Source organism: Alligator mississippiensis, chromosome 2 (assembly GCF_030867095.1).
Source record: "Alligator mississippiensis isolate rAllMis1 chromosome 2, rAllMis1, whole genome shotgun sequence".
Lineage (NCBI taxonomy): Eukaryota > Metazoa > Chordata > Crocodylia > Alligatoridae > Alligator > Alligator mississippiensis.
In genome coordinates, this window is record NC_081825.1 from 262,717,848 (window position 1) to 262,789,936 (window position 72,089).

General features: G+C 44.2%; 2 protein-coding genes across 7 annotated transcripts in view; one reads left to right on the forward strand and one right to left on the reverse strand.

The window, feature by feature from the left end:
* Window positions 1-14,288: 14,288 nt before the first annotated feature.
* On the forward strand, window positions 14,289-37,150 carry CIPC (CLOCK interacting pacemaker). 6 transcript variants are annotated; one of them, XM_014611339.3, is made up of 5 exons: window positions 14,797-14,901; window positions 16,072-16,106; window positions 22,719-22,896; window positions 23,766-23,935; window positions 32,598-37,150. In XM_014611339.3, the coding sequence occupies exons 3-5, from the start codon at window positions 22,770-22,772 to the stop codon at window positions 33,450-33,452; spliced, it is 1,152 nt and encodes a 383-aa protein (XP_014466825.1). In that variant the 5' UTR covers window positions 14,797-14,901; window positions 16,072-16,106; window positions 22,719-22,769; the 3' UTR covers window positions 33,453-37,150. The 6 variants fall into 6 exon arrangements, with proteins under 6 accessions (XP_019354781.1, XP_059579096.1, XP_014466826.1 ...); XM_019499236.2 differs by lacking the exons at window positions 14,797-14,901; window positions 16,072-16,106 and adding an exon at window positions 14,289-14,670; XM_059723113.1 differs by lacking the exons at window positions 14,797-14,901; window positions 16,072-16,106 and adding an exon at window positions 14,700-14,722.
* A 30,482-nt stretch (window positions 37,151-67,632) lies between these two features.
* The window catches only part of ZDHHC22 (zinc finger DHHC-type palmitoyltransferase 22), an 8,393-nt gene continuing 3,936 nt past the window's right edge, over window positions 67,633-72,089 (reverse strand). Inside the window, exon 2 of the mRNA XM_006274756.3 lies at window positions 67,633-69,737. Within this exon, the coding sequence (XP_006274818.1) occupies window positions 69,472-69,737 (266 nt within the window). The 3' untranslated portion in view covers window positions 67,633-69,471. The remainder of the gene's footprint in view (window positions 69,738-72,089) is intronic.

The window sequence follows — 72,089 nt, forward strand, 5'->3', positions numbered from 1 at the left end:
ATAACAGTTTTAGATTTGCTCTTTTCAGACTCTACTGACTCCAAGAAGCAGGAACGGAGCTCCTTCCTCACCACTCTCTGCTTTTTAGTTTCACTGTTTTTAAAGTATCCTTGACAGGTCAGAGTTCAAACTGCTGGTATGCTGCTCACTTGTGCAAGACATAGTGTATAAATTCTCATTGTCAACAACAGGTATTCCACATGTACAAAGAATCTAATTTCTTATGAATGTAAAATATTCTTGTACCAAGGGAGGATGACTTACTTATAATTCCCTTTGTTACTTCTGATCAGCTTGTGATGGTGAAGTGATGAGCACTAGTGGTGAGAGCAAAATCCTCAGGACTGTACACTGTTCCCATTTCTGGCAAAGACTTGCTAGCAAGGCACTTCCATCTTACCTAATTGTAAGACGATATATCCACCCCTTATGAAATTCGAGAGCTTTAAGTAATATTTATAAAAGGATTTTAAGAAGATAGAATTTTGTTGTGTTGGTCAACTTTCTTATTATTTATTTAGAACAGAGCCTTATTTTTACCACAAAAGAAAAACAGTCTTATTTTTCTGGTAATAGTTCCTATAGAAAAAGGCAGGTTCCTCAAAATTGCCCATAATACGAGGTTTTATATCTTCTTGGTTTCTCAATTCCCAATTTGTTATGCTAGAGTAATACTTCCTGATTTTGCAGGGGTGTTATGAGGATAAACTCATGATTATGCATCTCCAATATCATGATAATAACCACCACAGGAAAGCTAAGTAATAAACTCTTACAAAGAAAGTAATTCTTTCTGCTTGACTTCCCAGCAGCAATCAATCACTCCTCTGCCCACTGTTTGTAACCTATGTTTATATTTTTGTTTATTTTTTTGCTGATTTAGCAGATGATCTGCAGATTCCCCACTACCTCATATCTTATGTAGTCATTTACTTGCATGGAAAGTCCTATGGTTTAGTTTTGATGTTACACCCATTCTTAACAGGTGTGAATAACTATATAATAAATTTAGCCCACTTAAGCTCTAATGAGGGAAGTTGATGAGGAAGGTATACACTGGTATCCCCCTCCACACATACACAGAAAGAAAATCCCCATGCTGAATGCAGAATGGAATGAAAAGAATATGAGCGCAAAGGGGAGAGATTCACAGACTGCTTAGCCACATCCCCTTTCATGTCAAGTGTCTGGTGCATCCAATCTGTAAAAAGCAAAGCAGGAATTTCTAAGATCAGTTTCACCCTTCTGATCCATCCCTTCCTCCACCCATTTGCTCTCAGAAGAGAAGTCTTGAGTCTGAAACAGGAAACCAAGCAAAAACAATACAAAAAAACCCCCACTTTTATTTTAGCCACACAGCTGCTTCTGGGTTCTTTAAATACACTCCCCTCTAACTGCTTCCATGCATAAGACTACCTAAGTGCTCTGTACTGGCTGAATCTCTGCCGGAAACTCCTTCCAAAACCATCTGGTATTGTTGTAGAACTCAAACCAAGTTGGTCAGATGCCCAGTTGGGTTGAATTGTGTCCTTTTCCAAATGCTCTTTGGCAGGCTATGTCATGCAGTTTTCAGCGATGGGCCACTGTGTCTAAGTTTCTTGGACAGAAAGGAGTTTTCAGATGGAGATAAAAACAAGTTAATTTATCTTTATCCTCTCCCTCCCCATGGTCACAAACAGCAGAGGAAACAAAAAAAAATCCTTTGAAGCAGTGCCTACAAATGATACTCTGCTCTGTTATGATGCAACTGGTGACCTATTCTCTCTGTACTACCCTGGATGTTGCTTTGTTCTTTGGCAAGTGAACTGGGAATTTTTAACAGTTACCAACAGAAAAATGGGAAACCTTAGTCATCTACACTTCAGTACCTCATCAGTTAGGGTTGTTTCCCAATCCCTTTGTTTTTTAAAAGGTGAGACATAAACCCATCTCAGTTTCCAAGGATTTTTACTGCCATCATGTGGAGAATGTCCTAAAATATGCAACATTTTCTTCTTTGCCTTTTGCTCATAAATTTCATTTTTGCTGCCTTTGGCAAACTAAACATTCACCTCAGTACAACCAATATCCAGGCACAGCCCTGAAGCAACTCCTGCCATAAAAAACTGCTAAATATTCCACCATTCTCAATTGCCTGAGAATGTGGTTTCTCCCCACAGCAGTACTATAAAGGAAAATGATATCATGCTAAGCATCCTGAGGACAACTATACAAATTATCCTTGAATCAGAAACTTACAGCCTCCAGACACTACAGATAGCTCCAGAACATTCTAGGCCATGCTGCCATCTGAAAAGCTTGCTAAATTTTTCAAAAGCGGGTTCCAAAAATACAAAAATTAAAAAAAAAAAAGACCATTTTACAGGAAACACCAACATTTCATTTAATCAAGTTCAGGGACAAGAGGAAAAATCTCAGAACTTTTCACCAAACAAAATATTCCAAATTATTCTGTCTTAACCCTAATGACACATCTTGTTTCCTGCTATTGGTTTTGACAGTTATAGTGTATTGTATTTATTTTCATAAAATCTGAAAATGTCAAAGTTGAAATGAAACATTTTACATTATGAAAATGAAACATTTATATAATTTCCCACTAAAAATTTCAATGGCATCATTCCTGTCCTGTGAAACATTTCAATTGTGCTGAAAGCCAGTATGGCAAAGTGGGGGTCCCCAACTAGCCACAGTGGTAGTTTCCCCACCTGCTTTTGGGCACACCACCAACCTGTCTCATCTGCTATGCCTTGTTGTTAGTTAATTAGGATATTAATTACGGTGGGAGCCTGCCCATTCCTGCCCCAATGCCAGGGGGCGCTATCTGCAACTCCGTTCCTCCCCTACACTGCAGCCCAAGCTTCACAGATGGTATCCAGATGACACAGTGCTCTCAGCCTACAGCCGGACCAAGCTTAGGCCTCATTGTCAGGCCTCAGTCACACACACATTCATACCGCCCTCCTCTCACTAGGGCCTCACACATTCCACCCCCTCTCACAGGGTCTCTTTCACACATCAACAACTCATACTGCCTTGCTTCCTCTTGGAGCGGGCCCCTTAGGCCATAGGCTTTAGCTAGCTCGTACCTTGGGTGGCAGACGTACTGTCTTTTGGGTCTCTCCTGCAACCCTCACCAGGGTAGTGGCCAGCCAATTACCTGACCAGACCTAAGCTTGCCCTGGCCCCTTCTGGAGCAACTCTACACACTCTTACATACTGGGCTCCCAGCCCTCTGTCCCCCCCGCTGGGGCTCCTCATCTCCGCCCCCTTTCTAGGGCTACCCCTCACCAGGGCGTTCTTAACCCACACCACGACTGGTGCTCCAGGGTCTCACAGGAGCTCTCACTCCCCCCCTGGAGCAGCAGGTCATTGTGTTCTACTCTAGCTCTTACTTTTGACCCACACTTGGCCTTTCAGCAGTGGAGGACTTACCGGGGTCAGGAGTCGCCCCTTTCTGACTGAGTCCCCTTTACTCAGCATCTGGCTGAAACTACAGCCTCAGGCATCCGGAGACATACCTTGGCCTACTCCCCTCACTAGGGCTCCTCATCTCTGCCGCCTCCACACTGGGGCCCCGCACCACCCCCTTCACTGGGGGCCATCGGGCTTCCCTCCCCAGTGGGATCGGGTGCCCTTAGCCATGCCTGGCCCCATCTACCTTTCCTCGGAGTTCTACACCCCACAGGGCTCAGGTGGCCGCAGCCGTGCCTGGCCCCCACTCTTGCTCCTCGGGGCCTTGCACCCCACACAGGGCTTGGGGGGCCGCAGCCATGCCTGGCCCCACTACCTCTTATGTTACATAACCCCCTGAAGGTGAAGGCTGGGGTTAAGGCGCCCCTACCCGCCTTTCACCAGGGTGATAACTGGCCTGGCATTTCCTGGGGGCTCCTGCACCACTGAGAGCCCCACCAGGCCACCCACTCCTGGCAGGGTGCATTTTTAGGTCATGCCCAGGACCAGGAGCCTCCAAACCATCCTCTACAGCTTCTGCCCTTACCTCCAGGATGTTGCATGTAGCCTTGCAGTCAGGCAATGTTACTCCCTGGCCCACCAGCAGTGAACTGCTCTTTATGTAGGTGGCCCAAGATCTAAAATGGCCACCACAATCAAGCACCTGCTGGCTGCTTGGCTCCACTCTTAAAGTGGCAGGCACCAGCAGTGCCCTGCCACACATCTTCCCCCTTAAAATAGTTCCTGAGGGAGGTTTCCCCTGCTGCTCCTCCAAAGCAGGCTCCCATTAGAGCCTGTGAAAGTCCTTAAGTGGTGAGCACCCCAAAGGTGCTTCGTCACCCACCTCCTGCCTTAGAATGATGTTCGGGGGCTTCACTTGGTTTCCTTCTCTGCTGGCTTTGTCCCAGACTACTGCAGCCCATGCCACATGGCGAGCATCCCAACTGTGCTCCGCCACAGCCTGATTTCCAAATCCATACTTAGGCTCTTAAATAAATGGCATTTTTTAAAAAAATGTGGAGTTCCCAGCAGCTCAGGAGGTCAGGAGGAAGTCAACATTGTATTTAACCCTAGGCAGTGTTTTCTATTCTTTCAGCTATCTCAGCACAAAAAGGAGATGTCCCTGATATGTACCAAGCAGGAAGGGTGGTTAGACCATATCTCAGCCTCAGCAAAGTTTGTGATTGACTACAGATCACAGACAGACCTCCTAGAAGCCACCAATACCCTCCACTTTAGCACTACCTTTTTGCAACTCTCTTACTTCCACAGTTTGAAACAGGGCTGTAAAATCTGGCTGAGAGATAGTGCCAGGAATAAAAAAGTGTTTTCTACTTTCCTCATAAAAATGTTTTCAGATTTGGCCAGGTTGTAAATTATTGAAAATCACCATTGTAGAACTTGCTTTTGACTTGTATCATAACACACTCAAGATTACATAAGCACTGTGTATGCACTTTATCATGCCTCTCTGCAGAAGTCCATACAAAGTGCAACTCTTGGATACAGATAAAATATGGATCCTCTCCTACTGTCTCTGAAAATATCCTTTGGCGTAGGGGAAGAGGGCACATATTAAGTCCCAGCAGACTACATACATTATCCTTGCAACTTCTTCTAAATGATTTTCCTTTATTATTAAGCAGGGCCACAAAAACTGCTAAAGGTTGCATAAGCTAAGAACAGACCACAGCTCTCTAACAGTGGTTCCCAACGTTTTATACTCAAGGCACCCCTCATTAGATTCAAGGTGCCCTCAGAAAATGCCAGCTCTTAGCTTTCGCTCATTTTTTGAATGTGGAAAAATAATAGACCAATTCTTCTGTTACAAAGATCGCAACAAGTTAGAATGTTTTTGACATTATGGATGCCTATTTGAAATCTCTGGGTTTACCTTGTGAATCATGTAGGTGTTTGCACACCTAACAGTGATATTATTAAGCATCATCCTTAAAATGATCTTGCAGCACCCCACCATGCCACAGCACCCTGGTTGAGAATCATTGCCCTAATATAGCAAAACCCAGAGATAGCCTCTGAGCCTCTAAGGAAGTCCATGTTGAATTTATGTCCTTGACCAGCCAATCTATACCAGGCTACTATAGCATTGTTAATTCAATGTCAGTGTAATAAGTCCTTTCTAGGGATTGGTGTATAGAAGATAAGAGCCTTTTCCTATTCCAGTTTACTGAGTATGGCTAGGGACAGAATTTACACATACACCAGTATAAGTGATCAGAAACCAGTGCAAATGTGTAACACAACAGAAGTTCAGTGCACATAAACTGCTTTCAATATTGCTGAAACCAGTTTAAGGTAACTCTGGATAGATGTAGTATCAGACTTAACTGATTTAGGTTAAATCAGTTTATTGATCTTCTGCCCCAGATCCCCTCTAGGTTCAAGTTAAGTCACAGTCCCCCAGCATTCCAGGATGCTTTGCACCTCCCCTGTAATACCCCCTCACAGAGTGGGTGGGCTAGCCTGGGCCCAAGGTGTCTGGTCCAGCTGAACGGTCCAGCATGCTCTTGCGCCCCTCACCTCCTCCCCCAGCTTCAGCCTGGGTCTCTGCAGGCATGTGGAAGCATTTCCGGAATCAAATGTTAATGCCTGCTCACTTGCTTGTTGGTTCAATCTACATAACTTAGACAAACTTGCAAGATTAAATCAATTCAGGTTTTTTGACTGTCTGTTCTTAGCCTATAGATCTATGTTGAAGAACTGATGTCCAAATATAGCTGCAGTTTCATAAAGTTGACTTGCTGTGGTTACACGTATTAGAATTAACATTTTGTCTTTACCAAAACAGTATGTTTTAGGTTCCATACTCAAACTGATTTATGGCTGTCTCTGCTACTTATTCACTGCTTGATATATACATATTGTAACACAGTCTTTAATTACATAATCACATCCCATTTTTCCCCTCTAGAAACCTGTATTATTCAATGAATGTGATAAAGGGTTCTCAAGAAATCAATCAAGGTTGTGTAGAGAATGAGACAGTTGTCTGTAGGATCCCGCCTCATTTGTTTAGCTTGCACCATAAATTACATTATTTCAACATGGCAGGGGTGGGACAGGTTGTAAATTGTATGTAAATGAGATGCAGCTCTTTTTATCCTGAAAAAATGAGCCTATAAGGCCCTGGATTGAACAGTTTGACCTCCCCTTTGATACTATAATACAAAAAGACAGATGACACCTAGTGGTCATTAGAAATAAGAGTACATGGCTGCACAAGGCCACTGGTAATGCTAGTAAATCTTTCCCTGACCTTTCTGAAAATAAAACAAAACTGTAAAGCAGTGGTCTCCAACCTTTTTAAGGTGGAGATCACATTTTGAAGTAAAGGGCAATCCACGATCTACTGTGCCTGCCCCTGCCCACCAGGTCAGTCTGGTGGGGGGGGAGTGCAGATTGAGGCCCCCACTGTGAGGGAGGGAGTGGGGCGAGTGGGGCCCTGGCCGAGCCAGGCTGGGGGAGGGTCAGAGCCAGGGCAGCTTGCCCAGGTGTGTGTGGGGGGGGTGGGGGTCTCCTGCCACTGCATCCACCCCAGCAGAGGCCCAAGAGGCATGTGCCCCGCCAATCTGTGTGGGGGGCAAGGCGGCTGCTGCTGTGCACTGGGCTTTGAGCCCCAAGCCCCACTGCAGCTCAGGGTGCAAAGCCCAGGGTGCAGAGCCTAGTATGCAATGGCAGCTGTCTCACCCCATGCACAGATAAGGGGGGCATATGCACACCCCCCCCCACCCCGCCAGCCCTCTGCCAAGGTGCATGCAGTGGCGGGAGCCCCGCCCCCCACGCACCTGGACTAGCTTACCAGACTCTGACCCTCTCCGAGCCTGGCCCGGCCGGGGCCCCACTCACCCAGTGGCAGGGCGCGCCAAAGGGGGATTGTCCCAGTCACTCACCCCAGCCCCAGCGGGTGTGGCTCAGGCCAGCTACGTGCGTCTGGCCACTCCTACGTCCCACTGCTTCTGGACTGCATCCTGCTATTCCCAATTGCGGAGCCTCTGACCGTTGATCTCAGTCTGGGGGGACTATATATGAAAAGGTCATGAATAAACTTTAAAAATGGATCAACAAACTTTAAAAATGAATTCTCCTTTAACGGAGAAAAACATGGGAAACCATGGCTGTTCCCTTGCAGGCTGGCATAGTTCCAGCCTGTGAGGAGCTGCTTGGGCCCCTAGGCTAGCCCCCATACTGGGGTGCTGGGGGTGGGCGGCAGTGGGTTAAAGGACACTGGGTCGGGACTGGCCATTGATGTTTACAAATGGGTCCTGATACAAAAAAGGTTGAAAACCACTGGTCTAGAGCAGCGGTTCCCAATCTGTGGTACCACTAGTGGTACACAGACAACCTGTCAGAGGTATGTGTTAACAGATTTATTATAATTACTTTATATGGCAAAAATTTGCTGGTGGTACCTAAGGTTGTATCATTTTAAATTAGTGGTGCGTGATCTGTCAGAGTTTGGGAATCATTGGTCTAGGGGCCTATGTTCTTGTCTCTAATGCTTTAATAGCAAATGATTAGGAAAGCAAAATGCCTCAGAGATAGATTATACAGACCTTACACCAGCCAAGAAAAAGTTAAAGAGTTATTATGATCCTGAGTATGTTTTCCCCATCATACTGGTAAATCATTTTAGGGTTGATTCAGATTTTAAAAGGGAGCAGCTCTGGGACATCAACAGACCTCTGTTATTGATTTTCTGATAGGGGCCTCTGGAAAAACAGGGCCTCTTCTCATGCTCAGGCTGAGCTTCCTGAGAAGATCCTTCCTCAGCACCATAGCCTCCATTCCTGTACTGAGCACAGGAACTGAGGAACTTCAATTTCATTCCTGACACAGGTTTAGCTGGTATTAGAAGTTGCACTGGCATAACTATTGTAGCTAGGAAAATGGAAATATCACACCCACTAAGGCAGGGACGGGCAATTATTTAGGGCAGAGGGCTGCTTACTGAGTTTTGGCAAGTCGTCGAGGACTGCATGACAAGCAGCCAGGGGCAGATAAATATTAATTTTTTTCTAAACTGTTTAGGGGACCCATGGGCCAGATAGAATGGCCTGGTGGACTGCATCTGGCCCACAGGCCACATTTTGCCCACCCCTGCACTAAGGCCAGGTACAGGCATTGTACTTTTACCAGTATAAGTGATTGGAAACTGATCTATACCCATAACAGAACAGAAGTTCAACACACACAGACTGGTTTAAAAATGGTAGGACCTGGTCTAAGTTTCTTCCTCCTCCACTAAAGGGCAAACGTGTGTTCCAGTCACTACCAATCTAAACTACGTTGCTTACAGAAAACACGTAACTTGGATCAATTGTGCCTCGGGCTTTTTGAATATCTGTACATAGCCTAAGTGACATAGCTATGCTGGCAAAACCCTTGTGTAGGTGCACCCATGACAACAGAAAAATCGTTTGTCAACTTAGCTTGTCACTCAGGGAGGTTGTTCGGCTATGATGGGAGAACCCCATTTTGTTGACATATGCTGTGCCTATACAATGTGACACTACTGACACAACTATGCTGGCACAGCTATAGTGACAGTCTCCAGTATAAACAAGTCCATATCTTCTCTACTTGTCCTTTCCCATTCAGTGTGTGTTCTCCCTGCCTTAGCTAGGGCAAAAGCATGGGCACATTCCCTAGGAAAATAGGGCTGAAGACACAGAAGCTTGAAAGTTCAACAGTGAGGAAAGAAAGCCAGGAGAAAAACAGACTAAAAGTGAAAAAGGAAGACTTCTGTGAAAAAGGAAACCTCCTACCAAAGATTTGAGTGAAACTTTATTAGCTCTCCTATGCAGAAGGTAAGACTAAACAATCATAAGACCTTCTTCTCTAAATCTATGAAGGGCTTAATTCATAGCAAAGCCAAGCAGTGAAATGTCTTAAATAAGGTTTAAATTTTAGTATTTCTTTTAACTCTACAATCATGTAAAATACTGGTAATATAAATTTTGAAATAAAAATGCAAATCAATCAGATTTAACTCAAGAATCAAACATAAAGCATGCTGTCTACTAGGCTATATGATCTTTGGTTAATGCCATGGAAACTTAGAGGCATTACTGTAATCATATTGTTCAATTATTACACTTGCTAAAATTGCTTGGACATAATATTCAACATTTCAATGAGAAAACTAAACAGCATTATGAAGTTTTGAACATATCTTAAGAAAAAGTTGGAATTTAATACTTTGCTTCAGCAAATTGAGAAGATTTGAGCAGAATTATCTCCTCCCCATGCAGGAGAATTATCAGATGGGGAACCTAATTGGTTCATAAATGCAGTGATCAAAATAGGTCAATAGTTTCAGTACTTTGTACTTTTAAGAAAGCAACTAGATTCAAAGTTTGGTTCAGAATAAGTTTTATCAGTCACGCGCTCAATTTAATTTGTTTTTCAAGTCAAGAATCCACAGCTACTTTATTACTACTTGCACGGGGGCAAAAGCCCTTTTATCCTTTTAAACCTACATACCATAACATACATAACCATCTTTCAAAAACCTAGTTAGTAACTTCCACCATAAACTTTCATTTGTGTCTCTAAAATAACTTCTAAATACATCTGCAGCAATTCTGTTGAAATAAGTATCTACAATTACATTTAAAAATTAGAAATCTTAAAAATTAGAAACAATAAAAACTGAGTGCAACCATGTTTAACCCATGCTTCTTCATCTTTCCTTTTTTTTTCAGGAGTATGTTATTCTTTCCTGTCTGTCAAATTCATCGTTCTAAACTATTCTGTTGAGGGCCTTGTTTGCTGTAAAGCAGCCAGCTTTCTTGCAGGGCATTTCCTTCTGTCCTCTCACCATGTACAAGCACACTACTACCCTCTGCTGTTCAAGAGTGTTAGACTATCATTTTGGGACCATGCCATCCTCCTCTTCTATAAACATTTAGCTGTTTCATTTAGTCAGGGGGCACATGAAATGTTTTGTTTTGCCTGTAATAAAATTTTTCAACTCTAACATTCATAGAGATGGACAAAAGGAAAGTCAACACATTCTTTGGCTTTAGTAGCTGATAGGGATGTGGCGTTTTTAGAACGAAACACATAATACCCTTTACAAGTTCTGTAGATTATTTATGATATAGTCACTAATAAGTTTTCTCCTTTAATTCTTCTTCCACTCCTAGAACAACTAAAATATGCCAATTATAAGCTTAATATGCTTGGAAGAGCAGGTAGTAAATGATGTCCCCTCCTTTTCTCCATAAGCAATAAAATGCACAAAAGCAGCATGCTATAAGGCGGTACCGGGAGTTTCCGAAAGTTATCCTTTGTATAGACAAAGTACACACAGGTCCTGGGAAACCAGCATAAGTAATATATGACGATAAATAGGAAAAGGCCAAAAAAACAGGCTTCCATCATTAATAACATCCATATTAAAGCATAGAGTAAAGCAGATACTCACATTAGCAAAAATACATACAAAGGACACTGGTTGCAATATATATATTTTCAAATAAAAAAGCTTAAACACTTTGCTTGGGGGCAGTCATCAGATGACTTTGTGCCTGTGGATAAGTATTCAAAAGCTCAGCTTTTTTACCAATCTTGCCCAACAGTACCTCAGTCCTCCTACCTGTTGCTACCTCAAAGGAAGCTGTGTGTCAAAGTATCTTGACTTCAGCAAAACCTGTTTGCTCTTTCTAAAATGGCTCTGTCTTGACACACAAAGACTGTTTCCTCACTAGTAGTCTCCTTTCTATCACACCCTACAGAGAAGAATCAGGATGCCTTTGAGGGGAGTCAGGCTTAGTCTGTGGATAAAATCATGAGCTGGGCCTGAAAGTAGACAACAGGACATAAGAATAATATTGTTATTTTCTGTCCTCCCCCAGATCTGGAAATAGGGATTCAAAACCTCAGCCTGGATCTGATATAGTGAGTCTCAAACATATCTTGCCTGAGTCTGATATTCTAATTCAGGACAATGTCTACTATTTAAAGACTCCAAATGGTACTGCAGGAACAGCCTACCTGTCTGCCTGGTGTCTTGTCACAACACTTAAGTCTAGTGAGTTAGAGGTGCTGGCCCTCTTGTAGTTCAGTGTTAAGCATCTGAAGGCAGGACCTTCTTCATTTTGTCATTTCAAACAAAGTTCATAGTTCATAGTTGGTAGGGTCGGAAAGGACCCGAGCAGATCATCAAGTCCGACCCCCTGACATGGCAGGAAAAAGTACTGGAGTCAAACGACCCCAGCAAGGTGTTTATCTAACCTCCTCTTAAAGACCCCCAGGGTAGGAGCCAGCACCACTTCGCTTGGAAGTTGGTTCCAGATCCTAGCCACCCTGACTGTGAAGTAGCGCCTCCTGATGTCTAGTCTGAATCTACCCTCTGCCAGCTTGTGACTGTTATTTCTAGTCACTCCTCGTAGTGCTCAGGGGAACAGGGACTCCCCCAATGCCTGCTGGTCTCCTCTGACTAGTTTGTAACAGGCCACTAGATCCCCCCTCGGCCTTCTCTTGTGGAGGCTGAACAGGTTCAGGTCCCTTAGCCTCTCCTCATAGGGCCTGCCCTGCTGCCCCCTGATCATGTGGGTGGCCTTCCTCTGAACCCTCTCAATGCTGTCCACATCCCTCCTGGAGTGCAGCGCCCAGAACTGGACGCAGTACTCCAACTGTGGCCTGACCAGTGCCGCATAGAGGGGAAGGATCACCTCCTTGGACCTGTTTGAGATGCATCTGTGGATGCATGACAAGATGTGGTTGGCCTTCCTAACCACGTCCCCACACTGTTGGCCCATGTTCATTTTGGCATCAATAATGACTCCAAGATCCTTTTCTGCCTCTGCACTGACAAGAAGGGAGTTCCCCAGCCTGTAGGTATGCTGCTGGTTCTTCCCCCCAGGTGCAGCACCTTGCACTTGTCAGTGTTGAAACCCATCCTGTTCTCATCTGCCCACCCCTGTAACCTGTCTAGGTCCAATTGCAGCCTATTCCTCCCTTCTAGCATGCCCACATCCCCCCACATCTTAGTGTCACCAGCAAATTTGAACAGGGTGCTTTTTACCCCCTTGTCCAAGTCACTGTTGAAGATGTTGAACAGCGCAGGTCCAAGGACTGAGCCCTGGGGGACCCCACTGCCCACATCCCTCCAGGTCAAAAATGACCCATCCATCACCACTCTCTGGGTGCGGCCCTCCAGCCAATTAGCAACCCATTTGACTGTGTAGGTGTTGACGCCACAGTCCCCTAGGTTTTTAATGAGAATGGGGTGAGACAGTGTCAAATGCCTTCCTGAAGTCCAGAAAGACTACGTCCACTGCTACCCCTGTGTCTAAGGATTTTGTGACCTGGTCATAGAAGGCCACCAGGTTGGTCTGACAGGACCTGCCTCTAATGAACCCATGTTGGTTGCCCCTAAGCATAATCTCCCCTGCTGGCCCTTCGCGGACATGTGCCATGATAATTCTCTCAAAAAGCTTACCCAGAATCGAGGTAAGATTAACTGGCCTATAGTTTCCTGGGCCCTCCTTCCTCCCTTTTTTGAAAATGGGAACCACACAGTCCTCTGACACCACACCAGAGCACCACGAGTGCTCATAAAGCCGTGCCAGGGGTCCCACAATGACCTCTGCTAATTCCCTCAGCACTCTGGGGTGGAGGTCATTAGGACCAGCTGATTTAAATACGTCCAGTCCCTCCAGAAGTTCCCTGACTAGATCGTCACTGACCCTAGGCCTGGGTGTGCCTCCCCCGGGGCCTGAGGGGGTCCCGGCGGACGGACTGATCTGGTCCCTGCTCAGGAAAATGGAGGCAAAGAAATCGTTAAATAAGTTATAGCCTTGTCGTCTGGTGCAACAACCAGATCTCCTAGCGTGTCCTGCAGAGGCCCCACGTTACCGGGTACCTTCTTTTTGCCCCCTATTTAAAAAAGGACTTCTTGTTGTCCTTGATCCAGGCAGCTAGTCCCAGTTCCATCTCCGCCTTGACCTACCTGACCGCCCCCCTGCAGTCCCGAGTAACCAAGGTATAGTCCTCCCTGGTGATGGTTCAAAGCATTAGTTTCTTTCTCTGCTTGTGACTGGTGGTTTTACCCACAGTACTGTGAGACAATTACCTCTTCTCACCCATGCAGGAATGTAAAGACCATGCCACTTCATTTAACAGGCAAGTTTCAGAATCCCAGTCAAGGATACCATATACATGAAAACATACTTATTTCCCTCCATTTCTGCTCAGGGAGTTCACTATGATGTTACTTTGCTTTTCCACCTCTTTTTTCTAGCCTTCCTGTGAAATTGCACTTCATGTCCAAAGGAAAGTCATTCTGCCCCCAGCAGAGAGGTGGTGCTAGAGGTCAGCGTCCACGTCTGGTGGAATTCGTGCAGCTACTTTGCCTAAAGGTCCCAACTTGATTCACTTGGAGCGCAGGTGCCCTCCTGCTTGTCTGGCCTGGCCCCTCCACACTTCACAGGGTCCAAACCCTCTTGTTCATTTTCGACTTGACTAGTGCATTTTCCCCTCACCCACAGGGCTGCTTTCTATCTTCAGGCACTTTCTAGGGCCTCCAATTAGCTCATTTTTGCTGCCTCCATCTGTACAACTGGCCCCAAACCTGGTAAGCACTAGGCTAGGACTGCTCATTCACTAAGGGGCTGCAACTCTTCTGCTTAGCCAGAAACGCTGTAGACTTGTCAGTGGCAGCTGAAGGGCAGGGGTGGCTGCACTGGTGTCCCCAGCAGCAGGTCAGACAGGCTCCAGCCCAGAGAAGGGAAGGCATCAAGCCGGTAGCAGGAGCACCACTCGCCCTGCTCCTCCACAGCTGCCCACACGGAGCAGGGCAGGGGCGACCAGCACCACTGCTTCAGCGGAAGCTCCTTCTGCCAGCTGGGGGCAGGACATGATGGGGAACTCTTCCCCGGATAGTGCCTACCCCGCCCCTTGCAGGTCCGCCCGGGCTGCCTGCTCTCGTGTGGCTACCACCGCCTTGACCCCACGCACTGCTGCTGTGTGCCTGGCCAAGGGCGCTGTGCCATGCTGTTGCACCTCCTCTTCCGCACGCCCCAGTCCGGGGGGGCGAGCGACGCGGAGACTCGTGGGCTGCAAAAGAGCTGGAAACACCAGGGCCCTTCGCGCCTCAGTCCGAGAAGAGGCTACACGGCGACCGAGCGCGCCTGCGCAATGCAACAAAAGCCCAGGAAGGAATGTCGCCCTTCCCCGTTGCCATCTTAAGTGAGGGCAAAGCGGCACAGCGGGGAGGGGTCCCTGCCAGGCTTGGGAAAGAGTAAGGCGGCGTGTTTCCTTCCGCCGGAAGCACTTCTCTAGGCGCTCGGGAGGGCTGTACTCTATGATGCTAGTAGAGCGCATGCGCTGGGGGTGAGGCCCGGGGCGGAGGGGGCCCGTTAGCGGCTGTATCTCGCCTGGCGGCGCGTGGCCTCGGCCGGGGACGGGGCAGGGCCTCAGGTAGGCGGCGGGGGGTGCAGGGGCCAGGGGTCCAGGCCCGCCCGTGTATGCGCTCCGCTGTCCCAGGGCGGCGCGGGAGCGCAGTCTTGTGCCGCGGTCTCTCTGGGCCGGGGGTGTCCCGCGGATCCGTCCCGCGCCTGCGGCCGGCCCCTCGCCCTTGTCCCGTGCGGGCTGTGCCCGGCCCGGACTGCTGCGTGGCCCCGCGGCGGCCCCGGGGCTTCCCTGTGCTGGCGTCCTGCGGCCCCCGCGCTCGGGTCCGCGGCCCGGCCCGGCCCCGCTCGGGGCTGCCGGTGCCCGTCCTCCAGGAAGGGTGCCGTGTTCATGGCCTGCGGGGGGCCCTGGACCGCGCCCGGAGCCGGATGAAGCCGCTTCTGCAGGACTGAGACCGCTGCCATTTAAGGCTGGTGCAGAAGCGGCTGCCCTGCCTTGCCCCCTTCTTGTATTGGTCCAATTTCGGACTAATCCAGCGTCTGCTTTTAGCCGGGTCCCAGTGTGCGGGGTCACTCTGGGTAAAAGCAGGCCTGGGACTTCCCTCAGGACAAGGTCTCTTTCCTGGGACTCTACAGACAGAGGAGCCCGTTGCCCCATTCAAGTACATTTGAAGTATCCAAGATAATGCTTTGTCTGGGAGAGCCACAGTGAATTTGAGTTACTTCCAGGGACCAGGTGCATGTCTGTGGTTGCCAGGCTTTACCTCAGCCAGAACCAGTTCAGATCCAACATCTGTTTCTAGCTTTTGAGCAACAGGTGACTCCAATCCTGGGCTCATGTTAAGAGCTCCAGGTAAACCATGCAGGGATGATATTTCCAAACTTGATCTCTGGGTATTTCAGGTGTCACTGACTTCTCCTGTGTTGTAAGAACCCAGCCGAGTGCATAGTTTCATCATCAGAAATCAGGATCCCCGAGTAAGAATTTTAGTGGGTGACTGCTCATAATGCACAGGCTCATGGCGTGGGTCTGGCTTGCTCTTCTGTAGTTATGGTAGCTCTATCAATGCCAACAGGTCAGCAGACCTGGCTTTAGTACAAGGAGCTGAAAGGATGTGAAAGATCATTTAAGAGACACTTTTGTATATCAAGAATTTCCATTCCAGTGTTGTATGCTGTTAGTCATTGTACCATCTAAGTACTAACATTTATTTAACCTCTGGATTTTATCATGGACAAGATGTGAAGGACAAGAGTGCGGGAGAATGCTAAAATGTAGGTATTTTATAGCTAATGAGATAAATTATATTTACTGGACAAAATTAAAAAAGTATTATGGGTAATGAATAGTCATGCTTCAGATCACAAGAAAGCCATTAAGTAGCACAAGCAAAGAAGAAATTTAGGGTTAGGTTAATCCAAAAATGTTGGTGCATCATCTGAAGGATCTGGTACTGGATACTAGACTTCAGACTACTGGCCCAAGCCATTATGGACTTTTCTATAGTCTTCAAGTTTTACATGTCACTTTTCATGCTAGAACTGTACTTTAATAGAGCCATGCTAGAAGGAAAATCACTTCCCATATAATACCTGAGTATTCAGATATTTCAACTTTGTTTATCGTTCACTGTGCATTTATGCAAATTGACTCTCTTGCTTTTTGTTTCTTGCACATTGATGCACAACTGTCTGCATTGTAAGCACTGGAGGGAATTGTATTGTACTGTTTTGTTTGCATGATACCAAGCACATTTCTTTCAAAGTATTTGTTTTAATAAATTCCTCTGTCCCATTGTACTTTTCCTGGTTTTCAGAAAATTGTTCTGTTTATCCTGCCTGAAGGATGTGAGAGTATGTAGTCTGGAAGAGAGTATCTTGGTTGTATGTTCTGGTTTTCAGAGCTTCTAGTTTCTAGATTGCACATTCTGGAAGGGCAAGGTAAGAAGAGATGTTTCTGAGGCTGTGTCCACAAGAGTGTTTTGTTTTGTTTTTTTTAGGTGCAGCATCCCCTATGCTGCCAAAGCAGTCCTAGCATTTATGCAGTTGTATCGTGCAAAGGTGTACTGTTGCCCATATGGTAGATTCTGTGTACTCTTCCACTTTGCAGGTGAAAAGCTGTGTTTTCAGAAGCATAATTTGGCTGGCTTAACTCTGTCTACAGGAGCTTCTGTTGGTTCAGCTGTGTCTGTCAGGATCATGTGTCTGACCAGCACAGCAGCACCGCAAAATTCTGTAGCATGGATGTGGTCACGGCAAACATAGATCCTCTTTGGCAAACTTATTTTGTTCGTTTGCTAGTAATCTTTAGCTTTTAGTTCAGCCTCATTCTTTAGGATGGTCTGGGGGAGGACTTCAATTTCAATCTACTCATCTGTTCTTGGATCATTTTTGATGCATATCCTTAAGAGTTTTTACTTTCTAGAGGTCTCCAGTTAATTTGCTGATGGTGTTTAATGTGAAGAAATTAAAATGCACAACTGTCCCACTTCACACAAAGGGACATTGATTTAATTACAGATAATAAGTACACATTTTATACCCACTGCTTTATCTGGGTCACTCAGGCTGATGAATTTAACAGCAATCAAGTAGAGCTTGATATTACATTTCAACAGTTTGGTACAAGAATTTGCATTCCTACTTCCTAAATTTTGTATGCATAGTAAGGAATTAGTAGTTTGTCCAATTTAAGAGTTCTTAAGAGTATTAGAAATTATTTATGTGGAAACTCTTCTCCAAGTGAATCATACTTTGTTAAATAGTCCGGAGACTGAAATTATTCTGTTTCAGTACAACTCAATAAGACTTGCCAGCCTGCAATCTTTAATTCTTACTGTGCACCAAAGAAAAGAACAGAACAAGGCCCTTTCCATTATATTCACCACTTTAGTTATTTTTAAATCCCGTCTCTTGGCTTACTGATAGTACTAACAGCCAATGGTGACAGTGGATCTCATAAGAGATTAATCTGGATTGTAAAGCACATTCCATCCTTATGCAGTTGTTCCCAAGACAGAGGAAGGTAAAAATGTATAGGAATTGAAATGTTCTTTTTGTTCACGTGTTATGATCGTGATGTACAGGTGCAAGCCTATCCTGCTTTCTGCTTGGTTTCAGACTAGCACAGCTAACTACATCTCTTGATATCTCTGTGCAGATTCAAGATGGGTGTATATTTGTATATGTACAAATGACCTTCATATTGAATGCCATTTGTCCGTCTTAGATTACTGTCTTATCTCCACCTTTCTGTCTGTCCCAAAAAATAAAAAGGATAGCATCCTATTCTTGCCACTGTTATCTGTAGTGTGATCCAGTCAAAAGATATCTATGAGGGAACTGTGACTAAGTCCCACTTCCCTGTTTGCCAAATCATCCAGAGACCAATATCTAGTTTCTTATTTTATTTTTCTACCTGTAAGTTAACTCCAGGTTTTCTGTTTCATTTTTACAAGAAAAAAAGTTTAGGGTGGTGTGGTGGTATCTATTTTGGGAGACCAAAAAGCAATCTGTTTAATATCAGATAAAGACCTTGAACTGATGTCGTCCTTAGTTATCTGATTCATGTGTGGGATTGTGTAAGGAAAAGGCACAAAGGGTTAAATTTAACTAAAAATACTAAATTAAAACTGGGCTGAAAAGAATTCTGACTTGCAGTATTTTTGTGTATGTAATGATAATACTAACTCCTAAAGTCAAGGCTATTGGAGGCTCCATTATAGGTCTGTCATTCTATAAGTCCAGCGCGTGTGTGTGTGTTTGGGTAGAACAATAGGCATATTTATATTTAGAACAATACAATGCTTTATCTAAATTGGAACAGGAGACTCCAAAGATTTTGTTTTAAAACACACACATCTTTTTTGTATCTCGTGTAGGCTTAGTGGTTCACAGGATAGGTATTTGGACACTGCACAAATGGAATGCTCAAACCTGATGAGGCAACATTGTATAGTAGCTGGTGTTTGGAGACAGAGAGTTTTTGGGTCCTGGAAATTATTTCTGCCTCTGCTCTTAACTTTCAGAGTCACCTTCAACAAATCATGGTAGCTTTTGTGGCTCAGTTTGCATAAAACTTATGATGATGCTCTTTTCTCTTTCAAGGGTTTAACTTAAACCAACAATTTAACATTCGCAAAGGAGAATTAGCTGCAGATTATTATAGGTGTACAGTATTTAATTCTGGTCCTTGATGTTTAGTTTTTGCTAGTACTAATACTTGGAAAGCATGGTGCACAAGCAGTTCGATATTTGTTTTGCAAAGACATGTACATTGATGTCACTGTGTAAGTAATTGCCTATGAAAACAACATTAAAAGAACATTAAGGTTGTTAAATCAAGTACTTAGCAGTCAGAAACTGCCTGAATTAAGATTGCACATGTAACCTTGAATATCTTAAATGTGTCCCTTCCCCCTTTGTGTGTGAATTATAGTATGCAGTCATATAATTAACTGCACTATATATTTTTTCCTTGAACAACCTGTTTTATGTGCACAAGTTGCCCATTCAATTTTTCATTTTATTCCTATTGTTATGAGATTGGGGGCACACCAACTGCATGCCATTCAACCCAGTTCTCAATAAAAAAATAACTTCCTTACAGGCTTTTGTATGGCATTCACCACTAAGTATGAGTGCTTAGTAAATATTTAATCACACCTTCTAGGAAGAATGTCATGTTGCCTAACATTTTACAGATGGGAATCTGAAGCTCAGATATCAAGTGTGCAGAAATGTTCAGTGCCCAATTTGGGATGTGTGTGGTCATCCCCCTTGCTCTACCCACCCCACTCCCAGCTGTCATAGACAAATTTTGTAGCATTGTATTTTTCCAAACAGCTTTCAGTTATATACTGCTGAAGCATCACATACACACATCAGTGAAAATTGGATCCTGGCTGTCTCAGATTTGTTACCAGAAAAGAAGAAACACAATGGTCATTTGTGAAAAGATGTGAGAATCCTGGGTGGCAGAGATTAATACTAGTTCTCCATGGTGATATTCCACTACCAAAACCACACTATCATCCTTTCTTTTCCTGCTATCCCGTGCCCCATTTATATAAACAGAGCCTAAAGATCTCCATCACTATACAAACCTGATTCCTTCCCTCAACATTCTCTCTCCTGTGCCTGAAAGAGACAACAGATCCTATGGAAAAAATGTATGATTTGGAATTTAACTGTACTTTCCTAGGACCAATTTAAAGATGGACAGGGGGCTTCTAATAGAGCTTCCTAATTTTTGTATGGTCGACTTTGCAGCCTACACATTCTTCTTGCATCATTTCTTTTTGTATGTAATTTTCTAGTTATTTGCCAATTCACTTTTCAAGAAAACTTAGAAAAGTCATCATATGGAACTATGTTAGTCTCCATGAATATGGTTCTGCCACTTAGGCTGATGACAGTAGTTGTAAACATTTATGTGGGCCAGTTGCTAGAGTTAAGGAACGTGCTGTGTTATTGACTTTCACAGCTTTTTGCTGACAATGCAGAAATGTGGGTTCTCTAGTGGCTTCAGACCCACATTCCTCTACCCATCTTCTCTCCAGCCTGTCTGTAATCCTGTTCCACATTCCAGTCCATCACTTAAGGCTCAGACAAAAAAGCAGCTCCCAGTTTTAACTCATGGCGCTTTGCAGGAAGTGCTATAAGTTACAGTGATCCCTGGACCCAACAGATATTCACTTGTTGGGTCCCGAGGGGTTGGATATCAAGCTTCTGTTTAGAGTGGCAGTGAGCCTGCAGCCTCTTTCCCCTCGCAATGCCCCTCCTTCCAACCCTGGTGCTGGTTTTGGGGGGGGGGAGGGAGGGAGTGAATGGAGGGAGCTTGTTCTAGGGGTTTCCCAGTCAGTGCTAGAGGTTAGGGCAGATGAATTGGAGCACCCCCACCTCTTGGGGAGGCTCCACTCCACTCCACCCATCCCACCTTCCAGCACCAGCTGAAAAAAACCCAGACCAAACTCCCTCCACTGCTACCCCTCTCCTTCCCCCCTCCAACACACATTTTGAAGACAGTGGCAGGAGCATTGTTGAGCTGCATCACCCCTGCCACGCTCCCAGCATGCGCAGGCACAAGTTACTGAAAGCATTTCCTTTTGGAGTGCCTTCATCGGAACCCTCATGCAACGAGGGGTCGGATTTGTTGTGGGATTGGGTCCTTTTAAAGCTTATTGCAGCCATACGCTTGTGTTCGGTCATGGCTGTAGAGCGCTTATCAGGGTCTAAATTGGATGAAAATTGTCACTTTTATTTGTGCCTTTAAGAATGACCCCCACATTCCTGTCTGTCAGGTGGTCTCTTCCACTATCTTTCAGGCAATAAGAGATGACAGGTTCCTGCTCTGTGTTCTTGTCGTTGCTATCTTGGTGGTTGCTGATTGATGAGAGTAACAGGGAAGGAGCTGCTCAGCTGTATACATAGACTGGAGCATGCTTGGTATTGATGTTCTCTGCAGAGAATCCAGTTGTTGAAACCTAATGAGCATGTGAACCCAGATTCTGTGGGGTGATAACCTGGCTCAATTTTAGTGAATTTTACAGGAAAGATGAGAATCGTGACAACAGGGCAGCTTCCCACATTTCAAGTTTGTGCTCCATGCAGGAACCGGAGACTCTCAGTAAAATGATTGTATGAATTATTGCATGGGGATACAACACCCTTTTTTCCCTCAGTGTATTCTAAGTTAACAGCTGAACTGTTTAACGGCAGTTTAAAAAAATCAGCCTGAGATGCACTTGACATGGAAAACTTCAACCCAAACAGTCAATGTTGGGTGAAGTGGTAAGCAGCTGAAAACTGAGTCTTCAGTGTAGCCATCTGTAGTAGCATCACCTTTAATTAAATATCTGTTGATCTAATGGGTTGCCTATTCTTCATGCTGTTCTGGATTACAAACGTATCTTTAGAGGAGTTTACAGGGGACAAATTTTGTTCTTAGTAAAGAACTGTCAATATTGTATTTATTCGGGTCTAAGAAGGCACTGAATTTAAGATGACCCCCCCCCCCGCCCCCCAATAATTAGATTGTATACATGGAAAACTTATACACTTGTACAATTTTTTCCATGTATAGAATTGAATTATTTGAGGGTCATCTTTTTAATTCCCCCCCACACACACTGTTGCAGGGGGGCAGGCAGTTTGCCCCATGCTTGTGCCTATCCCCCTAACACCTCTGCCTCTGCTTCCCCCTGCCCTCCTCTCCCCTTCCCCAGCCTCTGCTTCCTCCCTCCCACTCTTATGCATGCTCTGTACCAGCAGGCTTCACCTCCATTCTAGCATGAGACACAGAGCACAGCCCCAGCCCCATAGCAGCTGTGTGGGCTGTGCACCACTCGTACAGGACTGGGCTGGGGCCATACTCAGCTTCTGTTCCCTCACCTGCCCCTCTCCGCACCTTACCTTCAGTCCACACCAGCAGTTTTCCAACCATAATGCAGCCTGGGGCACTATGTGGAGGGGGGGAGATGATGGGGTACAGAGGTTATGGGGGTTGGAGGGCCAGGCAGCAGCTGTGGCTATGGCTCCAATCCTGGGTAGGGGCTGGAGTCACAGCAGCTGCCTGGCCCATCCACACTGCTCTCATGCACAGTTCTGAGATGAGGGGCTTTTCCTTCCATGTTAAATAGGTGGGGAGAACCTAGTCTTAGAATCAAGTAACTATGGTAATTTAGATTTGCAATGGCAAAATGATAAATCTAGAGTTAGGTGTTAAATAACATCTGCTGACAGAACATCAAGGGCTTGTCCTATTGTCCAGTGTTCCTCTTACTGCAAAGATAGGCCACCCCTCTTCTTACTGCAAAGTACATCTTGCATTGGTAGAATTAGCTGCTTCAAGTTCAGAGAAAATTGTATTTTGTTGTTGTTTTCCAGAGTCCTGTCAATGGAAAAAGTGTTGACAACTGCCTCCATCATTGTGGAAACATGGAAAGAAAATATCCGTCCAGAGAGAGCTCCAGAAAGCTACTGGGTAAAATGTTGGAGATGAAGAAATTAAGCCATCATTTCAATATGGCAGCAGCTGAATCTGACAAGGACTCTGGATTCTCAGGTTTAGAAAAAGATCAAATTAATTTTCCTTGTGTTATCTTGTTCAGACTTCACAGTGTTCTTTACAGACCTTTCTGTGTCTAGTCCCATGTCTGTCTGAAAGAAGGTTTTTCTGTATAGGGCATCTTTAAAAAAACAAACCCATCCAACTGGAACCAAGATCTTCCGAGCAGCTATTTATGTTTATATAACTCCTTTGTCAGTTCCAGTGGTATTGGAGTTTGACTCATTTCTTTAATGGGCATAGTTTCAATCTTTGCCAGAGCCCAGAATGAGGGGATGGGGAGACTGTCTCTTCATCATTACAGTGATTAACGAACTTTTGTTACAGTGCTAAGTGTTCCTTAGGATGTGATTTTTGAAGTCAGAACAGCCTGTGAAACTCATATATTTTATGAGCCTTATAAAATGTAACAGACATTTCCAACAAAACTCTGCAGTGATCCTTCCCTTAATTTACAGGAAAAATCATGTACTGGAGACCTAAGACCACAAGGTACAAGAGAGCCACAGCACAGCCTGTGGCAGGGAAAGGTTTTGTTAACATTGCTCCATCCAAATATACTTCGTTACCACAAATGGTTAGAAAGATGGTACAGTCCCTGGCCTCTGTGACTGCAAGAATGCCAGTAATAAAGGGATTTTTATGTAGACTCTTCTTTGCTAAGAATTAGTGTGAGAACTGCTAACTTGTCTAACAGAGACCACTTAGCAACCCCCAAGAGTAAAGTCTATTTTAGGTGGAGTTCAAAAACAGGTTAGCAATATTCTTTACAGCCTGGTTGAGCAGAGTGGAGCAGTGAAAATGAAGGCAGGTTAGCAAGTGTACTGCATATACAACAGCTAATAACTGGACTTTGCTCCTATCAGATGGGAGTTCTGAGTGCCTGGGCTCCATGGAGCAAACTGACTCGGAGGATAGGCTGAACACGTTTTGCTGGAATTCAGAGGATGGGCCCTGGCAGTGCCCTGTGACCACAAGCAATTCCTTCCCTGCACTTTCTCCTATGGTTGTAATGAAAAATGTGCTGGTCAAACAGGTAAGAAGGAAATAGTTTGTGGGAAGGATAAGTAAACATCTCTTTGAAAGGGAAATCATTATCATCATTATTGAATGCTACTGGTTTAACTTGTTACGCTCACGAGATCTTGGTATTAATACTGCCATCTCCCAATAATTGAAGATCAGCTCATGAGTTCAGCCCTTTATGTGGCAGGCTAGAATCACCAAGATACAGAACAAATATTTGATGTGCCAGTTCTCATACATCTGTCAAATTTCCTTCTTTAAAAGGGATCTGGATAAGTCATACTGAGAGAGAAATTCTGCAAATTGATTATATAGCTCAAAAATCTAATTTACTTCTTTACTGATACTGTTAATTTACTTTTCTCTATCACTCACCTTAAAGAATGAAATTAAGGTTATTAGTTTCATTTGTTCATTCTCAAGCAGTAGCAGTGCTTTGGATTGTGGTTTCCAGTGCTGCAAATGAATGTTCAAAATGTTTATTTCAAAATAAATTAGACACCAGAATGTATCCTTCTGTATTTGTGGTTTATTTTTTGTTCAAGCTTTTTCTGTTTTAACAAATCTTAAGTACGTTTATGTTCAAGCTGAGAGAACCCTAATTAAATTAAATAGTTGCTAAATAAAAGTTCACTTAAGAGTTCAACTTGCAGCCACTGCATGGATTCTCTTCTTTGTTGTGTGTGTCATTCTACCAGCCATTGTGGATTTTTGAAGTCAAGGCAATTCAATTGATGTACAAGTGGAATAGGTGATTTATTTTTCTAAGAAAGATATATGTTTTGGTTTATTAAAACACATGGATTAGATGCTTTATGCTCAATGTGATGGATCTTATTGCTATCTATGAAGGTACACCATCATTTTATACATTTATTTAAGCAATAATATGATTTACTGTTTTCAAGTACTTATGAATTGTACATCTTCAGAAAATAGTAAATTGTATAGCATTTGCTAACTAGGCAGTTGACTTCTTGCTCGTGATTTGTCAAGGAGTTGCATTAAAACAGGCTTTTAAGATCATTCAGGTGGGCTCAATGGGTGATTCTGATGAGACATGTGGTAATGTTTTCTAAAATCAGAGGCTGGGTCTCAGCACCTGTTATGACTTTCCCAGTCTTTCTCATTTGTCTTTGCAGCATCAGATTCTTCATACAATGTATGATTTAGTGCATCACTTTTGGAAGACTTCACCTAAAAAAAGTCATGTTTTTCTCCATGATTTTCTTTTTTCATATATAGACAAGCAGACAGCCTGTATTGCCAAGGTTTTGATAAAGACTTGTGGTTCCGCTTATTTTTTTTTTTTTTAAACAGATATTTTAAGTTATCATTTTAGGCCTTAATGCTTTTTGTATTACATCCCGATTTCATTTTAAACAAGTTTACTTGTAGAAAGGAGAATTTTGAATTAAATATCAGAATAAGAAATCTGATTAAAATGGGAATCATATGCTTCTATCAACCCTGCCATGAGTATGTTTGTAAGACACTTGTGAAACATATACATCCCAGCAAAAGATGTGGGAGATGCCTACATCTGGTATTCCTTTATTTCTAATTCTGTCTGTCTCATCTTTTGAGGAGGTATGAAGAAATGTTATCCCTACATCTGAGCAAAAAAAGTCCTGTAAAATCATTGGGGAAAATGGCTGTGGGTCCTGACCTTTGAGATTTGACATGACCGCAAGCAAATCTGGTTAAACATGAATATTATTAGTACCAATGCCCAGAAGGACAATGAGCTTGTGTAACTGCCAAAATGAAATCTGCAGGGTATGCATTTGTAGGGAAGTCAGTTCTTGGATCTCCCAGATATGATTTCTTAGTCTGACAAAACACTGTGATTCAATCTAGAGGCAAGTCCTTGGAAATGTAGACAAACTGCTTAAGTAGCTGCATAAAGCTCCATTCTAGTAGATGATAGACAAGCTTCATCTGCTGGTGGGCTGCAGGTCAGAACTGGAAAATAGCATATTGGCTCCTGTGCTATTCTAATAATAAACTTTATAGAGGATATTGCAAGCACTTTACAGGATTAATTAGATACCTTATAAAATTAATAATGTAAGAGAGAAAATTAAGAATGAACTGGGGAGAGAATTTGTTGAACCAGAATCTGTTTCATTGAGCCAAAGACTGTAGTGTCTGAACCTAATTATGTATGAATGAAAGAGAGCCTTGCTAAAATGAAGGATTATACTGCAACAAACAAAAGCAAGTGGCATAGGTCAGAGGAATCATGAGATGTATTTCTGCCTCCGTTCATTTTGCCTTGTTATCATAGGGTTGTGTTTTGTCAACTCTGAAATTGTCCTTTCAACACAGTGATAATTCCCAAAAATAGATGCATTTAGTTTGGTCCATCTCATTCTCATTACAACAGTTATGAGGGATATTTTAAAGTTAGTGCTAATGGTCTAAACTATTATTATTGACTGTGTTTCTCTTGCTTGAGACCAGGTCAACAACTGTAGAAGAACGGCACAAAAATCCCTTCTATCTATGCTGATTTCAAAGTGTAAATGGCAAGCTCTAATAATAATAAAATGGTTGGAGTTAAGCTGCATTGAGTTTCACAAAATTATTTGCTAGGTTTTTATAAGTCTTATGAAAACTGCTGACCCTTGGTGAGCAGAAAGATTTCTGGACAAAGTGCAGTGTCTGTCTTAATTTAAAAAAAAAATGGTTCTAGAGGGAAGTTGCAGAATGGGAATTGACAGATATTAGTGTAATATAATATGAAGAGAAGAATGATACTTGAATTTTGGCAGAAGGAGGAATGCAGCATAGGGGAAGAAAGACTGAGATAAGAGAGCCAGAAAAGGAATGAAGGGAAAACAAGAGCAAGATGAGTAGTAACAATTTTGAGTGTTTGCATCACTGTGGAAATACTGAAAAGCCTTAATCAGTTGTGTTCTCTGATATGGGCAGAAGTAACTTGTAAACATTTCTAAAAGGGAGGAGGAAGGTACACTAGCTGTTAAACTGCAACTGTTACTGTTGTCTGCTTCTGTATCACTAGAAGTGATCTAAATCCCTGGACACTTAACCCTGAATACAACAGGGCTAAAATAGCAGTGGTTTTACTACAGTACAGGAGCTTAACATTCATCAGACAGTTACCAATCATCTGAATGTGTACATAACCACAGAGGGGCAGTCCCAATGAATGTGGCTTGTTCACCATTCTACTATATTAAAACCAGTAGGGTAAAGGTATGACTTTGAGAGGGGATGGCAAGTCAGATACTTTTCTTCTAGTGTAACACACACATTACTTGGCAATATACAATTACATTGGTTTAGTCAAAGCTACAGTATTGTACAGGGGTGCATCAGTTTGTAGAGCAGACTTTCTTCCTTGAGCCACGGGGTCAGGGGTGTCAGACATATGGCCTGCGAGCCACATCTGTCCCATGAAGCTGCATGATCCAGTCCATAGGTCTTGGACCAACCCCACATGCAGAGCTGGTCTTGCAGCATGGGATCAGTCTGGGATATGAGATGCATGCAGTGCCCACCCCAAGCCAACACCGTGCACTGGCTCTGGGGCTGGTCTGGGTCTGACTATACCAGAGCCAGCTCACAGGGGTGTCTGTTAGGTACAATGTGTAGCTCATGCCCCAAACTGACCCCTGTTCCGTGACAAGTGTGTGCAGCACTGGATCACGCTTATGGCATTTTGCTGGCCAGGCTCTAGTGTGCACTGGCTCTGGTGCATATGGATAGCCTGGAGCCCAATCCTGACTGCTCCAGAGCCACTGCAGTCCTCATGTTGGTCCCCTGGACTGCAGGCAGTGCTCACAACACTGGATCCATCCTGCACGTCACCTGCAGCAAAAGCCTCAGAATGGAGCCAATGCATAATGTCTGCGGCCCTGGGGCCTGGCACAGGGAGCACGCTGCCCCTGGGGCCCCACCAGTCCAGCCCTTTGCACTGGTTCTGATGCAGCTGGATCTAACGTACAGACCCTCATTCAGCCCATGGGGCTTGATGAGTTTTACACCCCTGTGCTGGGGGCTAAATACAATTTTTTTATACAGTGTGTAGTTTCAATATATTTTTAAAGATACAGGACATATTTGTGAACAGCAATGGTGTATATGACAAAACTATATTAAGCGCTTGCTATAGGAGCAACAGTGACAAGATTAGATTCCTGTGTTTCAACCAGTGTATAGTTTGAACAGCTCTCAGCGAGATCATACAGCATTCATTTTTGATTGCTTGTTAGTAGAGTCATAATTAAAGGGGTATGTACTGAATAATTTTTAAAAAGCCACTTATTTTATTATCCATGTATTTTCAAATCTAGCCTAGAGTTCCTAGTTAGGAAAGGAAGAAATATTAAAATAGGCTTTTAAAAGTATTTTCTGTTTGCCAGTAAATGAATTGTGATCTATAACTTTGTCTCTAGCACTGCTTTACATGTGGCTGGAAGAGGAGAAATGCTTGCACATGATGCAGCAAAGCTGGTAGTATTTAGCAGTGGTGTCCACCAGGATTGGCTCAGCTCATCTGCATTGATAAGAACTTTAGTGTCATACTGAATCAGACTGTTGGTCCATCTAGCTTGGTATCCTGTTCCTGACAGTGGCAGTAGTGGATGCTTTAGAGGCAGAGCATCTGAACAAGGTAATATCTAGTGAAGCAGTTCTCAACCAGGGTGTCACGAGATGCTTTGAAGGGTGGTATGAGGAGGTATGCAGATAAGTGCAGGCTTAGGTTTGTCCCTGCTTGGTTGACTTCCACTGCCCATGCCTGCAATCTAGTTCCTCTGCAAGGAGTGGTAAGCACTGTACTATACATGTACAGCATGTTGGTAGCAAGAGGAGGGTCAAGGAAAGTGTGGGTCCCTTACTGAATTGGGGAGGATTGTGACAGGATGCAGAAACGGCTGAAGTGTATGTGGGACTCGCCCTACGAACACGCAGTTCCTCCGTACACACTCTTTCTCTCTTTCTTTCTCTCTTTCTCTCTTTCTCTCTTTCTCTCTCTGTACACCTCCCTCCCCCCCCTCCCCCCCCGGTACCAGTGCAGGCCTCATGCTCCCTGGTCCGGCAATGCAGCTGGGAGCCATCTGGTGTTGGAGCAGTGTGAGTAGGGAGCCAGGGAAATTGCTGGGGTTGGGGTGGGGCTGAGCTGCTGCGTTCCTGCTGAGGCTCCCCCTGGGTCCTACTGCCCCTGTCTCCTGTCATCTTTGACAAGCAGCCAGGAGCAGATAAATATTTTCTAATTTTTTTTAGGGGCCCCACGAACCAGATAGAATGGCCTGGTGGGCCAGATCCAGCCAACAGGCTGTATTTTGTCCACCCCTGGGATGGGTGAATGGACTGTAAGGTGAATAGAAAACTGGCTGAAGCATCAGGCTCAGGGACTAGTAGTCAATGGCTCGATGTCTAGTTAGCAGCTGGTATCAAGTGAAGTGCTCCTGGGGTTGGTTTTGTTCAATGTCTTCATCAATGACCTGGAAGATGGCACCCTCAGCAAGTTTGCTCCCTCAGCAGATGACCCCAAGCTGGAGGGAGTAATAGATATGCTGGAGGGTAGGTCTAGGATTCAAAGTGACCTAGATAAATTGGAGGATTGGACCAAAAGAAATCTCATGAGGTTCAACAAGGACAAGTGGAGGAGTATACCTACTTGGCTCGAGGAGTATACCTACTTGACTCGCACTTGCAGGGAAGCAGTGAGACAGGCCAAAGCAGATACAAAACTCAAGTTGGCACCAAAAATTAAGGAAAACAAGAAGTCCTTCTTTAAGTACATAGGGAGCAGGAAGAAGGTGCAGGGTAACATAGGGCCGCTACAGAATGGACTAGGGCAACTTGTAACTGATAGGATGGAAAAAGCGGAGATCTTAAATAATTTCTTTGCTTCTATTTTCCTGGACATGGATACAAATGCACCTCCCAATGAGTCTTTAGTCTGGAGTGAGAGTAATACCAATCCACAAACGGTTAGCACTGACCTAGTGAAGGGGCACTTGGAAGGGTTTGGACATATTTAAGTCAGTGGGCCCTGAGGATCTTCACCCAGCAGTACTAAAGGAATTGGCTGATGACAGCAGAACCACTGGCAGAGCTGTGGCACTTGGGACAGGTCCCAGAGGACTGGAAAAGGGCCAGCGTGGTCCCTATCTTCAAGAAGGGGAGGAAGGAGGACCCGGGTAATTATAGGCCAGTTAGCATCACCTCTATTCTCAGCAAGGCCTTAGAAAAAATCATAAAGGATCACATTTGGAGGGGGCCAGCAGGTAACACAATGTTAAGGGGCAACCAGCATGGGTTTATAGCAGGCAGATCCTGCCTGACTAACTTGGTCTCTTTTTATGACCAGGTCACAAAGTGCATAGACGCAGGGGAGGAAGTAGATATTATTTACCTGGATTTTAAAAAGGCTTTCAACACAGTGTCACACACAATTCTTATGAGTAAACTGAGTAGCTGTGATGTGGATTTTTTCACAGTAAGGTGGGTGAAAAAGTGGCTTATGGGACACACCCAGAGAGTGGTGGATGGGGCAAGTTCTCCCTGGAAGGATGTGGGCAGTGGTGTCCCCCAAAGCTCTGTCCTGGGACCAGTACTGTTTAATATCTTCATCAACAATTTGGATAAGGTGTTGAAAGCACCTTGTCCAAATTCACAGATGACACTAAACTGTGGGGCATAGTAAACACGCTGGAGGGCAGGAAGCGAATTCAGGAAGATTTGGACAGACTGGGGAAGTGGGCAGATCAGAATAGGATGCAGTTCAACAAGGATAAATGCAAGGTGCTGCACCTGGGGAGAAAGAATCTCCAACACACCTATAGACTGGGGGGTACCATTCTGAGCACCACAACAGTGAAAAGAGATCTCAGAGTCCTGGTTGACGCAAAAATGAACATGAGTCGCCAGTGCGATGAGGTAATAAGGCTAACTGCACTCTTTCTTGCATCAGCAGAAGTATGAGCAGGTCTGGGGAAGTGATAATTCCCTTCTATGCAGCATTGGTGAGGCTGCAGATGGAGTACTGCGTCCAGTTTTGGGCGCCGCACTTCAAGAGGGATGTGGATAACTTTGAGAGGGTTCAGAGGGCTACTCGTATGGTTGAGGGCCTGCAGGTAAGACCCTATGAAGACAGACTGAGGGATCTGAATCTCTTCAGCCTCCACAAGAGAAGGCTGAGAGGTGATCTTGTGGCTGCCTACAAACTCATCGGGGGGACCAGCAGGGAATAGGGGACACTCTGTTTACCAGGGCACCCCTCAGGGTTACCAGAAATAATGGCCACAAATGGAAGAACAGATTTAGATTGGACATAAGACATTCTTTATGGTAAGGGTTGCCAAAATATGGAATGGGCTTCCAAGGGAGGTGGTGTTTTCCTCTACCCTGGAGATGTTAAAGAGGAGATTAGACAGGCATCTGGCTGCAGTTACCTAGCCCCGGTGCTCTTTCCCACCTGGAGCAGGGGCTTGGACCTGATGATCTACCAGGTCCCTTCCGACTCTAGAAACCTATGAAATCTAAGTGTAAAGTCCAGCATTTGGAATGGAACAGTCCCATGCATCAGTACAGGCTGAGGCCTGACTGGCTGGGCAGCAGCTCTGCAGAAAAGGACATGGGGGTTACAGTGGACAATAAGTTAAATATGAGCCAGCAGTGTGCTCTTGTTGCCAAGAAGGCTAACGGCATACTGGGATGCATTGGTAGGTGTGTTGCCAGTAAGTCAAGGGAAGTGATTCTTCCCCTGTGTTCAGGACCAGTGAGGCCACATCTGGAGTACTGTGTTCAGTTTTGGGCCCCTCACTACAGAAAGGATGTGGACAAATTGGAGAGTCCAGTGGAAGGCAACAAAAATGGTGAGGGGGCTGGGGGACATGACTCATGAGAAAAGACTGCAGGAACTGGGCTTATTTAGTCTACAGAATAGGAGACCAAGAGGGGACTTAATAGCAGGCTTCAACTACCTGAAGGGGGTTCAAAAGAGGATGGAGCTAGACTTTTCTCAGTGGTGGTACATGATAGAACAAGGAGCAACGGTCTCAAGTTGCAGCAGGGGAAGTTTAAATTGGATATTAGGAAGAACTTTGTCACGAGGAGGGTAGTAAAACACTAGAACAGGTTACCCAGCAAGGTGTTGGAAGCTCTGTTGTTGGAGATTTTCAAAACCCAGCTAGACAAAGCTTTGGCTGGGATGATCTATTTAGGGGATGGTTCTGCTTTGAGCAGGGGGTTGGACTAGTTGACCTCCTGAGGTCCCTCCAAACCCTATCTTTCTATGATTCTATATAAATATTTTTTTGAAATCGGGTGCTGCTCAACTCACAGAAGTTATGGAGCGTGCCTCAAAATTGAAAAGGTTGAGAACTACTGACCAGAGTGATCTATCCCCTGTTCATTACACTTTTTGGCATCCACCATCATAGAGATGTCAGAAGACACTTCCTTACTGTTCTGTTTAATAGCTATTACTGGATCTGTCATCTGTCCCTTTTTGAACCTGCCTTTACTATCTTCCTCTACAACTTCCTCTGATAATGAGTTCCAGAAGCTAACTTTGTGTTGCATAAAGAAGAACTTGTGCGTTTTCTTGTTAAACCTGTCTCTAACCCTTTTCTAACCCTTTCTTGCTTATATTATCAGTCACAATAACTAGATTTTCCCTCCATACTTCTCAGGGAAGCAGTTCATCGCAGCTTCAGTCTTGGACTGTCCAGCCATCTTTTGAAGTGATTCCAGCTCAGCCACAGCTAGTGTTTCTTCATCCCCACATTGCTCCTCCTGTTAATCCTCACTTCGTTGGCAAAAAAAGGAATGACTCCACTAATTACCTGCCCATCCTGAATTCCTACACAAAAATAGCACCACATCCCTGCAAAAGGGATCGTGACTTGGAAAGAGATGAGACCAGTAGGCAGAAACGGCTCTGTACAGAAGCACCTAAGAGAGAAACATCTCCCTCTGTACCAAGCAACAGCAGCTTACCCTCGAGTCCCTGTGGCCAATTATTACTTGGCTTTAAGCCTGCTCAGGACTCTAATCAGCAGAGCACTCCAGCTTCAGTGGCAGGTGGGAAAATGTCAAGTATGCCTAGTTTTCAGTGTGTTTCTACTGATAATCAGAAAGCCCCAGGTTTGACTCCCTTCCAGGCATCAAAATGCACTTCTCATGAGATTGAGAATCCAGCACAGCATCTGATGCAGTCTGCAATATGCAGCCAGCCCTTGGCACCAGAGGATCTGTGCACGACTCCTGAGCTATTCTTGCAGCAGCAAAGTAAGTGCAGGCGCTTTCAGAATACCTGGGTTGTACTGCGGAGGTCTGGATTGTTGGAAATCACCTTGAAAACCAAGGAGTTGATTCATCAGAACCAGGTGACCCAGATCCAGCTGGACCGGCTGAAGCAGCAAACACAGCTGTTCATGGAGGCAATAAAGAACAATGCTCCTCAGGCCTGGGAAGAGCTACAGGCATCTCTAACTGGGTCTGAGAGAGTTAACAGCAGTCTTGAGTCCACCTATCCTAGCATGTAGTTCACAGCTATTGTTCAAATGATTCCTGTGCCTCCTTATTTCCAGTTTTCTAAGTCTGAGACTGCTTAACAGCTTATAAAGCAACATGTAATTAACAATGTCCACAAGGCCAATTGTGAAACTGGCACAGTGTTGGAGTGGCTTTGAAAAATAGGTCCTGCTGTTTCATGTGATTGGTAACTGTGCTCTTCATTGGACCAGAGAAGCACATATGTGCTAAGATGATGCATTCCCACTCTTGTGGTAAAAAGAGCCATTTACAGTGTTCTAGTAAGTACCCTTCTTTTCATCACATCTCTGGGCAGCCATTCATAGAACAGAATAGAGCCATCCATGGAGTTTCATGGGAGCTGATGGGGAGAAAAAAGAAGTTTTCATGGGTAATATGTTATCTCCAGAGTGCGGTTGGTACCCTACCAGGTGGTGTGGCCTTTAGGTCATAGCCACATTTAACTAGTGGAGATCTGCTTTCATTGAAGTTGCATTTAATATACAGCTTTGCTTAAACAAGGCAATGAGAGCATCTGCAAAAATAATAAGCAGTTCCAGGCAGGCCCTGTTAGTGTGCTTATTTTGGTTTTGCTTTCTTTAAAACTGAGTTGGGTGAAAGTTAGAAAATAAAATTAAAAAGGTTTTGCATTGAAAGTAATTATTTAAAAACCATGTTTATTCGCACTGCTTGTTAACAATTAACAGTTATACTAAGCAGGTAGCTTTGGATTTTCCACGTGTGTAATGATTTAAACCCTGACCCCTGTTACTTCATTTAAAAAAAAAAAAAAAAAAGTTAATTTGCAGTGACTTTGTTGTATGTAGTATGAAGATGATGTTCCTCACCAGCCAGGAATAATCTGTCAAGACTTCATTTGATTTGTATCTATCCAATTTAGGAGACTAGGGTTTTTTTGAGCTGTGAAATCTTGCTAAGTTTAAAAAGGGCGGGTGGGGGGGGGAAGGTTGTAGTGGCCCCACAGTACAACAAGCCCTTGTTTCTCTTTTTTAAAAGAACCATCAGGGAGTCTGTAAGAGAGAGACGCTGCCAGCTTAGTTAACTCTTCCCCAGAATCTGATCGACCTGATCTTGAACACTTTTATTTAATAATGTTTGTGATAGGAGCAGCACCATTATTAATCCTCTTGAAGTGCATGCATACACCCCGGTGCCAGCTGAGGCAATAGACTATGTCAAAGGTACACAAAAATCTTCTTGCAAAAGCTGTTCTGTGGATGTGTTTATTTTTTAATTTGAAAAGTTGTTCAGCTTCACACTGAACCATTTTATTATGGGATGCATAAAATAGATATGATATATCCCTATCAGGAATAAAGTGAATATTCTGGTGGTGTTTTACAATTGTGAGATCAGAGTTCAGTGCCTTTTGGTTTGGAAATACTTTTGAAGAAACTTGAAGTCCAGGTGATCACTTCTCTTTGCATCTCCTTTATTTATTGCAGTTTCTTCATAACATCTGATGAAGTGGGCTGTTGCCTACAAGATCTCATGCATCTCTGAACCAGTTAGTCTCTGAGGTACTACCTTGCTCTATCTTCTTCCTTTCCTTAAAAAAGAAGATAAACACTTTTTCAGTCAAAAATAAAGGGCAGGCCTCACACTAACTTCAGTATCTTTAGGTGTTCATTGTTCTGATTGTCTCAGAAATGAGTACTGCACTGGGCACTGAAGGGTGTTTCTGTAGCCTTCAAACAACAAAAGATTTAGAGGAACTTTGGAAGCAGGGGAGGTTTTCTCCTTTTTAGCACATTTCTTACTTAATAGGAATTGCACATGTGCCTCAAGGGGAGAGGAAACCCAAGCCAAGCATGGACTGGTCTTTTGGCCTAGAGAGATTTCCTAGCAGGCTCAGGAAGCCTTAGGGCCCTCTCAGGATCCAGCTGAGTAATAGCAGATTAAGTGCAGCTTGTTTGGTGGTACCCTACCCACAAGCTTAAGCAGAAGATGGAATTTAAGGTCATGCACAGGCCACCTTCTACCTTTGTCTGAATATAGTTTGCTCCTGTTACAAATTATGGTGTGTGATTTGAGGCAGCAGGTTTGAATAAGAGGGTGTAGAGGACAGGATAGATATACACATGCCAGACTAAACATTGAGGGTATATTTCTGCTGCATAATACTGGCACTCAAGTTAGCTTGGTTACAAGGAGCAGTCTTGCTACAATACTGTATAGCTCTGTGCACCTAATTTACCCTGATGAGAAATTGTGTAGCTTCCAATCTCCTTATCCAAAGCAGGGGGAAAAGGCTATTTCTATTGCTTTGAGTGATGCAGATGTATTTGGCTTGAGGAAAATAGCTATGCGAGCCACCTCTAATTAGTCCCTTTCTTTCTCTGGAATCTTTGCCTTCCCCATCTGATGGCATAGAGAGTCCCTAAGCTCAGACTCTATTTTTTAAGCAACAGCTGTTCTAAAAAGTGACATGAGGGGTCTAGAATGAATTACTGACACTCTAGAGATGGAAGGAAGGAAGTTCAGTCCTGGTTGTCTGAATGTGAGAGAAATGTGAGCTGGTGGCTGGCTCTACTTGCAACTCTCTAGAACAGAAAATGTTTGCTGTTTCCCCAACAGTGTGTTTTCAAGGTGAGAGAAGTAAAACTGTCATAGTCCACTCTACGATGTGCACACTCTTCCCTGACAGTATAGGTGCTGGGTGAGTGAGTACTCCAAGTTTGTGGACTCTTCTATTGGTGGTGGTTTAATTTATATAAATATATTTTGTTTTTTTAATAAAACTGTGAATAAATAAGAGCAGTTGCTTGGAAATCTTACTGGGTATCAGTCCAAACTTCTTAAACAATATTTGCTACATTACAAAGATCTACTTTAGAGCTGTTATGTAGGCCTGGAGTTCCTTTGGAGCCACATGCCCAGATAAAGATTTTCACTTATGTAAAATTATTATGCAACATATTGGAGGTCTCTAATGCAAATACAATAAGTATGATAAAATACAGTCAAATCTCAATAAAATACAAAGTGTCAATGAAACCTGGTCTTCTTGCTTTTCTCTTAGCTGCCTTTCTTCCTGGTTGTCTTGCTCAAGCTTTATACAGCCAGGGCTTTTTTAGCGTAGCTGTAGCTTAATAAAATAGTTGGGCATGGAACTGTGGTGAGAGAACTTGCTGCTCTTAATAGATTATTTTTAGAGCAGTGATCCATTCCACTCCTAATCTGGAAAATGGCTGGGCAGGATTGATCAGAAATATCAACCTCTTAAATTAAACAGTTCTGTAGTTGTTGGATTTTAAGTTGAACTGTTGATTTCTGGATTTTAATTTGAACTGTTGATCCAGCTGCAGCTTTGTTCTAACAAATTAGAATTCAAGAAAGAAGTTCTGGACCCTAAGATTATCTAAGCAGCTTTCTGGGGTTCCTATTATGGCTGCTGACAACTAGTAGATGTCACACAAAGAAAAGGCAGATGGGTCAAGCAGACTTTGGCTTTCATGTAAAGTTTTAATAATTCTTGATCGTTTTGAACCTGTAATTGCTTTTATTGAGAGGGTTTTTTTAACTTTAACTGCAATTGGAATGTAAACATTTTCTGTACCTTTAAGTGCATTGCCAGCTCTGAATACAGTATGTAAAAACTTAGTTACAAAATGTGACTTTTTTTGTAAAACTTTGCAGAAATGGACTGTGAAATATGAACAAAATAAAGTATATGCTTGAAAACCTATGAGTCGCTCTAATACTCTTTAAACTACAAAGTCCTTCATCCCAAAGCACACTCTACAAACAGCTTTACAGTGACATGCAGCTGCTTTGGAGGAAGCATACTAACAGGAGGCTTCTAATAGAACATGTCTACAAAAAGTACCCAGGATCTTTAGCATTGGCTCATTACCTGTCTTTTTGTGCCCCAGAAAGGGACTAGCGGAAGAGAAGGTAAAACTAAACTGTTTGAAGCACTCAAAATATAGTGTAGTGAATAGTCCTGCACTGGCATAAATATGAGCCAGATGATCTAATAAATCTTTTCCATCATAATTCTGTGAGAACTACAACCAGAATGCAGTCTGTGTAGGGTACGTGCCCATGCAGTCTCCTAATCTGTCAGTTAGATATGCAAGAGTTTAAATTGCAAGTTTGGAATGTAGATTGTTCTCTCAAAGAGAGAGCAATAACTTTCAGGAGTGAGGAATTTCTCTCTCCCTCCAAGGAGGGAATGTTCTTGGGGTAATTCAGGTTAGTGTTACTGGAAAATTCCCAACCAGTTTTGACGATACTTTTTTTTTTTTTTCCAAGTCCAGGATGGCATTTCTGGTCAAAACTGGATGGATCAGCCCCAAAATAGCTAATAGCCTGGTGGTGTGGGAGGCCCAGGTGAAGGTCCCTAGTTTGAATTGAAGCAGCAGGGACTCAAACCTGGATGTCCTGCAACCCAAGTGAGTACCCTAATCAACTAGCTGTTCTGGGGTGAGGGGCTCAGGTTTTTGTTTGTTTTTTGTTTGTTTGTTTTGCAGCAAACAAAAGACATTCAAAACCAACATTTTTTTATTAAACAGAATTCTTGTCTTATGAACCAAGCATTGAGGTGATCAGAACATCTGTTTAAGTAGTGTCAAGCACAAGGGGCTAAATCAGTATTTTAATGCAGAACAACTATTCCCTCATTTTGGCACTTGGGCAGTAAAACAGAAACTGGAAATGCCTACTCCAACACTAAGGTTTATCCTGGCATGTCAGAGTTACTGGCATTCATTGAGTCAAGAGCTCTTGCTCTTTTCCATAGCTGCTGATGCCGAAACAGAGAAACAGGTGTGTGCATTGCCAAGCACTTTAGTTGATACATGGTTCTTTGGGGTATTCCCAGGTGATTAAAAATGCATTTTTCAAATTGAGTTGTTAGAATTCAAGAATATAATATATTATTACCCCATGCTGCTCATCCGTGTATGCACCAAAGATACTGCCAGGGGTGACCCTGAGCAGATCAAGATTGACCACAGGGCTCTGGGTGCAAGGGTGAAGGGGATGGGGGCACAGGTGGTGTTCTCCTGGATCAGTTAAGAGGAAGGGCCCTGGCAGGAGTGGATGCATCCTGCAGATGAATGCATGGCTGGGCAGGTGGTGTCACCTGACAAAGAGAGGGAAGCACATCTTTGCAGACAGGCTCGTTAATGTAATGAGGAGGGCTTTAAACTAGGTTTCCAAGGGGATAGAGAACAAAGCCCTGAGGTAAATGGAGAAGCAGGAGATCTGGAAGAAGCACAAGGAGGAGGGGACAACAGAGGAGGCCTCATTCTTCCTGAGGAAGTAGGGCAATCGGCTAGTTACCTCAGGTGTCTGTACATGAATGCATGGAGCCTGGGAAATGAGCTGGAAGAACTGGAAGTCCTTGCACGGTCAAGGAACTATAACATTATTGGAATAACAGACTTGGTGGGGTAGCTTATATGATTGGAGCACTGTCATGGATGGGTGCAAACTATTTAGGAAGGAGAGGCAGGTGAGAAAAAGAGAAGGAGTTGCACTGTATGTAAAAGCTGTATGATTGCTCAGAGCTCCAGTACAAAACTGGAGATAGGTCTGTTGAAAGTGTCTGGGTTAAGGTTAGGGGGGAGAGCAACAAGGGTAATATCTGTTGGCACTGGATTTAGGATCCAGATGCCTTGTTCCAGGCAGACCACGACCTTTCCATTTGATAATAGGCATATTTATTGATACACAGTGATAACAGAAAAGAATAATACAAGCAATTCTATAGCTACCAATCCTAGGGCTGTCATCAGAGTTGAAATACCTCTGGCCAGGAGGTGAGCTTCACTCTGAGGTTCTCTGAGTGGGGCCCCTACAAGATGCGCTGGGCAATCTGGTGGTTGCGCCAGAGAAGGCAGACCTCTTTAACAAATTATTCACCCCCGTTTTCTTGTGCAGGGACCGGGACTCCCCCACCATGTTTCAAGACAGACTCGAGGGGAACGCCTCAAGACCCAAGGTTGAGCAGGACTGGGTTAGAGTGCTTCTGGAGGGGTTGGACGTGTTCAAGTCAGCAGGTCCAGATGATCTCCACCCCAGGGTGTTGAGGGAGCTAGCAGGGGTTATTGCTGGGCCCTTCGCACGGCTTTTTGAGCACTCGTGGTGCTTGGGCCAGGTGCCAGATGATTGGAAGATAGCCAATGTGGTCCCCATCTTTAAGAAAGGGAGGAGGGAGGACCCAGGCAACTATAGGCCCGTCAGTCTTACCTCAATCCTGGGGAAATGCTTTGAGAAGATCATCAAGGAGCACATCTGTGATGGGCCAGCATCGGGGAGGATGCTCAAGGGCAAACAGCACAGTTTCATTAGGGGCAGGTCATGTCAGACCAACCTGGTTGCCTTTTACGATCAGGTCACAAAAGCATTGGATGCAGGTGTCGCCGTGGATGTAGTTTTTCTGGACTTCAGCAAGGCCTTTGACACTGTCTCCCACCCACCCATCCTCATTAAAAAACTAGGCGACTGTGGCATTGATGCCTACACAGTCAGATGGATTGCTAATTGGCTGAAGGGTCGTACTCAGAGGGGGGTGGTGGACGGGTTGTATTCGACCTGGGGGGAAGTGGGCAGCAGAGTCCCCCAGGGCTCGGTCCTTGGGCCCACACTGTTCAATTTCTTTATCAGCGATTTGGACGATGGGGTGAAAAGCAACCTGTTCAAATTTGCTGATGATACCAAAATTCGGGGTGACGTGGGCACGCTAGTAGGGAGGGAAAGACTGCAGAAAGACCTGGATAGGTTGCAAGGGTGGGCTAACAAAAACAGGATGCGTTTCAATATGGACAAGTGCAGGGTGCTGCACTTGGGCAGTAGTAACTGGCAGCACACTTATAAGATGGGAAACTCCCTTCTTGAGAGCACGGAGGCAGAAAGGGATCTTGGAGTCATCATTGACTCCAAGATGAATGTGGGCCGACAATGCGAGGTCATGGTCGGCAGGGCTAACCGGACCCTATCGTGCATCCACAGGTGCATCTCAAGTAGGGCCAAGGAGGTGATCCTCCCCCTCTACGTGACACTGGTCAGGCCACAGCTGGAGTACTGTGTCCAGTTCTGGGCACCCCACTTCAAGAGGGATATGGACAACATTGAGAGGGTCCAGAGCAGGGCCACCCGCATGATCTAGGGACAGCAGGGCAGACCCTACAATGAGAGGCTATGGGACCTGAACCTGTTCAGCCTTCACAAGAGAAGGCTGAGGGGAGACCTGGTGACCGTCTATAAACTCACTGGGGGGACCAGAAGGGTTTGGGGGAGACCTTGTTTCCCCTAGCGCCCCCCGGGATAACAAGGAATAACGGCCACAAGTTGCTGGAGAGTAGGTTTAGGTTAGACATCCGTAGGAACTTCTTCACAGTTAGGGCAGCTAGGATCTGGAACCAACTTCCAAGGGAAGTGGCGCTGGCTCCTACCCTGGGGGTCTTTAAGAAGCGGCTCGATGCCTACCTGGCTGGGGTCACTTGAGCCCAGTTTTCCTCCTGCCCAGGCAGGGGGTTGGACTTGAAGATCTACAAGGTCCCTTCCGACCCTGCTTCTATGATTCTATGATTCTCTTTTGAATGTCAGATGTCAGCAAACTGGAGGTCAGAGGCTGAAGCCCATCTCTTTCCCCCTCCCATCCCCACTGCAGTGGGGTGGATGAGATGGGCAGGTGGTATACCCTCTGTCCATGGTGTCTTGAGTTCACCTCTTGGGGACCCTTCTGTCCATGTGGCCTTGGGTTCCCCTCTCAGGGACCCTTTGTCAGGAAACCCTTTTCAGGGATGGGGGACCCGTTGTTGCTCTAAAGTCTCTGCTTTTGTATTTTTTTTCCACTCCTGATGACTCTCCATCCATGGCTATTGCTGATTGGTCTTTCTGTGGTTGTCATGCTGACAGGACAGAACGTGGACAGTATATTCCTTTGTTTCACAAGTCCATCACGCACACATCCTAATTTGGGCTTTCCAGGCCTTCTCCTAATTGGTCTGTTCCTCCAAAACCAGAACTTCAGGCCCCTCCTTCTTGGGCCTTAGGAGCTGGTGCCACCTTACCTCATGTTATGGAACAGTGTGGTATATGCCCACAGTTTCTCAGTCTGTGTCTGACCATTGGCCTTGTTGTGTTAGACACCCTGTCTGCCTTAAAGTCTGTGAGGACTGTGTGACCAGGCCTTTAGAAATCAATTAACCCTTGCTGCTACCCTGGACTATTGTTCTGATGCATATATATTTTACCTACAAGCCAATTCTCCAGAACAAATCTCTAAATACCATTTTCTAGCCATCAGTGTCATGGTGCATGTCTTCTATAGACCACCAAACCAGGATGAGGTAGATGGTTTTCTTCAGAAAACTATCAGAAGTTTCCAGATCATAGGCCCTAGTTCTCATGGGGGACTTCAGTCATCCTGACATGTGCTGGGAGAGCAATACAGCAGTGCACAGGCAATCCAGGAAGTTTTTGGAGAGCGTTGGAGACAACTTCCTGCTGCAAGCATTGGAGTGACTAACTAGGGGTTGTGCTCTTCTTGACCTGCTGCTCTCAGACAGGAAAGAATTGATGTAGGATGTAGAAATGGATGGTAACTTGGGCAGCAGTGACCATGAGATGACTGAGTTCAGGTTCCTGACAAATGGAGAAAGGAGAACAGCAAAGTATGGACCCTGGACTTCAGAAAAACAGACTTTGACTCCCTTAGGGAAATGATGAACAGGATCCCCTGGGAGGCCCGTCTGAGGTGGGAAGGAGTCCAGGGGAGCTAGTTGTATTTTAAAGAAACCTCCTGTACCCCCAGCCCTCTAAGCCCCACTCCCAAAGCCCGGTAGCCTCTCATGACCCGGCTGGGATTGCTCCAAGCTGTGTCATTCGTACCCACATGGATAACGAGCATAGGGTAGTGGTCGTTGGGCCGGATGAGCTTTGGGATCCTCTCTGCTATATCCCAGATACAGGCTCCTGGGAGGTAGCAGACCTCTCAGACTAAGGGGTTGGGGTAGCAGATTGTGCCCTCATTCCCCCTCAGGAGGGATTCTCCCACAACGACCACTCTACGAGTGGCCTTAGGGAGAGCAGGGACGTAGGTGTGGGTGAGCCTGCATTGCCTGCAGGAGCTGGCAGCTCTGCAGGCTCTACTGGGGCTGTAAGAGGTTCATACCTGTTGCAAAGCTCCAGTGGGGAGTGGACCCTGGTGCAGCAGGCCTTAGGGCCATTGACCACCTTGGTCCAAACCCCTAGCTGGACATTGTGGGGGATCCTCAAGTCCTCCCTTGTCCTGGAAGGTGACCTTGGTCTACCCTTGGCCTCCAGGGGCTGAAGGACCTGGCAGTAGGAAACTATCTCCCAGTCGCCATCCCTGATGGCATGCAGTCTCTGGACTGCGGCCTGGAGCTCCTTTGTCTGGTGTCCCAGAGACTCCAAAGTGGAGCAAACCTCACAAGGGGAGGTGGCCATGCCCCCAGTCCCATGTGCCTGGAATTGTGCCAGGCATCCCTTGCAGCTGAGAGTCAGAGGCTCTGTCTGCATGGAGCCCAGAACCATGGGTTTCATCTGGATGAAGACCTCAGAAGTGCCAGAGGGGCAGGTCTCAGACTCAGAGGGGACCCTTGGGGTGCAGTGTATGGCCGTCCACATTGTGCTACTGGTAGTCCAGCTACTGCTGTGACTACCTTCCCTAGTGCTCCCTGGCAGGGCCTCGGGCCCTCCCACTTGCCCTCCTGCGCAAACTCCCATGCTAACTTGCACACCAGGCCTAAAAGTGCACCTGTGATCAATGGATCAACATTTAGTTGGCAGCAGGTATCAAGTGGAGTGCCCCAGGGGGTCCATCCTGGGGCCAGTTTTGTTCAATATCTTCACTAACAATCTGAAAGATGGGATGTAGTGAACCCTCAACAAGTTTGCAGATGACGCCAAGCTGAGGGGTATAGTAGATACACTGGGGGGTAGGGCTAGGATTCAGAGTAACCTAGAAAAATTGAAGGATTGGGCCAAAAGAAATCTCATGAGGTTCACCAAAGACAAGTGCAAAGTCCTGCACTTAGGACATAAGAATTGTATGCGCTGCTACAGGCTTGGGATCAACTGACTAAGCAGCAGCTCTGCAGAAAAGGACCTGGGGATTATAGTGGACAATAAGATGGATACGAGTCTACAGTGTGCCCTTGTTGCCAAGAAGGCTAACAACATACTGGCTTGCATTTGTAGGAGCATTGCCAGCAGATCAAGGGAAGTAATTATTCCTCTCTATTCTGCAGTGGTGAGGCTACATCTGGAGTACCATGTCCAGTTTTGGGACCCCCACTATAGCAAGGATGTGGACAGGTTGGATATTAGGAAAAACATTCTCACTAGGAGGATGGTGAAGCATTGGAAAAAGTTACCTAGAGATTTGGTGGAATCTCCATCCTTGGAGGTTTTTAAGGCCCAGTTTGACAAAGTCCTGGCTGGAATGATATAGTTGGGGCTGGTCCTGCTTTGAGCAGGGGTTGGACTAGATGACCTCCTGAGGTCCACTCCAACCCTAATTTTCTATGATTCTAAGGCTAGAAGGGACTACTGTGATCATTTAGTCTGACCTTTTGCATAGCACAGCCTATAAGATTTCCCTGTATTCATTCTTGTTTGAACTACAACATATATTTGGAAAAACAGTCATTCTCAGTTTAAAGATTTCCAGAGCTGGGTATCTGCCACAACCTATGTAAGCAATTCCAATAGTTAATTACTCTCACTTAAAATTTTCACCTTATCAAATTTGTTTTTGTCTCATTTCGGTATTCAGCTATTGGATCTCATCTCTTTTGTCTGATGAATTGATGCACTCTGTGAAACTTCTGTTCCCTACAGAGGCATTTAGAGACTGCAATCAAGTCGCCACTCAACCTTCTTTGTTAAACTAAATAAATGGTTCTCCTTGAGCTTTTTGCTATGGATACTTACAGAGCATAAAACAGTAGGCTAATGTGGCTACCAGAAACAGTGTAACTGTGTCAGCACTGTGTTCTACCTAAAGTAATTATCCCTGCTCAGACAGGACTTTTTAGCCTGGGCTAGCACTGCTATACTGCTCCTCTGTCCTGAGTTAGTGCAGGTATCTCTTCACAGCAATGTACTGTGCTCTACAAACATGCCCATCATGAAAACGTATGAATCATTCTTACGTTACTTCACTGAATCCTTTCCTGTTCTTCAGCATCCTTCTTGAATTGTATGTGCCAGTAGTAGAAACAGTTTTTTAATAATGATCATGCAAGGTGCCTAAGTATCAAGTGGAAAAATTCAACAATAGTTCTGGCAGCAGGGACTAGAACAAGAGGAGTCCTCCCAGCTATGTGCCCTAACACCTAAGCTAGGAAGTTAGGCTTCCTCTTGCTCACTTTCTAGGCCCATGTGTTTCACAATCCTTGCTGCACAGTATCTCAGCTTCAGTAGAAAGGGATGTTGGATGCACCCCAACCAAGGCTTCTTGTATAGTCTGGTGATTGGGGCATTCTCCTAGGCTCTTAACTAAATTAGGTAGTCATGGGATTACAGGGAACATCTACTTGTGGATAAGAAGTTGGCTCAAAGATAGAAAGCAAAGTGTGAGTATAAATGGTCAGTTTTCAGGATGGAAAGAAGTAAACAGCAGGGTCCCCCAGGGATCTGTGCTGGGACCAGTGCTGTTTAACATTTTAAATGATCTGGAAAGGGGGGTAAGTAGCAAAGTGGCCAAATTTGCAGATGACAACAAATTATTCAAAGTGGTAAAGACCAAGGCAGACTATAAGGAACTACAGAAGGATCTGGCATGATTGAGCAAATGGGCAACTGAATGGCAGATGAAATTCAACATAGGTAAATTTAAAATGATGCACCTGGCAGAAAATAACTTGAACTATACCTACAATGTGATGGGCTCTGCATTAGCTGTTGCCACACAGGAAAGATCTGGGAGTCATTGTAGACAGTTTGCTAAAAACATCAGCTAAATGCTCAACACCCATCAAAAGGCAAACAAATGGAACCCATCAAAAATGTTAGGGATTATTATCCTAGTGGACTCCAAGATGAACATGAGTCGGCAGTGTGACGAAGCCATCAGAAAAGCCAATGCACTTTATCGTGCATCAGCAGATGCATGACGAATAGATCCAAGGAGGTGATACTTCCCCTCTATCGGGCGCTGGTCAGACCGCAGTTGGAGTACGGTGTGCAATTCTGGGCGCCACACTTCAAGAGGGATGCGGATAACCTGGAGAGGGTCCAGAGAAGGGCCACTCATATGGTTAAGGGCTTGCAGACCAAGCCCTACGAGGAGAGACTAGAGAACCTGGACCTTTTCAGCCTCCGCAAGAGAAGGTTGAGAGGTGACCTTGTGGCTGCCTATAAGTTCATCACGGGGGCACAGAAGGGAATTGGTGAGTATTTATTCACCAAGGCGCCCCCGGGGGTTACAAGAAATAATGGCCACAAGCTAGCAGAGAGCAGATTTAGATTGGACATCAGGAAGAACTTCTTCACAGTTAGAGTGGCCAAGGTCTGGAACGGGCTCCCAAAGGAGGTGGTGCTTTCCCCTACCCTGGGGGTCTTCAAGAGGAGGTTAGATAAGCATCTAGCTGGGGTCATCTAGACCCAGCACTCTTTCCTGCCTATGCAGGGGGTCGGACTCGATGATCTATTGAGGTCCTTTCCAACCCTAACATCTATGAATCTATGAAACTCTTGGAAGAAAGGGGCACCAATAGATATTGAGTATGGGAGTTAGGGATACAGCCTCTGAATCAGAACTTTGCAGACTTTAAATGATGAAAACTGCAAGTGTGAGAGGAACAGTGGGAAAAACCTGGTCTGCCCAGCTCATACTCCCTTTCAGCATCCATTCTCTGGCACTGTGTGACACAGGATACTGAGCAAGGTGGACCTATGGTCTGACCCACTAAATGGGAGTTCTTATGAGGTAAGAGATGTGGATTTGATACACTTCAGCCTGAGGAACTCACCCACTCTCTGGGGGAGTTTTGTTACCACTAGGCTATTATATAAAGGCAGGTGCAGCAGCAGTGTTTTAAAAAGACTGAGTCCTGCTCTGTTCTTTGAAATCATGTTTGTAGGCACCTCCCCTCAGCAATGGATTATGGGCTTTGGTTGACACCATTGCTACCCTGACTCAAGCACCCGAGTTCTAGTGAGGAATGTGATTTCAGATGCATCCTGTAAATAGTATTTCATATTGGCTACCTCTAGGTCAGGGTTTGGCACCTTTGAGGAGCAATGGGTTGAAATAATACAGCTTGGTTCAAGGTGGGGCGCTGCCTGCAGCCTGACCACTGCTGCTGCTTCCCCTGGCATTGGATTGCTGCTAATTCATCTTCAACCTGGCAACTGAAACCCCCAGCTTCAACCCCCTCCCCCTCCCCCCCCAACATTTATCTGGACTTCACTGGCTGGATGAAATCCCTTGGTAGGCTGCAGGTTGCCAACCTCTGCTCCCTACTCGGTGGCTCCCTACTCCGCGTGCAGGGTTTTTGGATCACCCTTCTGATTCACTGAGATCTCCCAACCACTACAGAAGGAACCTAAGTACCCTACTCCAGGCATCATTCAGATCACTGTTTACTGGAATTAGTAGTTCTGGAGCATGGAGAAGTGCATTTTAAAGTATACTTTTCAATTAGTGTTTCAGGCTAAAAAAGTCACAAAATACTCTGCTTTTTTAGTTCTTAAAAGTGGTCACTTTAGTCTTAGGGCTGCAGAGAAAGGAGTAGAAGGAAGGTGGGAGGTGTGGTGCCCCCGTGCCACTCCATACTAACAAAAGAAAGTTAAATATTTCAGTTTAAAAATTGCAGGGCACAGTTCAGAACAGTTTCAGAGAGAAATATAAACTCAGGTTCAAATAGAAACTATCTTCTTCACATGGTTGCCCTCAAGGGCCATGTCAGAAATAATCTTAGCTGTTTAGACATAGCAGGAAAAAAGTATAGCTAACACAATCAAAACACTCCATTCCATTAGGTAGATACAGTCCAGAGATCCAGTCTTATCCTGTTATTCTGCATGGAGTGGCACAAGCCCTAAAGTACCACATAGATCTGGACAGCAGTCTTCATTTCCTTCCTCTGCAGGGAAGTCTCAGGCAGCATGGATGAAATTGCAAGCCTCTTCCTGCCACCATAAAGTTGTAAAAAGTGCTTCACATGCTGCTAATGTGTATAGCACCTTTTTAAATGGTCAGTTCGCTTATTGCTCAGACAGATTTTTTTATAAAGGCCATGAAAATCAATTGCCAGACATCTCAAGTGGCCCAACTGAGATGGTCAACCTAAAAATACATGTAGAGAGCTAGAGAAAGAGACTGGTACTTTAATGAGGATATATTCTGCCTACTTATGAGAGGTGGCTGGGCTCTTGCTCACCTCCCTAATAAATAGCTCCAAGATATAAGTTCACTGGGAAGAATGCAACCTTAATGCAACAGCGTTGTCGTCAAGTCTTTGGATGGACAGCAGTGACCCCAGACTCTCCCAGGGATGAGGAGACCAGCTGACACCAGTGTTAAAGCCAGAGACGTAACCGGTAAGATTTGCTCCCTAGGCACAAACGCTGATAGCTCCAGTTCCCTTGTGCTAGCGCAACTAGCAGCCAGGGAGTTCATGCAGGAATCCACTTGTAGTGCCCCCAACAGCAGCCACACCCCAAACCCCATCAGTACAAGGACAACCTTGAACTCAGTGGTACCTCCCTCCAAAGCAGTGACCCTCCCCATGGACATGGTGTTGCAGGTCCTGGCCCCCAAGGGTGGCCATGACACCCCCTGGTGGCTGAGCTAACCTGCCTCACCTCCAGTCTCGCCATTAGGCACTAAATTGACTAAAGGCCATTAATTGAGGCCTTCCAGCTTCCCCCATAGCCATGCCTCACAGGTGCCACTGTCACCATTTACTTTCCTGTATAGCCTTCAGTCCTCTTAGCTTACCCGACAGGTTACTCTGGCTATAGACTTGTAGCCTGTGCCCATTTTCGCTGGCCTGGCCTTTCAGTCTCAGCCTCTCATCAGCCTCCAGCCACCTGTGTCACCCTCTTGTGGCTCAGGCCACCTCTGTCTCCCTCTGTCTTGTGCTCCTGCCCACCAGCAGGACTCAAAACCTGGCATGCCTCTCAGGCACCCCTGCATGGCCTCCCCGCTACTCCTACAGCCACTATCCAATCCTTCAGTACCAAACTTAAATGCAACATAAATACAAGCAACTGCTTCCAACTAAAAGACTCAGAGCCACCTCTGGGTCATTATGCTGCTGAAGCAACCTCCTTCCCACTCACCAGCTCTTAGCCCTGGGAGGACCTGATGTGGTCTGAAGCTCCTACTCCTTGCCACTCCTTTCCCTCCCTGTGGTTGCTCCCTTGCTGCCTTACCCTGGTTTTGCCTTACTGTCTTACTGCTAGGCAGATAGCTAAGCAGTAAGCCCTTGCAGCCAAAGGTCCCTAGCTGCCTACTCTCCTGCAGTTAGCCCACAGTCAGCTGCCTGTGGATACTGCAGCTGCAATCTGCCTCTGGCTCCCTGTTACACATGGGATGTGAGGCTATAAGCAACTCCTGCCCCAAGTCTCCATGGTCATACCCTTGAACTGGTGCCTCCTTTAACTTAGCATCTGAGGCTTATGCCCCAGTTGTCCACTACTAGTGATGCAACTGATTGCAGCACCCCAAGAATGAGAGTGTTGCTTACCACAGAAGAGTGGTGAATGCCATGTGGAAACCAGTAATTTCAGAGTGTTACTTGTCAGTTTGGGGTTGAGAAGTCCATTGTAGGTACTGATGTGCTTGTATGCTTAACAGTACACAAAATATTGGCAAGACAAGTGCTCCCCGTTTGGTCCCAAAATAATTAGTGGAATTCCAGGCCTTTTATACTGAGCCTTTTCATTGTTTTAGTTTCTCCCTCTATTGTTCCCGAAGCAAACAATATTATACTCAGCTAAGTGTCAGATGTGGTCATGAATCACCGTGCTCTGGGAACAAAATTCAACCAGGGCCAGATCTCTTTATCATCTTGACTATATACAAAAGTTTGTGAGCTACCTCATAGCATGCCTGTAAGATAACATTTTCTGAGTATGCTCTCAAAGTGAGTTGCTAACACAGCTAATGTGAAGTGGATTCCAGTGAAAAACAGACCTGTATGCAGCCCTGGTTGCACAAATAAAGCTGCTTCTGGAAAACATGAACCTGGGTCATAAGAATACTGAGTTACTCAAACATATCACGTCAGCAATGGCCACCACACTGTGGAAGGAAGATGAATTGCACTGATGGACTCTTACAGCACTTCTCCTGGGCAGATCTAAAACTCTGGAAAGGGGGATGCAGATGGTGGGTGCCTCATGGCATATAACACAACACATCTTTTTAACTAGTTAAAAAGAAATTTGAAGCATTACTAATAAAGTAGGGGCCTCAGGTCATATTATTTCATTAAGATTGAAGCAAAAACAAATATAACTTTATTGGAATGTGCATTAATTTTTCTATATTATATCATACGTATAAAAACAATAAACTAAGCAACATAATCAAAATACGTTGCTTCTTTAGTCTTGCTGTCATTAGAATTAAATGTACATCTCTTTTTTCAGATTCATAAAACAAAATCAAGACTGCTTGAGCATCTTGACAATGCAGCCAATGCTTCACTGAAAGTTATTTCCACACCTAAATTAAGGCTTGCCTGAGTTAAGGTTTCCACACCTGAGTTAATGTTTTTAACTAGAATTAAAAACAATCTTCAGGTCTATGAAACAGGAGCTACATGACCAGGAGCAGCTAACAGATAGTAGAATCACAGAAGAAAGGATGGCTAAAGTAGTGGAACATCAAGACCATTAAAAAGGAAAGAGGGTCATTAACACTTATGGAATGAAGAGTTTGCAAGGAATTAGGTTAATTATAATGAGCCATGGAGTTGAGCAACTGCCTCACTGCTGGCTAAATAGAAATTTTGTTGCACCAGGCAGTTGGTTTTAAACTTTGCACGGACCAGGAATCAAAGGGAGGTGGTACTGCACCACTGCACGCCCCTACATCCACCCCTGGCAGTGCTTGGTGCCTACTGTGGTGCTGTTTCAATAGGATTGGCATAGTTATGTAGATGTTTTGCCTAGAGCAATGCTGTCCAAATACCTGTAAGCCAGCGGGAACACTACTGGTTTTCTAGGAGTACCTGATGGTATTATTTAGTTAGTTAGTTATTCATTCAGTTTATATGTCACCTTTCCCAACAAAGGCTCAGCGCAGCTTTCAGTAAGAGAACAAAAAGACATATAAAACAAGAACACAAGCAAGAGACAAAACAACTAAAAAACAATTTGAATATCAAATAGATCAAAACAATACAAACCCTCTTAACCATTTTGGCAGATGGGCTACAAGTTAAGTCCAACCCCTCCCAAAGTGCCCCTCTGATTCTCAGCTCCACATCCTTGAAGCATAGTGCACATCCTAGGGCACTAGAGTGGAGGCAGGGGGCTCCAGCTTCCTGCACAGTGGGGACAGAATGCTGGTGTGAGACAGCTGTCACCTCCAAGAGCCAGGTTAACCTTTCCCTGGTCCTACAAACCCTGCAGCTGGCAAGTGAGGATCCAAAGGCCTGAATTCAGCAGCAGCTGCAGGGCCAGACAAGGGTTAGCCTGACTTTTGATCGTGGCTCATGACACTTCCTTTCAAGTCATCATCTTGCCCCATCTCTGTTCCTTTACTGAGTGCCCAAAACAGTATGCCACATGGCAGCTGCACATGCCACAGGTTAATTAGACAATATCCCAACCTAGTCTTGCTTGCTAAGCATGTGCCCAAATAAGTAGATCTTATACCACTTCTGGAAGATTTCTAGGCTTAGGATGTGGCAGGCCTTGAGTGGGAGGGAGCTCCAGAGCTGAGGGGTGACTGCTAAGAACAACCTCCTACATGTTTTTGCCAAGCAGGCTTGGCACACAGATGGTGCCTGCAGGAGGTAACTCTTGCCTGAGTTTAAGATCGTGATGGGACATAAAGGAGAATGAAGTCCCTTATGAACATGGGGTCGAGACTGTTTAGGTCCTTATAGTCAAAACTAGCAGCTTGAATTTCATCCAGAAACCTACTGGAAGCTGGTACAGACTCTGAAGGACTGGAGTTACATGCTTCTGGCAACCCATTCTGCCAGAAGGCAGGCCACTGCATTTCTGCCCCAGCTGCAGCTTCTGGATGGTAATCAAGGGCAACCAGGCCAAAGGTCCCTTCTTCCCTAGAATGCTAGAATACAAAGGTAGGAATTCCTGCCTGTTCAAATTCTTGCCTTGTTCATTTTTCCCCCCTCAGACTGACTTGGTGCAATGGAAGAACGGAAAAAGAGAACACTGCATTGTTTCCCTATTATTCCACAGTCAGTCATTTTATTTTTCCACTCCTAGGAACTGAGAGATTGTAACTTCTGAGGAAAGGAGTGAGCAGGGAAAGAGAAATTTAGATTTGAGAGAGATGCTGATACCTAATGGAAAATCATTGTGAAAAACGTTTTGTCAGAGATGATCTTTAGTTTATATTTCCTCTTCCCTATGTTCCTACAGATGTCTTCATAAAAAGAGGGGGTTTTTTAAATTCTGTCTCCTTGCTTAGTACCCATCCAAGCCATCACAGTCAGCCAACACAGAGGTGACTACAATTTCACAAATAGGCTAGTGTGTGTGTGTGTGGAAGCCAGCACCAGAAGCAGATGAACTCTTATAAAGATCCAGATTTTCTCCTCCTACTCCCCAATCCTCCCCACAAAAAATTCAGTGTTTTCTGCTTCAGTCTACATCAAAAGTCTTTATCCATGGATAAGGACATTATGCAAGTACCTGTGTAATTACTAAGTCTAACTGAACCAGCAGTTAGTCTGCTGGGATAACATCAAAGTGAACAGCCAGAAGCTCTGCAAGGGTTCTGTTTCCTTTCTTTCTTTTTTAATCTCCCACAACTGCTTGGATCTGATGTCAATATGGGGAATGAGGCAAAACGACTCATTGTTCTCCAAATGCCTTAACTTTGGAAGGGCTTAAATGTACATTACCACCATAGCTTGGCTCTGATGCGATAATCATTCTTTGGTCCATGATTTTTCAACGAATGGACTATTGCAGTCATTTTGGGTTCCTGTCTTTATAAAACATGGGTGTCATAGAAACAGCACCTATTTGTCTGAGAGTTTCCAACTGGAATGATGCCCAATGTAACTAAACAAGTCTGTCTAATTTTTAACTCACCCATTTCTATGGTATCTAGGTTCCAAACCAGAATTGCTTTAATGTGATCACTCAAACTGTATTCAAGTGAAATAGCCAATTATGTTCAGACCTCTTGTCCAACAGGTTGTAATATGTGAACTTCTAGATGTCTAACACATGTTTTTGTTTTCAAGATTTGTTTTTGTCTCTAATCTCTTCCAAGATCTTGGTCTATATTTGATCTGGTGAGGTGTAATAATATCTATTTGCAGCCTTGTTTCAGTAATTGCTATTGATATACAGCATTTTCTTAGAATGGTAGATTTAATGTGTTTGTTTTTTAAAAACCCATGCTGCTCTCAGTGCACCTGTAATTTTGCATCCCTTTCTCACATTCCAAACAATCACATTAGATAGAAGATAAAATAGAAGAACTTTGAGAGAGGAGCTAGTGGCCATATGGCTGATGCCTAAAATCTCAGCAATTTGAGAGGATGAAAGTGGGAAAAAAATGAAGAAAATCCCATGAAGTTAATACTGTGAGTGGGTGGCAGCTGTTAGCAAAGGAGGAGGGAAAAAAAACTGAAGAAGGCAGAGAGGAGCAGAATACTGAGCACCCAGCAGGGTTAGAATAGTAATTATATGAGAGATTTGCTCACATAGATGCATGCAAGCAGACTTTAAAACAACTACTCCCCAATGTATATCTTTGTTTCTATATTGAGGAAATAGATCAAATTTTAATACCTATATTTAAAAATATTAATAAAGGCTCCTTTGAATATTAAAAATATATATAAAATCAATATGTTGAGGGTGTTTGCCTTTCTCTGAGTATATGTTCAGGTCTGAAATTTATTGTTTTATACTGATGTACAGCCCAGTTTAAAAAGGCCCTTGGTATCAGCATGCTGCTGCTAATCATAGTAATTCACATTATTACATGTGGCTGGTATTGAAGAAGACTGAGTTCTGTTTATCTCTGTGTCAGACAAGTTACTTCACCCCTCTGCAGTGTAAAATATAAAGTATTGCTAAGCACTTTGAGCTTCTCAGATAAAAACTGCCAAGTTTTTATTCCATGTCATGGCTGTGCTGTTATAGCTCTGATATTGGATTTTCATAAATATCTGCACATCTTCATAGTATTTGTAATTTTTCTGTCATCTAAATGAAACAAAATCAACTGCCTGTTCATTGTGTAAGTTGCCTCTATAACACTGTGACCCAACAAGGAAATTAATTAATTATTGTTTTTCAAACCAAAAGAGGAAAAAAAACACTTTACTTAAGTGACTGCAAATTCAGCAACCCAACTTACACTTGGGAAATTTTCTATATTTTCCACCATTACGTCTAAATCATTCAAAAAGACATAAGCTTGAATAGGCTACAGCCTATTTTGTCAGCTTATGCCTTTCTGAACAAATTATTCTCCAAGGTACCACCTTGCCTTGCCTTCTGCCTGATTTTAGACTAATACAGTTAACTACCTTTCTCTATTCCACCATTGCTAACACTCATGGAGTGAAAAGTGTGCCAACCATATTGGCAAAATTCAAAGAATTTCCATCATGTAGACAGACCTTCTCACATACACATTATTTCATACTTCCTTGCCCCTCTTCAACTATGAACCTTTTCATGACACTGTAAGAACATGACTTATGAAACTGGAATATTAAAAGTCTTGAGACACCTGCAGTGTCATATATCTGAAGGTAGTGACAAAATAATTACTTTTAAAACAGCATCTTGAGGTTGGTCTTGCAAGACATTGAATACTGTACCCTGATCAAACAACACACATAAGCACAGGCTTAAAATTAAACATGTGAATAGTTCAACTGTACACATGTATTCACATGCTCGCAATGAACCATATGTTGAAATATTTCCTTGGATTGAGCTAATCCTTTGCATCCTGCAGGACTGAACCTTGCTTCATTAATGCGTGCAAAAGATTTCTCCATCTGTGGTCTTCAATCTTGCTTATCTATATATATGTATGTATTTTATGAAATTCTGCTGGAGAAACACAAGAATTTGTCAGAGCCTAAAATGGGAAACAGGAATATTTTTTTTAATGTAATGTGATTTCCAGGTAGTGCAAATACTTGCATCTCCTGAGCTAGCAGTGTGGTTTGTGTGACTATATTTACTGACTGGAATTTTCAGAAATGCCTACAAGACATGAGCAATGGACACATGAACAGGTTAACCAGCAGCAAGTCAAGCAGTCCTGATATAAAAACACTGAATATGTGGCACAGCCTTAGAAGCAGGTTAGCTCTACCTATGGACAAACCCAGACTTTCAGAAATGGGGTGTGGGAGCAATGACCAAGGGTGAGTACACCCCTGCTTTCCCCCTGGCCCTCCCTGCACACACACATTAGGACAGGCAGACTGCACCAGAGGAGCACCAAACTTTTTAAAGTCTCTCAAGCAGGTAAAAATCCTCCCTCCACCCCCACTTCCTCTGTGTGCTCAACTGCATATTCCCTCCCTTCCCCTACCCTCCTCCACCTGTTGCTGTCACTGTCCCCAACTGATGTGGGGGACTCAGGAGCCACTCTTGCCCTGCTGCAGCTGGGCTGTGTGTGGAGCCAGGCTTGGCTGGAGACATCTGCAACAGCAGGCAGGTTCCCTTCCCTCTTCCTGGGCTGGTAGGGAACACCTGGAAAACCAGGTAGAGGGCAAGGACCTGCCTGCTGCTGTCCGTGGCTGAGCCTTGTTCCATATAGAACGTGGGTGGAGCAGGCAAGAGTGGCTCTGCAGTTCACACCCCTCTTCCCAGACACTGACCCCAGGACAGCCAGAGACAAGGAGCAACACTGGGTAAGGGGAGGGAGAATAAAGGAGGGCGGGGAAGGCATGCTGCTGAGAACAGTAGGGACAGGAAGGCGGGATTGTTTTTTGCTTTGGGGACTTAAGTCTAGTTACTGGGTGCTCCTCCCAAACCCCAATTGACAGAAAGGCTGGGGGGGGGAAGGGGGGGAGGTGTCCATGCCACTGCACTGCCCCAGATCCACTCCTGGCTCTGCCCCAACAGTGGCAGCTTTACCCCTGGCTGGATCAGGACAGTATTCTCACTTTTTCAAACAGTTGACTTTCAGTGCACAGACTGGTTGTTTCTTATGCTCTCAAATACAGATCCTGCTCATTTGGGTATAGCTGCTGCAGTGTGGTGTCCAAATTTATGTTTGCAGCTTTGCCTCCCTATGTCTATGGCCTTAGGGTATGTCTACATTGCACAATGCAGCTCTTAAGGAGTTAACTCTGATACTCTAATCAGTATGGCTGTTTTGGTTCAGCACTCTGCTCAGGCTAATATACATTTTTTAACTGGGCAATGTGCCACATTAATAAGACCATGCTGCTTCCACTTTTGGGAGCTGGCTCAGTTATTTGCATAACCCTGTTCTGTGCACTGTGGCTATACCCCCAGAACTACAAGTTCCACAATTTGTGCTCAAGTAGACACCTTCGAAAATTCCACCTTATGTTAACTGTATGTGTAAAGAGCATGACTATATAGCTTCTTAACTGTAAAGGTTACTCTCCTGTGATGTAGCCCTGAAAGCTTTTAGGAACCCTCCTCCTCTTCAGACTAACACTGCTACTCGCCCTTGCACTATAGGCAGTAAGAATTTATATGATCTCCTATCCCCTTGATACCAGCATAACCCTTATGCTTAGACTTTGATAGAAATATAAAGTGCACTTCAATTATGTTTCCTCTGGAATTTCAGTAAGGAAATTCTATCAAATGAGCAAAAATGGTATCTCTTTTTGCCCCACATGAAATGATAATTGAGCTCATAAAACTCTTCTTTGCCTGTGCCCAGTTAATGAGGGGCTCCTCAAGTTAGCTGCCCCACCAGCAGATTGGGGCAGAGGGCTGGAACCTACACCATCCCTAGCTCTTTCCAAGCCCCGTGCCTTGATCACCTGACTGGAACAGTTCCTTGCCCCGGCTCCACGATCATGGGGCGGGGGCTAGAGAGCCTGTTCTCCTCTCAGCTTCACAATCATGGAGCTGGGTAGGGAACAGGCTCCCCAACCAGTTCCCCACCTAGCTCCACGATCATGGAGCTTGGTAGGGAACAGGCTCCCAGCCCCTGCCAGCAGAGAGCTCCTAGCCCTGGCCCTGTAGTTGTGGATCTGGGTCTGGAAGATAAGGATCTCTCAGCCCCCACTCCCAGACTGTGATCTCAGAGCTGGAGGCTTGGAGCTCCCTGCTGCTGTGGCAGGGGGACATAGTCCCCACCCAGGCTTCGATGGTGGAGCCCACCCTGGCAGCAGGCAGCTCCCAGGGGCAGGGAGCAATCTCCCGCTCCCTGGTGGCCAGCTGACCAGGAGCAGATTTGCTTCTAGTCAAATGTCTACATGAGCACTACTGTGCAGTAAATAATTGCAAGTAAATTTGCTACTTGCATTTTCAGGTAGCAAATTTGCTTGCGATTAGTGAGGTTTGCTGCGCAGTAAGCATGTGCACATGTAGATGCACACATTTACTTCATAGCAAACTATGCTTCTGCGCAGTAAAGAATTTCATATAGACACACCCATTGGCCACATCTACATCTATGGCAGACTGTGCAGTTGTTACTGTGCAGTCATTTCGTACTTGCATAAGTACTACTGGCATTACTACACAGCACCATCACGACATGGTTTTTTCCCGATGCTACTGCGCAGCAGCAACAAACTACTGAGCAGTAGCTTGTTACTACTGTACAGTAGCATCACATCATGGTTAGTGACCGGCACCGTTACTGCATGGTAGCAAGCTCCAGTCTGTAGGCCTAATCCAGCCCACAGGGACCTGTCATCCACCCCACAGGGTTCCCCCCATGCATCTACAAATTTGGCACTGTGGGAGAGGTAGCAGCATTATTTGCCACAGTTCTGGAAGTGGCTCTGGAAGCTGCAGCAGTTAAAACTGCCATTTCCTCCTGGTGCCAAATTTCTGGAACTGTAGGGAGCCCTGTGGACCAGATGGCATGGCCCCATGTGTTGGATTGTGCTGGTGCACAGAGTTGGGCCATCTACCATGTAGGTCTGTGCCAGTGCACTGGATCACACCTCTGGACTGACCCCACATACCAATCCCATTTTGAATCTGGCCCATGAACTGATCCTGCTCATGGGATCTGGACCATGGATTGACCCTGTGTTACTCATCCAGGCCACAGGGCCAGAAGGTTGGGCACCACTGACCCAAGTGAAAAGTTATGGGACTTCACTATATAATCCTTGTGGCCTCCTCAAATTGCAAAGCCATATTCTTGAATGAGGGGATGTGATGGGTGACTTAGACTGTCTATGTTCAGGGATTGTATTTAGATGATCAGCAGCATGACATTTCACAGATGTTTGTTTCCTCTGTGCCTTAGACTATGAGGTAGAGTAAGGTTGCAGTTCAACTCTGCATTTCACTTCATTCTCTACATGGTGCTGCATTTTACTGCCAGTGGTATTTAATTTCACTCACTGAAATATGTATATGTAGCTCAAATGTACACCACCAGGCTCTTCTTAATCTCTACAAAATACTAGGAGGCATTTACAGCTATTGTGAAATACTGACCATTCAACATTTTCACAATGTTTTTCCTGTCATTTCCTGAGTATCACAGGTGTATCACCCGGAGCAAAACAGCATGGTCTGAGACAATCAGAAAACTCTGTTTAGGTCCAACATCTTAAAAACCATTTCAGAACTGGAATTTGGTCTGAAGTCAACTCTCTTATTCCATCCAGCTCTGAGGATCTGAATTGGCTCTGTGACTTAACTGACTTCTGGTGGAGTTCTGAGTGTTCGGCATCTCTAAAAATGAAGCCTTCTTAAGGGTTCATTTTAGAGGAAAGAAAGTAAATTAAATAGACAACATTTTTTCTATTCTAGCTTACATGAAGCCATTGCTTTCTCTGGCCATTCTACCTACGTCGTGCTGAAAGGACAAAAAAGAGTAAGATTAACAGAGGCAATTTGGATATGCCCCTCTGGCTATACTGACATGTGTAGTGAACTGCACAGTTGTTACTGCACAATCATTTAGTACTTGCTTAACCAAGTAGTATAAGACTGCATAGTAACTGGCATTACTTCGCAGTCCTGTCACTGCACAGTTATTTGTAGACGCTACTTAGCAGTAACAATGAGCTACTGCGCAGTAGCTTGCTACTACTGCCCAGTAGCGTCACTGCCACAGTTCGTACCCAGCAACACTATGGTGCTGTAGCAGTGAGCCACAGCAGCAAGCTGTAGCAGTGAGCTAGCTCATTGCTATTGTGCTGTAGTGTCTCGTGTAGACACGTCCACTGAGAATTATTGTCACAAGTCATTGCTGAACTGAAAACTGGTTTAGAGATATATGATGTCTAAATTTCCTGGTTTTCCAATATGTACTAATTATCTATATTCACAAAGGGAAACTATTATAAATAATGTTACAGGAAGGATTAGGACAGGAAAAGACCAGAAAACTCTATTTAGGTCTCATGATTCCTTTGATTTAGCCAATTTTCTCTATATGTTATTTGCCCAAATAATTGTGCATATGTGGGATTTTTTCCCCCAAACTACTTACTTTTGATACCTTATTCAATTTATTAACTGATCGTTTGGCCCCATTCTGTACCAGGTCAGCTGGGATGGCACAAGGTGTAAGTCAGAACACAATGTAGTTATGATGTATAAAATAAACCAAAAAACCCCACAGTTCAGAGCCTTAAGCATTTGGTTTTCACAGTTCAAGTCTGTGGTACACATATGACATCTCACACTAGCACAAATATTTTTGTGTCTTTATAGACATTGGAGAGAGAAAAGATATATGAAGGCTTATCTAAGCACTTTTATCCCACCCTCTCACCAGTGGAGGATTGTTTACCTTAACAGTTTTACCCAGTTCTGTTTTGAAATTCCCTAATGTTGAAGCCTTTGCGAAAAGATTATACCACTGTCTAACAAACTTACAGTCTGGAAGGATTTCCAAAAATGGAATCCATGTTTCATTTTCTTAAATCAATCCCATCATTTCTAGTTATGCCTATTTATCCAGTCCAGTCCTCCTCCCTTTCAAATACTCATATTTATCAGTCCTCCCCATAACTTCTGTAGCTGTAACTTTTCCAAGTTACACAGATAAAATGTTATGATTTTTCTCTTTGTAAATCAGTTCCTTATCTTCTTAATCATTTATTGCTCTTCTCTGAACTCCTTTCAGCTTGTCAGAGATATGTGGAGCTGAATATGTAATTCCCCAGGTATGGTTACATCATTCAGTGGTACAGAGAGACATTAGCATTTCCTGTTCCAGGACATTGTTATTCATTTTCATGTGTAGTGCCAAATACTGCCATCTTTCACTGGATGTTGATATTTAATTGGTCTACTTTCACCCTTTCATATGTACACTTATCTTGGCACCGTTCTGCAGGTTTCCCATTTCTCTGATTTTTTTCCTCACAAGCACACTTGATGAGCTTCCTCCTTGAACGCCTCTTTCCCAGAAGATTCTGACAGCTGGCAAGTTGGCTAGGGGGCCGCACCCAGAGCGTGGTGGTGAATGGGTCATATTTGACCTGGAGGGAGGTGGGCAGTGGAGTCCCCCAGAGCTCGGTCCTCAGGCCTGTACTGTTCAATTTCTTTATCAGCGACTTGGACGAGGGAGTGAATAGCACCCTGTTCAAATTTGCTGACGACACCAAGACTTGGGGCGAGGTGGGCACGCTAGAAGGGAAGGACAGGATACAGCTGGACCTGGACAGGTTACAGGGGTGGGCAAATGTGAATAGGATAGGATTCAATACTGACAAGTGCAGGGTACTGCACTTGGGCAGGATGAACCAGCAGCATACCTATAGGCTGGGGAACTCCCTTCTTGAACGCACAGTGGCAGAAAGAGATCTTGGAGTCATTATCGATTCCAAAATGAACATGGGCCGCCAATGTGAGGACGCGGTCAGCAAGGCTAACCACACCTTGTCACGCATCTACAGATGCATCATGAGCAAGTCCAAGGAGGTGATCCTCCCCCTCTATGTGACACTGGTCAGGCCACAGTTGGTGCACTGTGTCCAGTTCTGGGTGCTGTGCTTCAGGAGGGATGTGGCCAGCATAGGGAGGGTCCAGAGGAGGGCCACTCACATGATCAGGGGTCAGCAGGGCAGGCCCTACGAGGAGAGGCTATGGGACCTGAACCTGTTCAGCCTTCACAGGAGAAGGCTGAGAGCGGATATAGTGGCCATCTATAAACTTACCGGGGGGACCAGAGGGGATTGGGTGAGACCCTGTTCCCCCAAGCACCTCCCAGAGTAACAAGAAATAATGGCCACAAGTTGATTGAGAGTAGGTTCAGGCTAGACATCAGGAGGCACTACTTCAGTCAGGGCGGCCAGGATCTGGAACCAGCTTTTAAGGGAAGTGGTGCTGGCTCCGACCTTAGGGGTCTTTAAAAGGAGGCTTGATAACTACCCACCTGGGGTCATTTGAGCTTAAACTTAGTAGGGGTCATACGAGCCCAGTATTCATTCCTGCCCAGGGCAGGGGGTCAGACTAGATGATCTGCTCAGGTCACCTCCGACCCTACTTCTATGATTCTGTGATTCTATTAACAAACCCACTTTTCCTGGTAAAAGTGGCACTTTTAATGACCCTGTATTTGCAGGTCAGCTTCTTTTTTTTAGTTGACCTGTGGTAAATTAGTAGTGTAGATTAAGTAATAACTAGAACATTGGTAGTGGTTGGGAATCTGGGGCTGAAACTGATAGGCTGTGTCAAAAAGAATTTTTGTAATTGTTTGCTGTGATGTAGTCAGGAGACAGAAAAGAAATTCCTTGTCTACCCTATAACAGCCCCAAAATCTCAGTCAGCAGATGTGTTTGGAGCCATTCACAGCATGATTAATTAGAGCTGTCTCACTTTCATAGCTCATTCAGATCCTTTCTACTGTAAGGATGCTTCTCAGTATTTTGTGGGAAAAAGTCATTCAATTCTGGCTGAACCATCTCCATCCATGGTACCAAAGCATGCTACTGAGAGGACAAATAAAAGATCTTTGGTTGAATTTCATCCAGTGTTATTCAATAGGATGGTGGAGATGTTGGGAGAATGTCAGCTCACAGCTTGTAGGTTGGATCCATGGTTTTCCTGGCTGGTGATGCCCAGTAGGAAGTACTGGGCTTATTGTTACTAGCGATTGTCAATAGTGATTGTTAATGTACTTAGTGGGGTGCCCAGGTACTGCAGGCTTTGAAGGGGACCTGTATGTATCTATTGCTCAAGAAACCATCTTTTAGCATTGACCTTCTAGCAAGCTAGCTAACATCCCATGTCACACTTTCCCTTTAAGTAAGGTTATTTAGAAGGTTGTGATAAAACAGCTTGGCATAGCATCTAGTTGCTTTGAATCTCCATAAGCCTTGAACGTCCAGATACAGACCTTGAGCAGTGACTCTCTGTGTTGCCTTGGCCAATTTCTTCCCAGCAATTGCAAGCAATTAGGTGTCCTGACTGACATATCAGATTTGCCACCCATTTTTTATATAATGGAACATGGGGCTTGCAGCAGAATCAGATGAAACTCAGTCAAGGCAAGAAGACAGGGTTTATGGAGATGGACTGGGGAAAACAACAGGAAGGGACATCAGAGATTATATTTGCTTTAAGACTGAGGGTAATCAGTTCCAATGGTGACCCAAGTTGACAAAGAGGTGTGGGCACAATTTAGAGTGAAGTTGAGAATCTCAAATGGCACCAATGGTCAAAAAATGCATTTTTCTATCTTCACTTGATAAGGCAGATCCAATCTTCTCTTTCAGATGCAGATCTTGCTTCCAACATCCACATCTTTGTCACTTCAAGGTGGCAGTATTGAAAAGTGCTCTACATATGGCTTCATTTCAAAGTAGGAACTAGCGCAAAAGATGTCTGTCTACCTGCCTTGGTACCTGGGATACCCTTGAAACAGCACGTGGTACTTATGTCCTGGGATCTCACTGTTTTCTGATAAACTTTCAGAGAAATTGGAAGATGCTGGATTTGACCTATAAAGCACTACATGGCCTCCCTGCATGACTATCCACAATGGATTGACATATATTCAGGCAGTAGAAAGGGTGATCTGACCCTTTGCTGTCTCTTAAAGACTGTTGGTAGGATGTCTTCAGTAGAACCCTAGGGGATTAACCTAGATTTGCTAACTTTGAAGACATGTCACATGGCCACTCTCTGGGCATTTTTAGAAAGGTAAGGAGACTGAGGTATAGGCCAGGGTACATCGGTGGGATGACTGGCTTCTTGGCAGTGTGTATGAACTAACTGTAATGCATTGTATTTTTGTAACCTGAGATAACTGGCAGGGCACCCAGAGTCTGTGTGGGTGCTTTTGATTTAACCTCAAACTAATTATTAAAAATAAAATAAAAGAATGAAATATTTTTAGAGCACACTACACAATGATAGTTAAGATTATTCCTTAAATATCTCACTGCCAGATGCTGCCAGTGCTACTTTTGGCGTTTGTCCTATGTGACCTTCAGCTCCAAACTCCTGCCTATAGTTATATTTGTTGTTCAAGTGGGAAAAAGTGCTCTGCTGCGGTTTGGTTTGGTTTGGTTTGGTTTGGTTTGGTTTGGTTTGGTTTGGTTTTTTCAGGAAGCAAATAATAGGGATCTTCCCCACCGAGCCATTTCAGGGCTTTTCACGTTTTACTTTAGACAGCAGTACAAGAGCCAAGAGAGACAACTTGAGTCATCCAGTCCCACCTCTTGCATTCTGCCAGATCTCTTGCTGCATTATCTCTGCTAACATCTTTTCTCATCTGTTTGCAGATCTCAGCAGTGACAGGGCCTCACCCCCCTGGCCCTCCACTCTGGTTGCTCTTGCTGTGAAGACACATTCCCTTTCCCATCCCTAGCTTAAACTGTACTTTCTCTAGCCTCAGGGCTGTCCCTCCTTGTCCTACCATTGTGTAAGCATGTGAATAATTCTCTTCATCCATTTATATTGTCACTTTGAAATTATTTATAGGCTGTGATCATTCCTGTTGAGTCTTCTGTTTTCCAGGTAGGACAAATTTTACTTCCCTCAGTCTGTTCTCATATGTCTCCTCCTCTGAGCTTTGCCAATATTTTGGCTGTCCATCTTTATTTTTAAATCTATATATATCCTTTCTAAATCAGGGGCCCCAGAACTGCAAACAAGAAAACAAGCACGTCCGCAAAAGTGCTATGTAAAGGAATCCAATTTCCACCTTTGATTTACATGTAGTCCTTATGACATAGATTAAGAATAATCTTAGCTTGGCATCTTTGGGAGTGTTGTTGTACTGCCAGCTCTTATTTTATTTTGGTCTGTACTGTCACTGAAGACTTTTTCAAACTTTAGAAAAATCACTGGTTCTGACATAGTCACTTCAAAATTGAACATGCTGATCTGTTTTAAGGGCTAGGACCTGTTCAGGTTCCCAAGCAACAGAGAAGCAGCAAAGGAAAAAGAGGAGACAGGTCACTGGTACTCACTTCCCTCACCCTGTACCAGTCAACAAAACATAGGTGACTGGATTCAGATGCCAGCATATAATACCGGCTTGTTCCCCTCCATTTCTGCACCATTCTCAGCACACAACTGAGCCATCAAACAGATTCTGCTGAGAATTTGTGACAAGCAACCATATTGCTGTTGGGCTCAGACCTCATTTGCCAGTTTTTAGCTCAGAGCAGTGGTTCTGTTTGAAGTGGTTAGACCCTGATGCTCTTTTCTCAGGGATTTCTATGACTGGACCCTAAGGTGCTACAGAGACAAGATGTCAAAGAAGTTGGATAAGTAAGGAGTTCTGACAACTACTGTTCCTCAGGGACCCACCACCCTTACACCTTGGACATAAGTCAACAGACTGAGAGGAAGCAATGAGAGAGAGAAATAAGCCAAAACACATTGTTACTGTGCAATGTTACATTTCTACAGCACCTTTTATCCCAGAGGCATTTCAAAATGAATGATATATGGACAGAAGTCCCTATCACCAAACTGCTGCCACCTCTGGGGTAGTACATTGAGTACATAATAGTACTATGTGATGGTTTGGGGCAGAATAATGTATCCAATTTAAATTGCAGGAGGTATTTTAGAGATACAGGGCGTGTCTACATGTGCCCCCTATGGCGCTGCTGTTACTGCACCATCATTTAGTACTTCCTTTTGGAAGTACTAAATGATGGCACAGTAATAGCCCATACTGCATGTTGCCAGTGGCGCATGGGTATTTTTAGCTGCTATGTTGCCATAGCAACACACTATACTGAGGAAGCGCATTGCTACACTGACATAACAGCAGCGTCACGGTTTTTGCCCACGGACACTACATCGCCGTAGAGCGTTGCTATGGCAATGTAGTGTCATGTGTAGATATGCCCACACGGTCATGAACCCACCCCAAAAGCAGGAATGATTTGGGGGTTTCAGGTGTTTTCCACAGAGACATTTGTCCTAAGGTTAATTTGACTAACCTCCTCTTAGGTTCTTTCAAAAGCCAATGTTATGCTGTATTTATGTCAGCTTTTTACTATATGGATTATGTTACATTGTCTGTGGGATCATCTACATGTGCATTAAGGTACTTTTTCTAATGTGCAGTAATGAATGTGCATGGTTTTTAAGTGACGCTTAATGCGCAATAGCCTATTTTACTGCACATTAGGGTAATTGCATGGTTTTTTATATGACGCTTTAATGTCCAGTAAAATAGGCTATTGCACATTAAAGCACATGTGTAGATGCATCCAGGATGTATCTCTACAATTTAGGGACAGAGTTTAGTCAAAGGTTATAGCCAGATATCTCGTTAAGAGCTGTTTATATGGTAAAAGAATGGAAGAATGCATACCTAACGAAAAAGGAGAGGGTGAAACCACTAAGTATCATATGCCATGTCTACATGAAATGCTGACTACACAGTAGCCCAATACTACTGCACAGTAGTGTCACAAGGCAACAACTGTGATGTGACAATACTGTGTAGTAGTATTAGGCCATTGCGCAGTAGTGTCACAAAAAAGATGTTTGTCAGCACTACTGCGCAGTAACTGCACAGTAATGACTTTGCAGTCAGTGTCTCATGTAGACATAGCCATTGTGTTGCTAGGGCAAGAACAACTGCCACTCCCAAACACAGACAGAAAGCGCTATTGTTGGGATGGGCTATAGTGAGAAAAATCTGTCTGTAGTAAGAAAAAATAGCCCCACAATCTCAGACAGGTGAGTAATTAACTAGAGGAATTCCAGATGCCCTAGGAAGGAAAGATTCCAGAAAATTTCTGGAAAATTCCCAGATTTCTCAGCAAAGAGAACAATGTTGGTGGGGGTGAGGGGCTAACTTGGATGTATTTAGGGGCTATCTATTAGATAGTCATGGCCTTTGGATTGGCCAAACACCATCCCAGGCCTTGAAGTGAGTCCAGGTCTCAGCAGTCAGGGCTGACAGAATCAGCAGGAAGGCTAATCTCTGGACAGACTGGCAGGACTCTCTGAAGGACTAGGTTGCAGCAACATTAGAGGTGGGACTGTCTTTTTGATCTGTCTTCAACCTATGCGGTCAACTTTTCATGTGCTATTCTTTTCTATGTAATAAATCATTTGTTACCTTACTGATTGCTTGTGGTAAAGCATGATCTCTGGACAAGTGATATTGCAGACTAGCCCCTTTACAACTTCTACAAAGAGGGACCTAGACTGTTTCCACAACCCAAGGGGAAACCACCTGGAGCCAACAAAGAATCCCCTGCTGTAACTATGGTTCCAATTTAAGGGCAGTGGACCTGAAGCTTGCAGGGATAAAGGGTTACCCAGGGCAAACCTCATTCCGTTCCTTCAGACAAGCAGCAGGACAGCAGAAAGAAACTTGGGGCTCCAGGGATACCGCGACAGATGGGTTTGTGACAGACACAATGCAATCACTCAAACTGGATTTTGATTGTTAATCCTGAACTAACACTTGCTAAAAATTTTGTGGGTTTTTTAATGACTACAAAAAGTCCAGATTTTCTATCACTGTAGCTCCCTTTAGCACTAGGTTCAGTTAAGTATTCAACTCTGAGCTGGACAGAAGAGTGGTATTTACTGATTAGTAGCATTATTTTTGTGACATACCTGGATTTTCCTTGGACAATCCTACATCTAAGTTCTGAGTTGACACCAACCTTCTTAGCATGTGACAACTGATGAAATGACAGTCAGAAGCAGCATGTCTACAGGCAGTGATATGTCCAAACCAGCAGTGCCAATCAAATGCCAAACGCAGAAGGTGAGGATTCCATAACATAATTTGTGCTGACAGGAAGAAGCTACTGGCTGAAATCTTGGAAGCTTCTTTCCTTTAAGAATATAAAAAAAAATCAGTGAAGAGAAAAGGAAGTTGGATTAGCTAGTCAGTGGAATGAGAATAATACCGGGAATAAGTCCAAAGCTAGGTGTTTGGCACAATGTGTTGGCTCACACTCCAGTGACAGGGTGACTGTCTGAAACAATAAATGTGTTTATATAGGCAAGAGATCTTAAAGGTGAACCATTTTCCTGTATAGGTATGATAAGGAGTAATTCACTTTAACGTGTTATCTCTGGATGATAATGGTAACGGTAGCAACCCTTTACTCATCTCTAGCTCCTTTCATTTGAGTATCTCAAAGCACTTGACAAACAAAATCTTACAGCCTTCCTGTGTTGTTAGATCCATTTTCAGATGGGGACACTGCAGAAGAGGGAGAAACGGCTTGATCAAAGTCACACAGTGGCATCAGTGGCAAAGACAGGGAAATAACTTGAATTTCTTTGTACAATTCATATGTGGTGGTTAAACAGGCACACATGTTTAACCACTGTGTTTAACCAACTTTCATAAACATATCCACACATGCATGCACACATATACAGCAAAAAAGCTGTAAAAGACCACAATTTCCAGCAAATAACTTAGAAAATCAAAACACTTTATTGTTCCTTATAAATGAAAATACAGTATATTACATAAGTTGTTAGTGGTGTGTTCATGCGAACACACATTCAGTATGGGAGGAATATATTTTACGTGTGTTCTATCTACTCAACTAGTTATTTTTTTCAGCATATTACTTGTGTACACATTCAGATCAAAATGAAGCTGTATGAGGGATAATTCCAAACCCGATAAGAATGACAGTTCTACGCTGCTGTGTGAGAAACACAGGATAGCAGGTATTTTGCTTCTCGCCCCGGGTTGGACTGAACCTGCTGCTTAAGGGAGAAATATAGCTTTAGTTGCTAAACAGCACCCCCTCCAGCTTATCTGATTGAAGCAGTGGATTCACTCCTGGTCCTTATTGGCTGATGCAAAGCTGACCATAACAGAAACTTTTAATTATAACTCTTTGGGAATAAAGCACTGAGATAATTTCTTTAATGTGGTGGTATTCTCTTTTAAGGCACCTATTAAGTATGGTGTCTGACCAGTGATATGATGGTCTTCTGTGATTAGAAGTTAATTTACACATTGGGCTGACAGTAATTAAATTAATAACCTTAATGGAGTTATAATATGATGAATTTACTCTTCTATATTTAGTTTAGGGAAAATGTCCTAAAGAGCCTATCTATAGAGAGGATGTGGCAGGAACATATGAGGTAATAATTTGGGGTGTTATTTTTTTTAAATGCTAATACAAAATGATAATAAGTATTCTGGTGTTTGGAAAACTTTTCTGTGTTCCATAAAGGGTGTGAACTCTTCACACCACTAGATATGAAAGAACCATGTTATATCAGCTTTTGCTATGTTATACCCATTCTCACCATGAGTGTGGTCACTTACTCCCTCCTCCCAGCCCAGTGTATATGCATACACCTCTCTTTCTCACTCACACAGAACCCAACTCTCAAATACTTCTCATTTTTTCATTCACACTCACAGTCTCTTTCCCCTGTATCTGTGCTGTATTCAGTCTGAGGCCCATTATTTGATCCCTCTGCTGGTCCTTTGAGTCAAGATAACTGCTACACTATGGACTGTGTCATCATGAGGCAAAGGACAGGGCAAAAGGGCTAAAGAAGGGTCATCCTTAAAAGCAGCTAACAGAACAGTAATCCTGACTGGTCAGATAATCAGTCTATTAGCATCTACCCCTTCACATAGTTATGGAAGGAAGAGATCAAGGACTATGACAGGATAAGTCCTTTCTATCCCCTACCTTCTAGGCTATGGAGACAGGCTCTCTATACCTTCCTAGTAGTTTGCATATCCTGCCCCTAGAGCACTTGGTTGCATTGCATTTTATTATTAAACTATTGTTTCTATCTCAGGGTCACTTTAAGCTGCATAAAGCTCCAAGGGCCATACTATGAATCCCCTCACCAGAACACACATTTTACTGACAGTCTACTTATGATGACATAGACTATCAGGAGGCCCCAGCTGCAAGTTGTGCGTGAAGGCATAGGCTGGGTAGTAGAGGGAAAGGGACTGGAGAAGAATGAGGAGAGATGGAAAAAGGGAAGCAGAAGCCCATAGGAGGATCTGACTATAATATTACAAATAGTTCAGAGATGGTTGCCAAGTACACAGGTGCAGCAATACATCTACAAAGCTGTAGCAGTTCTTCATCTACATGGTTTGTGATCTCCTTGGTAATACGCTACATCTAATCAGTTTGCTAGCCATTCCCTTCCTCTCACAGAGGCTGCTATGCTGAGAGATGGAAGAGTCCAACTCTGGAGTGTTTCAGCAGAACATGGGAGAAAGTAGAAGTGTGTATGCATGTGGCAAGTGTGTGTATTTTGTTACTTGTCTTTCTGCCTGTGACAGTCATTTCCCACATTTAGCACAGGGATGAGAAGTCCTAGTAGCCATCTCTTCCCAAAGACCTCCTGCAGGTTCTTCCTCCAGGGCCGGGCTCTTACCACCATCCCTTTCCGCACCTGGTATCGAGTTTGCCCTCTCAGGATCAACAGCATCTGGTGGCAACAAAAGCCAGCACAGGCCAGTCCAATTCCAAGCCAGAGATACAGCATGAGGATGACAAACATTTCAGAGCTAAGGAGGGCTCCTATAGATACAGAGCCAGGGGAGAGGGAGACAAGAAAGAAATAGAGATGAGATTTAAACACACCTTGTATATTAGTACAGTATGCATCCAGAAACATTCAACTGGATTATATTCTGTAGCAATTATACATCTGGAGAGTTAGAAGGAAAAAAAAGCAGTAATTATTCTAATTGCATTAAAGTATTTTTGTCATGATGTTCAACTAATGCCGCTGAGGAAAATGCTGATATATTAGAGGCCATAAATGGAGGGAGAAAATATTATTTGGGGGGGCTGAGTGTGTGTGTGCTTGCACGCACACACACACCCCTCCCTCCCCAGCAGGTAAATCTGTCATGGAGAAGTAGGGGGGGGAGGGGCAAGGGCTGGGGTGAATGGTGCCCCAGGGCCGGGGCAGGTCTTGGGATACTCGGAGCCCAGGCGGTTTGTCCAGGGGTGTGGGGGGCTCCCGCCACTGTGCACACCCCAAGAGAGGCCCCAGGGGGCACATGCCCCCTGGATCTGTGCGCAGGGAGGAGGTGGGCTGCCACTGCAGGCTGAACTCTACTTTTCCTAGGAACTGGTAAATGCACATCCTATCTGAATGCACAAGGAGATTCTCAAACAGATTACAACAACTTGCAAAATCTCTGCTTCAGCATATTAATGTAGGGACACATTTTGTGTGCCCTGCTGTACAAAGTAAACTTGGTCATCTTTCTAGGAAATACTGTATCAATATAATAGCACCTTCCACTAAGTGACCATTCACACTTATGGAAGAGTGAAATCAGTGACACTTATTTCTAAATATTGTGAAACAATAATATAGATGTAGATATAGATATGAGTATATTTATTACACATAATTATACATGACCAGAACATTCTCATAGTTCCACTGATATCACTCGAGTGAAGCCATGTTGTATCATCTGAGAATCTGCCTTTATTTTTACTAATTACTTACTACACAATTATTAAATGGATCATAACTGATTCCTTCAGAGTTTTTTTAAAGGATTTCTCTAATTTAACTTTCACTGCTGAAGTGAATATTGTAGGTATGGTGCAGGGGGGGAGCTCAAGTGACTCTAATTCAACCCTCTCAGTAAAAGTCACCGTAAGAAACAGCAGGAGCGCAAACAGTGAGAATCTCAGGGCTTCTCCAGGTACTAGCCTTAATATAGGCAGGGACAGGTCCAGTGGGTCATTGCAAATGCAAATGCACTGCATTCAAATGCACTGGTACATTTGAACCTCTCTTTGATTCCTGCTCCACTCAAAATTTAAAACCACTGTCTGGCAGTGGCAGCAGCATTTCTAGCTAGGCAGTGCTGAGGAAGTCAATTGATTTCATTGTCTCATTGTAGTCTACCTGATCTTTTCCAGGGGTGTTAATGAACCTCTCTTCTTTTTAATGGTCTTGATGTTCCACCAATCAAGTTATCCTTTGTTCTACAATTCTGCTGTCTGATAGCTGCTCCTGGTAATGAAGCTCCTATTTCACAGCCCTGCAGATTGTTTTTAACTCATTCCAATGAAGTTATATTTGGTTTTGCTTCAATCTTAAACTGAATAATACAGCCCTAGGCCCGTAGCATATTAGTAAAGCTTCTAGTTCCTTTTTTAACTGGCAAAAAATGTGTTGTTTTATATTTGATGATGCAGCACATCCTCTGCACCTCCCTTTTCAAAATCCTAGATCTGTCCCTGAATATAGGCATAACTGAGTGAAATTCTGTGGCCTGTGTTACACAGGGAATCAGACTAGATGATCAATGACTAGACCCCTTCTAGCTTTAAAATCTGTGATTCTCTGCTTCCCCAGTAAGATACTCTGTAATCAGTAGTCTAGGAGTGTTGGCTGGCACAGAAGAACATTTTGAATTCACTTCAAGTCTGGAACTTGGCTAGCTGGAAACATCCAAAGGATGACTTGTTATTAAGAGACTGCAGCATCTGGCTTTTCAGAGACTCCCCTGAAGACTACAAAAAGGCACTGAAACTATTACACTTTGTTTTTTAAATGCAAAAAAATGCTCTCTTTTCTCTAGCCTTTCTGTTCTTGTCAGATTGTGTTTGCCTCAGTATGCAGCATGTACAATATGGAAAGGAGAGAACACGCCCCAAGGGAAGGGGAAGAATCCTCATACCAAGTTTTCTTAGAGAGTAAGACTCTGGAAAGACGATATGTTTACATCGGTATAAAAAAGGAGTGAACAGATTATGTAAACCCCTAAATTGGAGTAACTTCACCCCGTCTGGTGGAAAGAAGCAGAGGTTAAATTCTACACCATTTGAAGTGCTGTCTGCCCATGTCCACCCTCAGGTAGCTTTCTGTTAAAGGCAAGCAGTCTTACTGGTCCCCCA

Bases quoted from the DNA above. Each gene is read 5' to 3' on its own strand.
- CIPC (XM_019499236.2), top strand. From the start codon at position 22,770: ATGGAAAGAAAATATCCGTCCAGAGAGAGCTCCAGAAAGCTACTGGGT. The intron at 22,897-23,765 runs GTTTAGAAAAAG...TGCTCCTATCAG, and splicing joins CAAGGACTCTGGATTCTCAG to ATGGGAGTTCTGAGTGCCTG. The intron at 23,936-32,597 runs GTAAGAAGGAAA...CATACTTCTCAG, and splicing joins AAAATGTGCTGGTCAAACAG to GGAAGCAGTTCATCGCAGCT.